This window comes from Chiloscyllium punctatum, chromosome 1 (genome assembly GCF_047496795.1).
Source record: "Chiloscyllium punctatum isolate Juve2018m chromosome 1, sChiPun1.3, whole genome shotgun sequence".
Taxonomy (NCBI): Eukaryota; Metazoa; Chordata; class Chondrichthyes; order Orectolobiformes; family Hemiscylliidae; genus Chiloscyllium; species Chiloscyllium punctatum.
In genome coordinates this window covers 97,187,492-97,259,580 of record NC_092739.1, presented here as the reverse complement: position 1 = coordinate 97,259,580, position 72,089 = coordinate 97,187,492, and the positions used below count along the sequence as shown (strand labels likewise).

The 72,089-nt window shown below is 41.0% G+C and overlaps 2 protein-coding genes across 5 annotated transcripts in view; one reads left to right on the top strand and one right to left on the bottom strand.

Moving 5' to 3' along the window:
* LOC140477446 (interleukin-6 receptor subunit beta-like) overlaps positions 1 to 2,779 on the top strand; it is an 86,049-nt gene extending 83,270 nt beyond the window's left edge. For all 4 annotated transcript variants that reach the window (XM_072571402.1, XM_072571386.1, XM_072571393.1 and 1 more), the window contains one exon: positions 1 to 2,779. This exon is cut by the window's left edge and continues 96 nt beyond it. In XM_072571402.1, coding sequence (XP_072427503.1) covers positions 1 to 573 — 573 coding nt within the window. In that variant the 3' untranslated portion in view covers positions 574 to 2,779.
* A 13,547-nt stretch (positions 2,780 to 16,326) lies between these two features.
* LOC140482402 (interleukin-6 receptor subunit beta-like) lies at positions 16,327 to 70,131 on the bottom strand. Its single transcript, XM_072579874.1, has 15 exons — positions 70,077 to 70,131; positions 61,869 to 61,943; positions 60,489 to 60,606; positions 58,359 to 58,528; positions 56,908 to 57,065; positions 56,250 to 56,409; positions 52,204 to 52,283; positions 47,514 to 47,727; positions 39,523 to 39,714; positions 35,733 to 35,834; positions 34,871 to 35,017; positions 28,645 to 28,785; positions 22,450 to 22,540; positions 21,249 to 21,324; positions 16,327 to 17,136 (listed from the first exon to the last, which is right to left on the bottom strand). Exons 2-15 carry the CDS (start codon positions 61,933 to 61,935, stop codon positions 16,882 to 16,884), a joined length of 1,971 nt encoding a protein of 656 aa, XP_072435975.1. The 5' UTR covers positions 61,936 to 61,943; positions 70,077 to 70,131; the 3' UTR covers positions 16,327 to 16,881.
* Positions 70,132 to 72,089: the final 1,958 nt, after the last annotated feature.

The following is a 72,089-nucleotide window of genomic DNA, read 5'->3' as shown; positions in this document are numbered from 1 at the left end:
CAGTCCATAAAGAAAGACCTGAGTTCGCATCTACATACAGTGGAAGTGGAATGTCCCCCTACTGTGCCTCCCCATCATGAGACCACTTCAAATGGTGAAGAGACCAAGTTGTTACAGCAAGCAGATACAGTTGTGTACACAGTCTTAGAAGAAGGCTACAAGAGTCAAATCCCTGACTTCTGTCGGTCATTGTCAAAGCAGCCACTACTTTCAAATACTTCAGAAAAGAGTACAAGCGATCATGAAACTGAAATAAGTGCACTTGATGGAGTCGAAGAAAATTGGTGTCCACAAAATACTGATGAAAATGACGTATTTCAACAAATAACTAAAATCAACCCTTATTTGAATAACTCCTTACACATGACTGAGTCAAAAATTGCATTGGATTCGGATAGCTCAAGCAATTCTCTGATTGATAGTTCCTGTAAAGAGGGCATGAAAGTGCAAGGAGATGCTGGAACTGTCAATGTGAATCCACAGAGTTCTCTTCAAGATAACCAGCCGAATAACCCAGTGCAAACTTACATTACAGTGCAGTTACTTGGATTAATGTTAAACAATGAAATGTAATTGACTACTGTGCTGCACCCATTTAGAAATCTCAGTTATCAGCTCAGTTATCTCTTTAGTTATCAGCATTAAAAATGAAAATTTAATACACAGCTGGCCTGTTGGGATATGAATAGAGGAAAATAAGTTAATGTTGCTGAAATTCTGAGAGAACATTAACTTATTTTGTTTCTTTTGGTTTCATGTCCAATATTTTTATAATTTTATATCAGCATTAACAGTATTTTTTACTTTTAAGCTTGTTTTTATATTTGAACCGCAACTGTCCTCAAGGAATTGAACTTTTATGTCATGATTGTCAGAACCATTACAGGCTATATAAGAAAATAATTCATGTAAGAGGCGCACATTACTACTGAAAGCACCATCACAATAACAAAATCTGTGTCACATTGTGATCTCTGTCCCCAACAGATAATTTCAAAATTGTGGCCAGGGATGCAGGAACAATGTAAGCAAAATGTCAAAGTCTAAATCATGTGTTAGAAAACATTGTGTTTGAAATCATATTCCCTCGTTTATTGGCGAAACTACACCAGTGCTACACAGGTCTAACAATGTCACTATGTGTTGGAGTCATGTAATACATTGAATATATTGATATGAAAGTTAACTGGAGCTAAATATATGAAACTCAGGGCTTGGATGTGCACAGGAAAGGTAAATAAAACAGTGGATTATTTCAGGAAAGCAATACAGTGCAATCCACAATTATATGAATGTTTGAATTACCAGCCTTGTGTTCAAATTCCTCTATATCTTTGTAACCTTCTTGAACTGTACAATACCATAGGAGAATGGGCTGGGTGGGTTGCTCTTCGGAGGGTCGGTGTGGGCTTGTTGGGCCGAAGGGCCTGTTTCCACACTGTAAGTAATCTAATCTCATCTCAGTGTGCCTGCAATTCTGACCTGTTCTGCATCACTGTGCTTCATTGTTCTACCACTAGAGGGTATGCCTTCAGCTGCCTGGGTCCCAAGAGCTGAACTTTGAGACAGGTTCATATAGCATAGAATCAGACCCTTTGGTCCAACTATATGCCAACAATGTTTCCAAACCAAACTAATCCAGTCTGCCTGCATGAATTTCCCATTCATGAACTTATCCAAATATCTTTTAAATATTGTAGCTGTATCTGCACCTGCATCCATCACTTCTTCTGGCAGTTCATTCCACACAAAAAAACACTCTGCAAAAATGATGACCCTCATGTCCTTTTCAAATCTTTCTCCTCTCACCTTAAAAATATGCCTCCTAGTTTTAAAAGCTCCCACCCTTAGGAAAAGACCCTTGCTATTCACCTTATCTAGTCTCCTTATGCTTTTATAAAACTGTAGAAGGTCACCCCTCAACCTCCTATGCTCCAGTGAGAAAGGTTCCAGCCTACTTTTATAACTCAAACGCTCCTTTCCCAGCAATATCCTGCTAAATCTTTTCTGACCCCTCTCCAGTTTACTAATACCCTTTCCAGAGGAGGGGTGACCAGAACTGCACTTGATACTCCAGAAGAGGTCTCACCAATATTCGACCATGAGACCATAAGACAGAGGAGTGGAAGTAAGGCCATTCGGCCCATCGAGTTCACTCTGCCATTCAATCAAGGCTGATGGACATTTCAACGCCACTTACCTGTGTTTTCCCCATATCCCTTAATTCCTTGCGAGATTAAGAATTTGTCAATCTCTGCCTTGAAGACATTTAATGTCCTGGCCTCCACTGTGCTCCGTGGCAATGAATTCCACAGGCCCACCACTTTCTGGCTCCTCATTTCCGTTTTAAATTGACCCCGTCTAATTCTAAAGCTGTGCCCACGGGTCCCAGTATCCCCACCTGACGGAAACAAATTCCCAGCATCCACCCTTTCTAAGTCATACATTATCTTGTAAGTTTCTATCAGATCTCCCTCAATCTTCTAAATTCTAATGAATACAATCCCAGGATCCTCAGTCATTCATCGTATGTTAGGCCTACCATTCCAGGGAACATCTGTGTGAATCTCTGCTGGACACGCTCCAGTGCCAGTATGTCCTTCCTGAGGTGTGGGGCCCAAAACTGTACACAGTATCCTAAATGGGGCCTAACTAGAGCTTTATACAATCTTAGAAGCACATCGCTGCTTTTACATTCCAACCCTCTTGAGATAAATGACAACATTACATTTGCTTTTTTAACCATGGACTCAACCTGCAAGTCAACTTTTAGAGAATTCTGGACTAGTACTCCCAGATTCCTTTGTACTTTGACTTTAGAAATTTTTTCACTGTTTAGAAAATAGTCCATTCCTATATTCTTTCTCCTGAAGTGCAAGACCTCGCATTTGCTCACATTGAATTTCATCAGCCATTTCTTGGACCACTCTCCTAAACTGTCTAAGTCTTTCTGCAGCCTCCCCACCTCCTCAGAAATACTTGCCTATCCACCTAACTTCGTATCATTGGCGAACTTTGCTAGAATGCCCCCAGCCCTTTCATCCAGATCGTTAATATCTGCGGCCCCAACACTGAACCCTGCGGGTCACCACTTGTCACTGGCTGCTATTCTGAAAAAGAACCTTTTATCCCAACTCTGCCTTTTGTCAGAGAGCCAATCCTCAATCCACGCCAGTAGTTCACCTTATTCAGCAGCCTCCCGTGAGGCACCTTATCAAAGGCCTTTTGGAAGTCGAGGTAGATAACATCCACAATATTCAGTCCAACCTCAACATGATGTCCCAACTCCGATACTCACAGGCCTGAGCAATGAATGCAAGCATGCTAAGTACCTTCTCAATCATGCTGTCTACCTGTGATGCAAGTTTCAGACTTTGTTCTCTTAATCTCTCTGTACCCCTCTCCTTTTAGATTGGAGCTTAAAATGTGCCCTTTTCACCAAATTTTGGTCACGTCTCATCATGCTTATCATTTCTTTGTAGCCCTATGTGAAATTTTGTTTATTACTCCTGCGAAGCACCATGAGTGATTTTGATTATGTTAAAGGCACTATATGAATGTAAGTTGTTATTGTATAAGATTCAAGTAAGTTTTCCAGCTGGAGCAATGATTAAGTCACTTATTCAGTTATGATGGGAAGGCTGGCAGGTCAGATAAACAAAAGTCTGGCCAAAGAGGCAGGTTTTAAGAAATGTCTTAAAGGAGGACAGTGTAAAGAGGTGTAGGGAATGAATTCTAGAACTTGATGCTGAGATGTCTGAAGGCTGCCAATGGCCCACAATAAATTTAACTGGGAATGCACATAAGGGCAGAATTTGAGTAGTATAGGTTTCTCAAAAGGTTAAGGATCTGGAAAAGGTTAAGAGATGGAAGGACAAGGCCAAGGAAGGATGCAAAACAAATAAGAATTTTAAACACCAAATGTTGCTTGACTGGGAATTAATGTAGGAACTAACATAAAGGCAGGGAGTCAGGACTTCTTGCAATTAAGTTAACTTGCTGTTAAGATATGGGCAGCAGAGTCTTGGATGAGTTCATATTTTTGAAGATAAACACCACACAAATGATAGTGGGTGATCAGCCAAAGGCACATTGATTGAGTCTAGAGGTAACGAAGATGATTGATGGTTTCAGTGGCAGATGAGCTCAGAAAGGCACAAAATTAGGAAAGTGGGAATAATTGATTTCAGTGATGGTGTAAATATGAATCAGGAGCTTAACACTTTATCAAATGTGACATCAGGATCTGGATGACACTCCTGTGTTGGCTGCGCAGAGTTGGGAAAATTCCCAGCTTAGTGCACCCACCTTTGAAGACACAATGCCGTATAAAATAGAAATAAGGTTCTAAATATCTATTACACATTTCAACATGGAAAAAAACAGTCTTGTATTATTTTATATTTTCATTGGCAAAGATATATTTAATACATTTAAAGCTCATTAATTACTTAATCCCTTATAAAAACAAGCATTTATATTCATAGTGCCATATCTTTATTACAAAGAGAATGAAGCATATAAGTAGGAAGGTATTGCCAAAGTTGTACAAGGCAGTAGTCAGACCACAGCTGGAATACTGTGAACAGTTTTGGGTCCCTTATCTAACGAAACATGAACTGGCAGAGTAGGTTCACTGCGACTGATTAATGAGAGGTTGAATAGGTTGGGCCTGTATTCATTGGCATGAGAGACCCCATTGCAAAATTTTAAAAAATCATCTGGGGGACTTGACAGAGTAGATGTGGAAAGATTATTTCCCCTTGTGGATGAACCTAGGGCCAGAAGGCATAATCTGAGAAAAGGGTCATCAGTTTAAGACAGTGATGAGAAGGAATTTCCTCTCTCAGTGGTTTATGAAGCTGTGAAAGTCTTTAGCGTCGAGTCTGCATTGTTAAGTATATCCAAGGCTGAGACAGACAAACTTTCAATCAGTAAGGGAATCAATGCTTATAGGGAAAAGGCAGGGAAGTGGATTTGAAGATTGTCAGATCAGTCCTGATGTCATTGACTGGTGGAGCAGACTCAATTTGCAGAATGGCCTATTCTACTTTTACATGTTTTAGTTTGATAAAAATTTAATCCTTTAATAACCTTTAGGAGCTATCATTTAAACTATGAACTTGCAACTCCTAACTGTGATGATGAAAGGTTACAGAAGCATTCAAGCAGTAGTAACACCATAATAATAACCCCCAGACTTGTGTCAATTCACAGCTATTGAAATTACAGACATTTTCAAATCAGTGACACAGCATGTTGTTTCATGTTCAGGTTTGCTCAGTGGTTAGCATTGCTGCCTCAGAGTGCCAAGGATCCAGGTTCAATTCCAGTTTCAGGTGACTGTGTGGAGTTTGCACATTCTCCCCGTGTCTGCGTGGGTTTCCTCCGGGTGATCTGGTTTCCTCCCACAGTCCAAAGATGTGCAGGCCAGGTGAGTTGGCCATGCTAAATTGTCCACAGTATGAGGTGCATTAGTCAAAAGGAAGTGGGTTTGGATGGGTTTCTCTTCGGAGGGTCGGTGTGGACTGGTTGGGCTGAAAGGCCTGTAGGGAATCTAATCTAATCATTGTATCTACCTTTACGCACATTCCCATCTATTCTTAAACAATAACGTGTGTGATATGACCTTTCTCCAGGGAAAATGAAATCTGTTTAAACTCAGCACAGAGTTCATTTGATGAAGGGCTTTTGCCTGAAATGTTGATTTTCCTGCACCTCAGATGCTGCCTGACCTACTGTGCTTTTCCAGCACCACTTTAATCTTGACTCTAATCTCCAGCATCTGCAGTACCCACTTCTGCCTGACTGACAAAGTTCAATTGGCCTTGGGTTTAGGTTTTCCACATGTGTGGATCACTTTCTGTACCCTTCCCTGTTTCTTTGGAAACAACAGGATCTGTCAGCAATTGGGAGAGGATTCTGGATTTGGACTTCAGAAGCTGGGGTTCTGGTGCCATTTTGATTCATCCACTGAGTCTTCATGACTCCACAAAGATTTGGGCCCAAGCTGGTGAACAAATAGAATTAATCATAAACTTACTCCCATGAGGGGGATAGTGTTGGAAACTAGGGAACAGAATTTGGATCAGGGACCCTAGACAAAGGCGTTAGCCTTTTCAATATTTAATTTTAAGCAGATTCTAGTCATCCTGTACTGGATGCTGTATCAACATTCTGACAATTTATCATCAGTGGAGAAGGGAAGAAAAATGGTGTTGAGCATTCGCATGTCTTCTCCAGTGGTCCTCATCATCACAGATACCAGTCTTCAGCTCATTCCATTCATTCAAGAAATGGTTGGAAACACTGGATACTGCAAAGACTATGAGCTCTGACAACATTCTGACAATAGTGGCATTCCTAGCCAAGCATTTCCAGTAGTTGAAATACTGGCATCTACCCAACATTACAGAAATTGCTCAGATATACCCTGCATACTATACATAGGAACAAAGAAACAAGGGTAGGCCATTCAATCCCTTGAGTCTGTTCTGCCATTCAATGAGATCATGACTGATCTGTAACCTGCTTCCATATACCGGTCTTTGTCCCATATCCCTCAATACCTTTGCTTAACCAAATGTTATGTATCTCAGATTTAATATTAATAATTGATCTAGTATCAACTGCCATTTGCGATGAGAGTTCCAAGCCTCTCCCACACTGTGTGTGTAGGCATGCTTCCTGACATTGCTCCTTAATGGTTTGGCCCTAATTTTTAGATTGTGTCCTCTTATTTTAGACTCCCTAATGGGCAGGGGTAGTTTATGTTTATCTACCTGGTCTTTTCTTGCTAATATCTTGAAGACTTCAATCAAATCACCCCTTACCTTTTTAAATCCTTGTAAAAAAAGGCCTAATTTTTATAATCTCTCCTTGTAACATAACCTCAGAAGTCCAAGTATCATTCTTGTAAACCTTCATTGTACTCCCTTCAATGCCAGGACATCCTTCCTAAGGTGTGATACTCAAATGTGCTCACAGTATTCCAAGTGAAGCCTGACCAGGGTTTTGTATAGTTGCAGCATAACTTCTGCATCCTTAAACTCCAATCCTCTATACACCTTACTGAACAGATTTAAATGGTCTCTGGGACAGCACTCCTCTGTTTTTATAGTTTTAGTAATTGTAATAAGACTTGCTTTCCTACACTTCATAATTACACTTATGTCCTCCCCTTTCCCTATTAGTGGCTGTCCCAATTGCTCCAGGTCAAATATCTTTATATATGAAGGCCCTTCTCCCATTATTGCCAATAGCCAGAAGCCCAACTGTGCTATACTTAACGGAGCTCAGACAACCCAAATGCTCTTGTCAACATAGATCTGATTACGCAAGGCTATTCTCAATTCTATGAATGCTATAAAACAAAATGTACATAAATGTTATTCCAAATATTTTCTAAACTTTGGCTTTCCGTCAACCCCAGACTCTGGTGCAGGTTTTCTTCTGTAAACTGTTTATATCGGTCAGTTCTTGCTGTTAAAGTAATTATGGTGCTAATGGTAGTTACTGTTGTGAATGTGTAAAATCTTTTGTTGTGTGGTTTTCTATGTAAGAATTTGATTTTGGGACTTACTCTTCAAGAAGACGACAAGGTCTTCAGGCCGCTGCACTACTTCCTTATCATTCCTCGACTTAAAGCTTCTTCCTTGCTCTCCATGTGTCTATTAACTCAGTCCACATTGTGAATACTGTATATGTTTGTGAAGAGCTGGACCATGACATTGTCACATGGTTACTCCAGATTTCTGAAGCCATTATACAAAACTTCTGCCCAAACATCAATCCAACCACCTTCTGCCCAACCACCCAACCCAATCATCTTGTCATAAACATTCACATTCTCAAATGAGTTACTTCTTTTCATGATGTTTCTGTACATTTTTTCCTTTATGTACCACCCCTCCCCAAGTCTTTGAATTGATTCATCTATGTCAATAGGTGGTACAGGAAATGCTACAATTGAATTTAATGTTGGTGAGCTTTCCTGATCTCAGCTGGCTTCCATTAGATCAGCAGTGGTCTTGCATTGATGTGACTGCAAGAATATATAAGAAAGTTGGTTATTTCATCTTCTCCATCATTAGCATCTAGAGGAGGTAATGGTGTTCATTCTCCAATAAAAGACAAATTTTTTTTTGTCAATTAGTAATTGTTTCCCATTTAAATAAACTTGTTCTCTGCAATAATGACCTATTTTACAAAATTCTTTCTAAGGCATAAGCGTACATGTTGGTGTGGAAGTGATTTATTTTGATACTTGGTATCCTCTTTAGACTATACACATCTTCAAGAATTAACCTCTTTTCCTACAAGTTGTTGCTGTAAGGCTGGATAGTTTTCCTTCACTGATGTGGGATTTTGAATCCACTCCTGTGGCAAGATACTGTAACATTAGATTTCCCAAGCTTGCATATTGATGTTGTTTTCTTTATTCATTCATGTGATGCAGTCATCTCTGGCTAGGCCAGCATTTATTGCCTATCCCTAATTGCCAGGAGGGCAGTTAAGAGTTAACCTTATTGCTATGGGTCTGGAGTCACATCTGAGCCAGACTAGGTAAGGACGGCAATTTCCTTCCCTAAAAGATGTTTGTGAACCAGATATGTTTTTATGACAACTAACAGTGGTTTCAGGGTCATCTTACATCCCATTTTTTAAAAATTGCATTCAAATTGCAGTCATCTGCCATGTTGGGATACGGACCCAGGTCCTCAAAGCTTTACCTGCGTGTCTAGATTAATGGTCTCGTGATAATACTACTGGGTCACCACCTTGCCCAATGTTGTCACATACAATGTATTTTCCAAATGAGAGGTCAATTTACCCCAAACATGTTCAACACTCTCTGTAAAATGTTCCACATTAGATTGCACATTAGATATATCTTGTAATTTTCTAGACTCTGTATTCACTGCAATTTAGACAGCTCATTCTAGAGTCAGATCCTCTTTTGATTGAAAACATTCAGTAACTGATTTATCTGAGAAACAAACATCTATTCTGTCACAAATTTTTTGTTATTGTAAGTTTCCATTGTTATATGGTTCAGATAGTGCATCTCTGAGAGATGGCATCTGCTAATGTCTTATTTGCCTTAAAGTGAAAGTTGATCAAAAGCTGTAATGAGGTTGTTAAATGTAATTTGTCTCTCATTAATCTGTTCTCTACGTAAAACATGATCTGATGTTCACATATAGTAGAGAAGTGTGCTAATCTGTTGTACGTTTGAATTGGTGTCCAATTCTAAAACTGTTTAAAATCTTAATAATTGTGCTTCCACATTTGCCAATTTGTCAAACAGATCAGACAACTTGTTTAGTTGGTTAGAAAATTGATACAGATAAATTTTATTTCCTTGGCTGATTGTTGGTAAATAAGATTACTGGAGTTGTTGATTATTTTCTTAATTAGATGATCATTGTTAGGATTTTAATTTCTTTGTACTCCTAAAGTCAGAAAGATCTACAGCACAGATAAAAGCCTTTGATCCATCGCATCACAACCACTAACTATTCTTATCCCATTTTCCAGAATTTGGCCCATAGCCTTGTATACCTTAGCATTGTAGGTGTACATCTAAATACTTCTTAACTGTTAGGAGAGTTTCTGCCTCTACCATCCTTTACAGGCAGTGAGTTTCAGATATTCACCCCTCCCCCCTCCCCCCACCCACCCTTTGGGTGAAGAAGGTTTTCCTCACATTTCCTGTAAATCTTTGTGCCTTTCCTTAAATCTATGCCTCTTGGTTATTGATTCCTCCATCCAAGGGAAAGGTTTCTTTTTGGCTACCCCATCTATGCCCCTCATAATTTTATACATCTCAATCTCCAAGGAAAACAACCCCAGTCTATCCTAATAAAAATTGAAAGGATGTTGGAAATCAGAAACAAAAACAGATTTTGCTGAAAAACTTCATCTGGTCTGGCAGTATCTGTGGAAGGGTCACTAGATTCAAAACATTAACTCTGATTTCTCCCCATAGATACTGCCAGACGTGCTGAGCAGTCTATCCAATCTCTTTCGATAACTAAAACTCTCCATCCAGGCAACATCCGGGTAAATCTCCTCGACCCTGCTCCAGTGCAAACACTTTCCTCCCTGTGAAGTGGATTCCAGAACTATGCACAATCCTTTCGCTGTGGCATAACCAACTTTTTATACAGTTCTAGCACAGTCTTGCTCTTATATTCTATGCCTTGACTAACAGGCAAGTATACATAAGCCTACTTAACTGCTTTGTCCACCTGTCCTGCTATTGTAAGGGACCAGTGTACATGCACACAAAGGTTCCTCTGATCCATGGTGCTTCCCAGGGTCCTAATATTCATCATATATTCCCTTGTCTTATTTGCTCCACACTCCCCACCCCCCCACACATAATTGCAACACATCTCACTTTTCAGATTGTTCATTTCCCACTAATCACTTCGTATGACCAGCCTATTTTTATCCTCTTGTATTCTAAGGCTATCCTCCTCACTACTTACCGCCCCAGCAATTCTTGTATTGTCTATAAACTAACTGAGCAACCCTCTTAACATTCAAGCCTAAATCATTTATATATACAACAAACAGCAACACTGACCTCTGTGGGACCCCACTGGACACAGTCTTCCAGTCATAAAAACCTCTGGACCTTTAGCCCTCTGCTTCCTGCCACACAGGATCTAATTTGCCGAATTTCTTTGGAACTCATGGGCTGTTACCTTTGCTATCAGTCTCCCAAGCAGGACCTTATCCATAGCCTTGCTGAAATCCAAGTAGACTACATCAAAAACATTGCCCTCATCAACACCCCAGTCACCTCTTCAAAAAATTCAATTATGTTGGTCAGACATGGCCTCCCCTTAGCAACACCATGCTGAGTGTTCTTGATGACCTCCTACCTTTCCAAGTACAGATTAATTCTGTCCGTCGGAATTGTTTCCTGTTGTTTGCCCACCACTGAAGTTAGTTGGTTAAGAAGAAGAAGGAAGCATATGTCAGGAAGAGACAGCATAGATCGAGTGAATTCTTAGAAGAGTATAAAGGAAGTAGGAGTATACTTAAGAGGGAAATCAGGGGACATGAGATAGCTTTGGCAAATAGAATTAAGGAGAATCCAAAGGGTTTTTACAAATATATTAAGGAGAAAAGGGTAACTAGGGCCCCTCAAAGATCAGCAAGGTGGCCTTTGTGTGGAGCCACAGAAAATGGGGGAGATACTAAATGAATATTTTGCATCAGTATTTACTGTGGAAAAGGATATGGAAGATATAGACTGTAGGGAAATAGATAGTGGCAAAATGACCAGATTACAGAGGAGGAAGTGCTGGATGTCTTGAAATGGTTAAAGGTGTATAAATCCCCAGGACCTGATCAGGTGAACCCGAGAACTCTGCGGGAAGCTAGAGAAGTAATTGCTGGGTCTCTTGCTGAGATATTTGTATCATCGATAATCACAGGAAGACTGGAGGTTGGCACATGTGGTGCCACTGTTTAAGAAAGGTGGTAAAGACAAGCCAGGGAACTATAGACCGGTGAGACTGACCACAGTGGTGGGCAAGTTGTTGGAGGGAATCCTGAGGGACAGGATGTACATGTATTTGGAAAGGCAAGGACTGATTCGGGATAGTCAACATGGCTTTGTGCATGGGAAATCATGTCTCACAAAAGATTGAGTTTTTTGAAAAAGTAACAAAGACGATTGATGAGGGCAGAGCAGTCGATGTGATCTATATGGACTTCAGTAAGGCGTTCGACAAGGTTCCCCATGGGAGACTGATTAGCAAGGTTAGATCTCATGGAATACAGGGAGAACTAGCCATTTAGATACAGAATTGGCTCAAAGGTAGAAGACAGAGGGTGGTGGTGGAGGGTTGTGACCAGTGAGTGCCACAAGGATTGGTGCTGAGTCCTCTACATTTTGTCATTTACATAAATGATTTGGATGCGAGCATAAGAAGTACAGTTCGTAAGTTTGCAAATGACATCAGAATTGGAGGTGTAGTGGACAGCGAAGAGGGTTACCTCAGATTACAACAGGATCTGGACCAGATGGTCCAATGGGCTGAGAAGTGGCAGATGTAGTTTAATTCAGATAAATGTGAGGTGCTGCATTTTGTGAAAGCAAATCTCAGCAGGACTTATACACTTAATGGTAAGGTCCTAGGGAGTGTTGCTGAACAAAGAGACCTTGGAGTGGAGGTTCATAGCTCCTTGAAAGTGGAGTCGCAGATAGATAGGATAGTGAAGAAGGCGTTTTGTAAGCTTTCCTTTCGTGGTCAGAGTATTGAGTACAGGAGTTGTGAGGTTATGTTGCAGCTGTACAGGACATTGGTTAAGCCACTATTGGAATATTGCGTGTAATCCTGATCTCCTTCCTATCGGAAAGATGTTGTGAAACTTGAAAGGGTTCAGAAAACATTTACAAGGATGTTGCCAGTGTTGGAGGATTTGAGCTATAGGGAGATGCTGAACAAGCCGGGGCTAATTTCCCTGGAGCATCGGAGGATGAGGGATGACCTTATAGAGGTCTACAAAATTATGAGGGGCATGGATAGGATAAATAGACAAAGTCTTTTCCTTGGGATCGGGGAGTCCAGAACTAGAGGGCATAGGTTTAGGGTGAGAGGGGAAAGATATAAAAGAGACCTAAGGGGCAACATTTTCACACAGAGGGTGGTAAGTGTATGGAATGAGCTGCCAGAGGAAGTGGTGGAGGCTGGTACAATTGCAACATTTAAGACGCATTTGGATGGTTATATGAATAGATAGGGTTTAGAGGGATATGGACCGGGTGCTGGCAGGTGGGACTAGATTGGGTTGGGATATCTGGTCGGCATGGACGGGTTGGACCGAAGGGTCTGTTTCCATGCTGTACATCTCTATGACTCTATGACTATCCCAGTTTATTGCCTTGTTACATTCTTAGTTGATTAAAGTTGTTGAATCATTCTGTTATAAAGAATCTTGTAGCATTAAACTGTATGCCTTTACAATTTCTGCTGTGTTAAATGTTTGTTTTGATGTAAAATTCTATTGTCCTTTACCAATATGACATTTTCAGCAAGATGATTGAAGACCTTCCTTTTCCAGGCTAGCTGAAGGATTTCTCAAATATCGGTGAATAAACACTTTCTTGAATAGTCTCAATCGACAAAATTCAGTTCAAATATGGTTTCCATGAACTTGTTCACACCAATGTTTCTTTCTGTGTCTGAGTTATTCTTGTGTTGAATTTAACACAAAATCTTTAGATTTATGCTCTTTTGCTTATCTCTGTTGTTCTTTAGTGATTGACATTGATAAAGCTTCTTAGGTGGTGAATAACATTTGTGTCACTCACTCACACTATTGAAATAATAAAGACTTAACTAACTTCACCATTAGGACTCTGAAATCACAAATTCCAATAAATGATTTTTATCCCCAAATTGTAAAATTGATTTAGGCCTGTTTCTGAAGAACTTACTTAATTTTCTTGTTGTTAACTTCGCTGGCAATCATTAGGAAATTGTGATATCACTGCTTGAAGACTTAACTCTATTTTCCAGCCTAGTTTTTTTGGGTGGGAACAATTTGATTTCTTTCCTCTGGAGGATTGAATTTGGTTTAGGTGTTTGGTAGTTGGCCTCTTTTCACATACTCAATCCAGATTGACCCCTTGGCTGTGAATGGGGTTTTATTGCTCTTACTGCTTTTTTCTGATTCAAAAGCTTGTTTCCCCTATTGATAAATGTAATGTAAAAGGCTTTAATTCATGGTAAGTATAAACTAAAATTGATGTAGCTATTTAGGGCTAGTAAATATAATTTCTTATGTTCTTATGTCCTTTTCTCTGTCTTAGTTTCCCTTTCTCCCTTTCCTTTCTTCTCTTTGTTATTCTTTCTGTCCGTGCTTTAACATCTAATGCATCACCTTGAATTTTCCTTTCTAGTTCTTAACCCTTCAGTCTCAGTGATTAAGGACATATTCTGTTGCTGGCTCTGTTTACTCAGGTCCCAGAGGCCCTGTTTTCCTGCTGGGCTGATATCACCTTCAAATTCCAGCAACTGTGTGGGCATGATTTTGTGACCTGATGGGTGCAGAGTGAAGTTTAAATCATGCCACATCAGATGCTCTGCTTCACCAACTCTATAGCCACAATTATAGATGAAGTCAATCAATTTTTGTTTTGGAAGCAGACGTAAACTACATACACTTTCACAGTAATGGTTAACTTTGTGGTTGTTTATTTGAGAAAATAATCTGAAATTAAACTCCCAACTGAACTAACAAATCATAATTAAATTGACAGACTGGGCTTTGAATAAACATTTTCTTTTTCCCGTCCAGTCACTTCCTGTGGTGAGAAATACTTTAACGGTAATATAACCTCTCCCTCAAGTTATTGTGTAAACATTGTATTAAAGACTCTGTCCAGCTGTTAGGAGAAATATTTAATATTTATATTCGCAATATGGAACTTGAGTACTGCTGATAATAGAGGCAGATCTAGACATGCCACCATTGTATAAATCAGTATTAATTGAAGTCATGAACTCTGTAACTTGTGTAGTGAGTTCAGTTTCAATGACATCAAGTGTGCCTGAATAAATAGTGTTGCCATGGGATCGCTGCCAGATCCAGTGCTCACAAACATCTTTATTGGATTTCATGAGAAATGTGTATTCGATGAAATGACAATAAATCTTTTCCCACTTGTCAGTAAGTAGATGGTATGTTTGCTAAATGTGAATCCGCAGTTGCATGCAAGACTTACCATACCTGTCTTACTGGGCAATCCTGCAATCAAATTAAAAGTTAAATATGGACCACTCAAATGAACTTCCTTTCCTGGATATCCTGGTTGAGGATTCAACCAGATGGTTCCTTCTAACCTTCACTGGTTGGAATACATTATGGGATTTCTACAATCCATGCACAATAATATTGGTCTTATTGATGATCTTGTTAATGCAGGGCAATAGCTGCTTTGATCAGACTATTTCTCGCTATCATGAAAATTCATGAAAGTCCCTAAGGCCATTACTCTTAGTTCTGAAAAGTGTCCAGTCTACCTCAGAGTACCCTGGAAGGGTAAGGTGTCTCAAAGTTTTGAGCAACAAATGAGGTTAGCTGTTTCACACTGTCACTGTGCATCAACATGTGTGTTGTTCACCACCAACATGATCTTGCTGTCAAACCTAAAAGGCATTCTGCCTATCCCACATTTGAATAATGTGGTATATGAATTTCAGTGCTGGCATGATGTCAGGTATGATAGGCAGTATGTCCCAAAGATTGGTGAGTCATCAATCAAGATACTGACCATTTCCAACTGGCCCTCACTTGTAAAACTTGCAACACAATGTCCAACATTAGAGGAAGACTGCATTTGGAAATTTGTTGGATAATCCTGCGTGTATGAAAAATTACATTAACAGCTAATTTAGGATTGTCAGTCAGACTTGCAGTGTGGTGCATGAAAAAGGGTAAGGAAGGTAGGACAGAGTTAAAAATGGAAGGAAAGGAGCAGAATACTATGAAACATGGAACACAGGTAATAATAAAGCTTGGACAGGCAGTAGAGAGTAGGACTTAGAACAAAACACAGACATATCAGGAAACAGCTAGTGGAGCTTAGGCAGTTTGATCACATGACCATAAAAACAGACACTTATCAATCACTTAGGGGTCAGAGACCACCTATACTGCTCAAAGTAACTACACAGCCTTATAAATAAAAACCTAGTGCATAGAGAGAGTAGATGGTGAGGACAGTTAAGCCTTAAAAGTCACACCTAAGCAGAAGTTCTGATAAAACCCTAGACTGTAGCACAAACCAGCGGGAACGTGAGGCACAGGAGTCACAAATTGTGATACAGCAACCTAAGTTTGTAACACCTGATTGACACACAGTTTATTTTATATCAATACTGTATGTTAGTATTGTGATGTGAAATGTATAAATATGCTGTTTTGAGCTGTAAATAGTGGAGTGTCTCCAAGCTTGACTTGAAAGACCTTTCCCGCATGTCTGTGGTATAAGCTTGAATAACTTAATCTTGTTACACTTCATTCGGATCTGAAGGCTTGATCTTTCATAAAACCATCCATCAGTGTATGTGCATGGACTGTAAATTAAATGTATTAATATGCAGGATCCTGTTTGTTGTAGACAGGAAGAACATGTACATACACTGCGCTTGTTTCAATTCAACAAAATAGCTGACAGCCACTCATTGGCTCAGTTCTCAGGGCAATGCCCAGACCAATTAACATCAACTTGCCAGGTTTAAAACTTAAACAAAGTCTGACTGTTAATTGTCAATCATCATTATCTGGTGCCTTTTCCACTGCACTCTCTCTACCGATCAGTGCCCCTCCAATGCCAAACAATTAGCACTCTCCTCTCATATAGTATTAATTTTCTTTTACTTCTTGAATTGATTTTCTTGAAAACTGTCCTGATGAAAGCAAGATGAAAAGCTTCAACAAAACATGTGTTTTTCAGCAAAGTTCATATTAGCATTTAATCTGAAACGAGGAAACAAACTGTTGGACTCTAAGCACGTCATTCAGTCATTGAGCATATCCATCAAAATAGGTTTGATTGATATCTTTTTCATTTCTCCTAGACATTGAACTGCAGGTTTCAGACATTTGAAGGTTCAGTCCCAGCCCAGAACTTTTGATATAGTGAAGGAAATGATTCAACATGAGGAAGGAGTAACTGCAGTGTCTGTCCACTGTCTTCCTGAGCAACTTAGGATTTCTTTTCAACAATATGATGATAATATTTCTACTGTCAGACTTTTCTAGTTCACTTTAATTGCCACTAGGCCATGAAGGCCACACTCATGGTTTCAACATTTTTTCCAATATTATTGCCCGTGCATGTGTAGCGATTCAGAATTCCAACTCCTTTTTAACCGACATCTGAAATTCCTCCTCAGAGTTCAGTAGCAGACAAGTCATGGTTGACTGTAGGTTCTGAGATGGTGGTAACTGACCTGTGCAGCTCCCCACCACAGCCGGATCTTCAGCGTTCCTTGAAGAGATCCAATATGATTCACTCTCCTCGCTGAAAATGCTTTGCTGTTGCCGTCCTATAGTTCCGATGCTCTCAGAAGCCTTTCCCAGCTCTTTTCCATCAAAATTATTCTGTGGTTAAAAAGATCAAAATGAAAAATGTTCAAATGAAACGGGTTCATGAAATCCTTTCACATAGTGGAATGTCAAGCCTTTGTATTTATTCTTCAGTATTTTGGATCCTTTTAAATGTATAAATGCATTTGAATATGTTTTACAGGTAGAATTTAGTCACAATCTCTGTGTCTGGCTTTGAGTCACTTGGATAGTAATTTTTCATATTATTTTGTCCTTTGTCTTTTTTTAAAATTTTTTTTCTGACGTTACACGGGAGCAGGGGTTGGTGAGTGCTGCTGTACAGTTCTGATGCCTCAACCACCATGGTGTGTGGTGTTGTCTTGATGGACTAGCCAGTCTTTCCCCAGCTGTCAGTTTTATTTTTAAAATTGAAAAGTGATGGAGAAACTTAATTCTGAAGAAGAGTCATATCGGACCTGAAACATTAACTCTGTTTCTCTCTCTGCAGATGCTGCTGGACCTACTGAGTTTCTCCAGCATTCTCTGTTTTTATTTCAAATCTCTGGTGTCCACAACATTTTGCTTTTATATCAATTTTATACATTCATATTAGAGACAACTACCTTTGTAATAAGCTTACTAAAATTTCTATTCCATTTTAAAAAATTACGTATGGATCTCTATTCTGGGCCACTCTCAACCTTGAAGTCAAGAGGCTTACGAGCAGCAGTGAACACTGCTGGGGAAAGTGTGGGTCATGGTCTGTAATGTGTTGCATTTTATAGGGAAGAAAAGTGGAATATATGTGAAGATGCCACCCAGAGGGAAGAACGCTATGCAGGGGATATCTCGAACTGCCGGAGTGGCATGACCTGCCTGTTGGTGTAATGCCATTCCAGTTTGCAGATTTCTCAGGACATACCCAGATGCATACAAGTTCACAGCAATAGTGTCCTGGATGGCTATAGCCATGGCGACTGTGGGACATCATGCCATTTTGAACCAGAGTGCAAAAGTCTGATACCAACAGCCAGGATAGCTGCAGTGTGTTCTATCTCCAGTGCTCCAATCACCTGCAGGTAGCTGATACTGGGGCAGTCCGCTTGATGTCTTTGTTGTCCTTTCATCCCGTTGCTGCCCTTTGTTTTGCTCTTCCAGCTTCTTATGGACCAGGAGAAACTCTCTGCTGAGTCACTTCCTCTCTGTCCTGTGCAATGTCAGTGCGACATACAGTTTTCTAGTGTATCAGTAAAAGGGTGTATAACTGAGTGAATAGGTGAATGAGTAGGCGTGTAAGCGGGTAAGAATTTTGAGGGGCATGGAGAGGATAAATAGGCAAAGTCTTTCCCCTGGGGTCGGGGAGTCCAGAACTAGAGGGCATAGGTTTTGGGTGAGAGGGGTAAGATATAAAAAAGACCGAAGGGGCAACGTTTTCATGCAAGGGTGGTACGTGTATGGAATGAGCTGCCAGAGGATGTGGTGGATGCTGGTACAATTGCAGCATTTAAGAGGCATTTGGGTGGGTATATGAATAGGAAGGGTTTGGAGGGATATGGCTGGGTGCTGGCAAGTGGGACTAGACTGGGTTGGGATAACTGGTTGGCATGGATGGGTTGGACCAAAGGATCTGTTCCCATGTTGTACATCTCTATGACTCTATGAGTGAAGTGAGTCAGTTAACACTTGGACTGGTAGGTAGGTAAGGTGGCAGCTGGATAGGGTGCTAAGTGGGCTAGTAGGTAATTGGGTCAGAGGGTAGTTTGGTTGGGTTGTGGGAGGCCAGGTTGGGTTGTAGGAGGTCAGTTTAGATTGTAGGAAGTCAGGTTGGACTGAGAAAGATGAGGTTGGATTATGGAAGGCTATGTTGGATTATAGGAGTTCAGGTTGGATTGTATGAGGTTGGGTTGGATTGTAGGAGCTGAAAATGTGTTGCTGAAAAAGCACAGCAGGTCAGGCAGTATCCAAGGAGCAGGAGAATCGACATTTCTGGCATGAGCCCTTCTTCAGGATTGTGGGAGATCAGGTTGGATTGTGGGAGGTCAGGTTGGGTTGTGGGAGGTCAGGTTGGTTAGTGGGAGGTTGGGTTGGATTGCGGAAGGTCAGGTTGGATTGTGGGAGGTCAGGTTGTGTATTGGAAGGTCAGGTTGGATTCTGGGAAGTCAGGTTGGATTATGGGAAGTCGGGTTGGATTGTGAGAGATCAGAGCTGAAAATGTGTTGCTGGAAAAGCGCAGCAGGTCAACCAGCATCCAAGGAACAGGAGAATCAACGTTTCGGGCATCAGCCCTTCTTCCTGAAGAAGGGCTGATGCCCGAAGCGTCGATTCTCCTGTTCCTTGGATGCTGCCTGACCTGCTGCGCTTTTCCAGCAACACATTTTCAGCTCTGATCTCCAGCATCTGCAGTCCTCACTTTCTTCTTGTGAGAGGTCAGGTTGGGTATTGGGAAGTCAGGTTGGATTGTGGGAGGTTGGGTTGTATTGTGGGAGGTTGGGTGGATTGTGGGAGGTCAGGTTGGGTTTCAGGAGGTCAGATTGGTTTTTGGGAGGTCGGGTTGGTTGTTGGGTGGTCAGGTTGAATTAGGAGGTTGGGTTGAATTGTGGGAGGTTGGGTTGGATATTGGGAGGCCGGGTTGGATTAAGAGGTTGGGTTGAATTGTGGGAGGTGAGGTTGGGTTGGGGGAGGTCAGGTTGGGTTGGGGGAGGTCAGGTTGGATTGTGGGAGATAGGGTTGGATTGTGGTAAGTCAGGTTGGGTATTGGGAGACCGGGTCGGATTGTGGGAGGTTGGGTTGTGGGATGTCAGATTGAGTTGTGGGAGATCATATTGGGCTGTGGGAGGTTGGACTATGTAGTGGGAGGTCAGGTGAGATTGGAAGAGATCAGGTTTGGTTGTGGGATTTCTGCTTGAATTGTGGGAGGTCATATGGATTGGGGCTGGCTTGGGGTCTCAGGGCATTCTGGGTGGTGGTGGGGAGTCAATTAATGAGGGTGGGGTTTGAGGGTAGAAATTGGAGTATTGCTTACAGTTCTGGTCACCGCATTATAGGAAGAATGTGGAAACTTTGGCAAGGATTCAGAGGAGATTTATGAGGATGTTGCCTGGTATGAAGGGAAGGTCTTAAGAGGAAAGGCTGGGGGACTTGAGGCTGTTTTCGTTAGAGAGAAGAAGGTTAAAATGTGACTTATTTGAGACATATATGATAATCAGAAGGGTGAACAGTGAGAGCCTTTTTCCTCAGATGGTGATGGCTAGCATGAGGGGGCATAGCTTTAAATTGAGGGGTGATAGATAAAGGACAGATATCATAGGTAATTTCTTTACTCAGAGAGTAGTAGGGGTGTGGTAGTTCATAGTAGTGCCTGCAACAATGGTAGAGTTGCTAACTTTAAGGGCAGTTAAATGGTCATTAGATAGACATATGGACGAAAATGGAATAGTGTAATTTTGATGGGCTTCAGATTGGTTTCACAGGTCGGCACAACATTGAAGGCTGAAGGGCCTGTACTGTGCTGTAATCTCCTATGGTCTATGTTCTAAATGTAATTGTTTTTGGAATGGGTAGTCTCGCTGGAGGGGAAGTGGGAGGGAGAACTGGGTCAAGGATTGTCAATGGCCACCCCAAGCCCCATGTCCATGCTCTCAATCATGCACAAATTATGATGGATGAGGTCCCTTCCCAGATGACGTTTTAACCAGTTGGGCAGACTGCCTGTTATTTGTCCCACTTGGAGCTCATTGGATTACAGCATGGCAGAATAGATCCTTAAGTGGTCATTAATTGACCATTCGGGGTCTTGAGTTGAGATGGGATTGTCACACATTGGCCTTTCCACCTGGAATGTTCTTGACCAGAGGAAGAAGTCATTATGAATCATTCACAATTACAACCTACCTAATGTATAGGCTACTCACCTCCTTCCTCACCTTTAGCAGGCCCAAGATATTCAGCTCTCAAAATCAGAGATATTTGCAGAAGGTGTGGAGGATTAGGAGAATTGGCCATTGGAGGTTCATAGATCCTGAGCAATGTCCACAGAGGTCAGTGCATTGGGACTTCTGTGGTGTTCTGACATGCATCTTGGGCCATATGTCTGAGCTCCAAGGTCTGCAGACAGTAAGATGTGGCCAATAGTTTTAAGTTAACAACCTTGCAGTGAAGAACCTTACCTTAGTTTGACATTTTGGTATTGTTAGATGGCTGTATGCTGCATCTGGGACATTCTGACAATTCATTTTAGGAGTCCTGGAGAGCGAAATTTGAAAAGGTAATAAATAGAAAAATAAATATTAATGTTGATAGTCCCATTCAATTGGATTAGCTACTGTTACAATGTGGTAAGAAATCCATGTAACAGTGTGCATTTGTCCTACTCCTTCCTCTTTGCTTGCTGTGCTCTGCTTGAAGATGTAGGGCTGCGATTCCCACTGTTCAATAAGGGCTTTAGGACACAGGAGCAACTTTGCAATTATGTCAAGGAGATGGTCTCCACTGGGTATAAGTAGCACAGTGTGAGCATCAATAGAGTCATACAGCACAGAAGCAGACTCTTTAGCTCAACTCGATCAGGGTTTTGCCCCAACTTGAGAGATGAGACGAGAACAGATTGATGGAAAGTGGTTAGATAGAAAGCAGTATATGTTGAGATACTTTTACTTTATTAAAAAAACTAAGATCAGAATTGGCGCATCTCCGATAGCCATGTATGGTAGTAATTAGTATTTATGTACAAAAAAACTGTTATAGAAAAGTCCAAGCCTGAAGACAGTTCTTAACTTTGCTTTCACCTTGACCAGCCTGTCTTGAACCCAAACAGTCAGATATAGGCATAAAACCACACAATAAAAGATAATCCACAAGTAGGCCAGAAAGGCAGGTCCCAAATCCACTTCAGACAGAACAGAGAACAAACCACAGATCAAATCTGATCCTCAACAACCATCCAAACTAACTAGCACTCCAGGAGAATTCGAGTTGGTTGGTCACATGTGTGCTATAGCCTGGAGCTATGGAAAGCAAAGGTAGAAACTCTAATTTTATCTTCCAACAAAATGCTGACCAGGGGTCTCTCCCATTCTTGTCACCTACAATTGGTACATGTGATGGAGCTCCAAGGTTCATACTCAACCTTTGGTCATTATTTCCTGGAGTGGAATTTGAGCATGGAGCTCAGGAGCAGAGATACTACTCTCTGCGCCACAAGACCTCAGATCCTTTTTTACAGAATCACTATTTTTGTAATGTATTTTTGAATAATAAAAATAAATTATAGCTGCTTGTGCTCAAATGATTTGAAATGCATGCCCATTGGAATAATTGCATTTAGTAACTTGAAGTGAAAAACTGACTTAAAACCTGAGTAGTACTTACTTGTTCATAAAATATGCAAATAACATCATAATAGTGACTGACAGGGAAACCAGGATGGTGGACGACATGATAGCTGCAATTTCTTGTTTCGCTGAAAAATACAGAATTGTGTAGTGTTGCTTATTATATTCAGAAACAAAAGTAGCAGAAAACATGGCAATAGCGCTGAACGATATACAGTAACTGGATCTTTAAAATTCAACAGAGAGAGCTCTGATTTTAATATCACATATATTCACGTCCAATATATTTCTCCAAGTTGTAAATGTAAAAAGCGCATGTATATTTAATTGATGAGGATGGGTTTAGAATATAGAACATTATAGTGCAGTACAGGCCCTTTGGCCCTCAATGTTGCACTGCCCTGTCATTCTAATCTGAAGCCCATCCCACCTACACTATTCCATGTACGTCCATATGCCTGTCCAATGACGACTTAAATGCACTTAAACTTGGAGAATCTACTACCATTGCAGGCAAAGCATTCCATACCCTTACTACTCTCTGAGTAGTGGTTTCTGCCACTTGTTCAGAGGAAAAGCCTTGGAAACCCTGGAGCAACAATGAAATTTCACCCTGCCTTGTTCTCAGAGCAAACACAGGAAGGCTTCTCCCTGAAAATTGAGTTAATCACTGAAGCGCATTTCAGAGTGACTTGTGAATGGTTCATAAAGGGAATGATGGGTTTCTTGTTTACTTTAAAGCCTGGCAAAGTATCCCACCATAATTGGCCTTGAGCAGGTGGTTGTGAGCCACCTGAAGAGCTCTCAGAGGGCAGTTGCGAATCAACAACATCAGCATGGCTCTGGACCCATGTGTAGGTCAGATCAGGTGTGGATAATTGGTTTCTTCCCCATACAACAGTACAATAATTTCATTATCAATAAACAAACACTTCACTTCAGCTTTATTAATTGATTAAATTTAAATTTCCCAGCTGCTGAAGCGGAATTTGGACTGGTGTCCAGGGAATGAGCACAGGTAGTCCAATAACACTCACTTGATGTTATTATTCCCTTCCACGATTCATTATTTAATCAGGGGAAGGTAGTGATGCTGTGCTCACGTCACTAGACCATTAATCCAGAGACCCTGGCTCTAGGATATAGGTTCTGTTCCATACAGTAGACTGAGATTTGAATTCAATTAATAGATCTAGGATGAAAAGTTAGTCTAATTAAACCATTGCTGATCATTTAAAAAACCCATCCAATTGACTAGTGACCTTTAGAGAAGGAAATCTGTCATTCTGATAAGCTAATCAGTTGTATCAAAATTGGCACTTCTAAGAAAAAGCATGAAATCTGGTGTACCAGCTGAAATTTACCAAGGCACCAGAAACAACAATGGGAAAACCAGTACAGGATCAACTTTGTAAAGTCCACCTTACTAACAGATCCATTGTAGGGGAAACACAATTGTGAGAGAGTTACTTTGGGAGTCCTCAACATTAACACTGCACCCCATGAAATCTCATGGCATCAGACCAAAAATATGCAAGGTAACTTTGTTTTGATTATTACCTATGCCACTCCCCTGATGAATTAATATGCAGCCATGTTGAACATTATTTGGAAGAAGCACTGAGGGTACAAGTGTGCAGATTGTAATCTGGGTGGGGGACATCAATATCCAACATCAAGAATGGCTCAATAATATCACCATTGACGGATCTGATCAAATACTGAGTTTGCAGCAAATGTTGAACGAACCAACAAGAGAGACCAACATATTTAATCCTCACCAAACTATCTCTTGTGACTGCATCCTTCTAAGATAAGTTTTTTCAAAGTAACCATTGGATGGTCAAATTGAGAATACCTTTCACTGTGGAGGAGAAAGTGAGGACTGTAGATGCTGGAGATCAAAGTCGAGACTGTAGTGCTAGGAAAGCACAGTAGGTCAGGCAGCATCCAAGGATTTCTGATGAAGCACTTATGCCTGAAATGGCGATTCTCCTGCTCCTCGGATGCTGCCTGACCTGCTGTGCTTTTCTAGCACCACACTCTCAATACCTTTCATTGTGTTGAGTAGCATTACCACTATCCTACAATGGAACAGATTTTGAACAGATCTAGCTACTCAAAGCTGCATATCTATGGGCAGATTTAAATTCAGTAGCAGATTTAAATTCAACTACAACCTGTAACTTCAAGGCCCAGTACATTCCCAACATATTATTTCCATCAAGATAGAGGATTGACTTCGAAGAGCAGAGGATATGCCACAAGCAGCTCCAAGCATCATATATAATGAGATGATGAAGCTACTACATAGGGTTACTTGCAAACCAAACATCAGAAAGTGCTTGTGATGAGTAAAATTAAGTGAACCCATTACCAAAAGATAAGATCAAGGCTCTGCAGTCTTGGTACATTCAATTGTGAATGGTGGTGGGCATTTGTGAATCCAAAGCCCTCATATTTAATAATGGAGGGTACTGGCACATCAATGCAAAAGAGAAGACAGAAGCATTTGCATCGATCTTCATCCTCTTGTGCTGAACGGTTGGATGAGGGGGGATGAAATTGACTACTCTTGACATCAAGGCTGCTTTTGCGTCTGGCATCAAGGAGCCTTGGAGTCAATGGGAGACAGTGGAAAAATCTCTTCTTGTTGGAGTCATACTTGACACAAAGGAAGATGGTTGTGGTTTTTAGAGGTCAGTCATATCCAACAATGCAAACTTGAGTAGGGAGATCAGGGTGAAGGAACCATTAACTGAAAGTGACCATAAAATGATAGAATTCATCCTGCAGTTTGAGGGAAAAACTGGAATCAGATGTGACACTCTTACAAAGATAACTATAAAGAGATAAGGGTGGAGCTGGCTAGAGTGGATTGGAAGGGGAGCCTGGCAGGGAAGATAGTGGAGCAGCAATAGCAGGCGTTTCTGGGTGAATTTCAGGAGACACAGCAGAAATTCATCCCAAAGAAAATGAAACATAGTAAGGGGAGGATGAGGCAGCCATGGCTGACAAGGTAAGTCAATGTAAAAGCTAAAGAAAAGCATCCAATGTGGTGTAGATTCATGTGAAGTCAGAGAACTGGGAAGAATGTAAAAACCAGCAGAGGAGGAAAGTATAAGAATAAGGATGCAAATATGATTGACAGTAAGCTAGCTAGCAATATGAAAGAAGATTGCAAGTACTTTTTTAGATATCTAAAAGGTAAGAGGGAGGCAAGAGTGGACATTGGGAGAGCGGTAAATGGGGAACAAAGAACAAGTATTAACAGATGAACTGAATATGTAATGTGCATCATTTTTCACAGTGGGAGACACTAGAAACATATCAGAACCTGAAGAGAATCGGGAGCAGATGTGAGTGAAGTTGGAAAATCTGAAGGTGGACAAATCACCCAGACCAAATGGACTACACAACAGGGTTCCGAGGCAGCTAAGGAGAATATGGAGACATTTGTGGTAATCTTTCAGGAATCACTGGAGTCAGGGAGGTGGACAGGAAAATGGCGAATGTAACATCCCTGTTTAAGAAGGGAGGGAGGCGGAAGACAGGAAGTTATAGGCTGGTTTGACTGGCTTCAGTCTTCACTAAGATTTTAGAGTTTATTAATAAGGATGAGATCGTGGAGTACCTGGAAGTGCATGGTAAAATAGGACTGAGTCAGCATGGCTTTGTCAAAGGGAGGTCATGCCTGACAAATTTGTTAGAATTCCTTGAGGAGGTAATGAGCAAGTTAGACAAAGGAGAGCCTATGGATGTGATATATTTGGAACTCCAGTAGGCCTTTGACAAGATGCAGCACAGGAGGCTGCTAATAAAATAAGAGTCCATGGTGTTAGGGGCAAGGAAAGAGGATTGGCTGACTGGTAAGAGGTAGAGAGTGGGGATAAAGGGGTCTTTTTCATGATGGCAGCTGGTGACTAATGGAGCTCTGCAGGGGTCCACATTGGGATCACAGCTAATCATGTTACTTGTTAACAAAACTGGGCGAAGAAACTGAGGGCATTATTGCAAAGTCTGCAGACGACTCAAAAATAAATGAAGGGGCAGGTAGTGTTGAGGAAGCAGGGAGGCAGCAAAAGGACTCGGACGTACTAGGCAAGTAGGCAAAGAATTAATAGATGGGATACAATGTGGGAAAGTGTAAGGTTATGCACTTTAGTAGGAAAAATAAAAGTGTGATCTATTTTCTAACTGCAGAAAGATTTCATAAAAGTAAAGCACAAAGAGACTTAGGAGTCTTAGTTTAGGAATCTCAGGATAAGGTTAACGTGCAGGTTCAGTTGGCAGTTAGAAAGGCAAATGCAATGTTAGTATTCTTGTCCACAGGGCTAAAGCATAAGAGCACAGATGTACTGCTGAGGCTGTATCAGGCTCTGGTCAGACTACATTTTGAATATTGTGTGCATTTTTGGGCCCTGTATTTAAGGAAGATGCATTGGTGTTAGATGGGGTCTACAGGAGATTTACAAGAATGACCCCAGCAATGATGGAGTTTTGAAGAATGAGGGTTGATCTGATTGCAACTTACAGAATACTGAGAGACCTGGAAAGGGAGGGCATGAAGAAGATGAGAGATTAGAACCCGAGGACACAGTTTCAGAATAAAGGGATTATCCTTTAGAACTGAGACGAAGAGGATGGTTAACCTGTGGAACCCATTGCCACAGAGAGCTGTAGAGGCCAAGTTACTGAGTGTATTTAATACAAAGATAGATAGGTTCTTGATTGGTAAGGGAATCAAGGAATATTGGGAAAAGGCAGGAGAATGGGGTTGAGAAACACATCAGACATGATGAAATGAGCAGACATGGTGGGCCAAATAGCCTAATTCTTTTCTTATATCTTATGGTGTTAGAAACCCAGTTCCTGGACAGCTCTGCAGGAATTCCTCAGAGCAGTCTCCTAGGCCCAACCACGTTCAGCTGCTTCACCAATGACTTCCCTCCATCATAAAGTCAGAAGTGGGATGTTCGTCAATGAATGCAGAACAATCAGCGCCATTCACAACTCCTCAAATAATGAAGCAGTCCACATCCAAACACAGCAAGACCTGGACAATATCCAGCTTTGAAATTTGTGCTGACAAGTAGGAAATGCTATTCAAGCCATGAGGTTTCAGTGATGGTAATACCATTGAATATCAAGGGGCAATGTTTAGATTCTTTCTAGTTGAATATGGTTTTTGTCTATCACTAGTGTGACACTAAGTTACTTACCACTTGCCAGCCTAAACATGGATATTGTTGTGGCGTACAGAAATGGACTGCTTCAGTATCTGATGATTCGTGAAGGGTGCTGAACGTTGTACAATCATTGGCAATTATTCCCGCTTCTGACATTATGACGGAGGAAATATCTATATTAGAAGTATATCGCTGTTCCTTCAGTGTCCTGGAACTCCATCCCTAATAGCTACCTAAAACAAACAGCCTGCTGTGGTTAAAGAAGGTAGCTTCACCACCACCTTCTCAAGGGTAACTAGGGATGTACAATATATGCTTACCCAGCCAGTGGTGCCCACATCCCATGAATAAATTAAAACAAATGATGTATCTCAGGATTATGCTGATGTCCCCACATATCACAGATGTCAGTCTTCAGCCAATTTGCTTCACTCCACGTGATATCATGAAAGGACTGAAGATATTGGATTCAGCAAGGGCTAGGGATGCTGACAATGTTCCTGCCATGTTACTGAAAACCTACTGGTCTGGTCAATTGCTGTCCTATCAGTGTCATCTCAATCGTCAGCAAAGTGATGGAAGGTGTCATCAATAGAACAAACAAGCAGCATCTGTTAAGCAATGCTCAGTGATGCCCAGTTTAATTCCACCAGGGCAACTCAGCTCTTAACCTTTGTCCAAAAATAGACAAAAGATCTGAACTGGTGAGGTGAGATTGACAGCACTTGACATCAAGGCTGTTTTTGATTGAATGTGGTATCAAGGAGTCTTAGCAAAACTATAGTCAATAGAAATTAGGTTCGACTCCAGTTAACATCTGTTCACTTACCCCTCACCCCTCAGTACAAAAATCTGACATCCTGTTGCACTTTCTCCCAATTTGCACATGTTTGCAGAGCTAGCAATTTTCCTGACTCTAGCATTCCCAACGTGGAATGAGAATTCAGCAATAGTTTTAATTTGTTTATAAAATGATCGAACAGTATTGCATTAAACTGAACTAAAAGCGTAAATAGCATATTCCCGTAGCACTCATAACTTACCAAAGGCTAGTGTTTTGAAAGAGATAGCTGTACCATTTGTACTTCCCTTTGCTGTTGAAGCCATGACAATTACTCGGTACAAAGTATTGCTTTTTAAGTTAACCAATGTGTGTTGTCGACTTGCTGAGCCCACTGTTACATCTGTGAAAGGATCAGAAACAAGAGTGCTAACATTGGTCTAAACCAAAAATACAGCAACATTCACATATTAATCCACCTTTTCTGTGAACAATGCTTCTTTTCGATAATATGCTTCCCTTAACAGCCTTATTCTATGGATATTAGGGGTCATTTAGCTCAATTGGCTGGATGGCTGGTTTGTGATAAACAGTAATTCCAACAATGTGGATTCACTTCCTGCACTGGCTGGGATTACTATGAAGGATTCTCCTTCTCCAGGTGTAGTGGGCTAAAGCACCACCAGTCATTTCTCTCTGATGGAAGATTGCCCCTGTGACTTGGTAAAACAATGGTGAGTCTATTCTTTGTAAACCACTTCTAACTTTGCTGTACCCACTCATAGAAATAGCCTACGGTGAGAAATAAGAGCTAATGTCCATTAATCAGGATGGGCTTTGAAGGGGCTTGTTAAGATAAAGATTGAGAGGTTGGTTCCATTGGCTGGGGAATCCAAAACATCAGGGTAATGGTCTCAGGATGAAAAATGAGTTATTTAAGGTGGACGGACATATGAATAGAAAGGCTTTAGAGGGATAATGGCCAAATGTTGGCAAACAGGATTAGATTGATTTCAGATTTCCGGTCAGCATGGACTGGTTGGTCCAAAGGGTTCATTTCCATGCTGCACAGCCCTATGACTCTATGACTGAAATGAGGAGCAATTTCTTCACTCAAAGCTTTTAGATCTTTGGAATTTGTTATCCTAAAGGATTGTGGGTGCCCCATTGTTCATATATTATTCATTGCCATTGTTCACATATTTAAGACTGAGACAGACATATCTCAAGGAATGAAGGGATATAGGAGCAGGCAGGAAAGTGGACCAATGATCAGCCATGATGACAGTGAATAGTGTAACAGGCTCAGTGATATGGTCTACTTGTACTCCCATTTCTTAGGTTTTATATATTCCTGTACAGAAACATGGGAAAGCACACAGCCAGAAAAGAGATTAGAAATGCTGAAGAATAATTCAAGATCACCTTATTTAAGTCCAGTGAAATTACCATTGTTTTGGGGACTCATGGGGTGTTCTTCACTTTGCATTACATTTATAGGGAAAGTTCTGACTGCAATGAGTTACAGTAACTCTATATTTTCCAGATCTGAATTCAAGCTTCTTACTGAGTTTTCCAAGCCTCGTCTCATCACATTTACTCTATTCATCTTGGAATAGATTGAAGGTCTAAAAGAGATGGTTATGTAGTTCATGTCACAGTACAAGAGGATGGTCTATTGTTTCACCCTTGGGTTATGATCTAGTATAAGTCAGTGCATTGCAGTTCCAATCAACTTCCATAAGACTGTTTACTGCTTACTGACACCACTGAACCAGGATAGATGTGCATACCTAACATTCTTCTTATGTGTTTAAGAACCAAGAATATAGTCACATATTTCAGTGAAGTTTCAAGTATTTGTATAAACTGATCTCAGCTGGTCATAGAGTCATAGAGATGTAAAGCACAGAAACAGACCCTTCTGTCCAACTCATCCATGCCGACCAGATATCTCAACCCAATCTATTCCCACTTGCCAGCATCCGGCCCATATCCCTCCAAACCCTTCCTATCCATATACCCATCCAGTTGTTTTTTAAATATTGCAATTGTACCAACCTCTACCACTTCCTCCGGCAGCTCATTCCATACACGTACCACCCTCTGTGTGAAAAGGTTGCCCCTGAGGTCTCTTTTATAACTTTTCCCTCTCACCCTAAATCTATGCCCTCTAGTTCTGGACTCCCGACACCAGGAGCAGTGAACCTGCACTCCGAGGTCTCTTTGTTCAGCAACAAACCCTAGGACCTTACCATTAAGTGTATAAGTCCTGCTAAGATTTGCTTTCCCAAAATGCAGCACCTTGCATTTATATAAATTAAACTCTATCTGCCACTCCTCAACCCATTGGCCCAAGATGCCGTTGTAATCTGAGGTAACCTTCTTTGCTGTCCACTATATTTCCAACTTTAGCGTCATCTGCTAATTTACCAACTATACCTCTTATGCTCACATCCAAAACATTTATATAAATGATGAAAAGTATTGGACCCAGCACCAATCCTTGTGGCACTCCACTGGTCACAGGCCTCCAGTCTGAAAAACAACATTCCACCACCACCCTCTGTCTTCTACCTTTGAGCCAGTTCTGTATCCAAATGCGTAGTTCTCCCTGTCTTCCATGAGATCTAACCTTGCTAACCAGTCTCCCATGGGGAACCTTGTTGAATAGCTTACTGAAGTCCATATAGATCATGTCCACCGCTCTGCCCTCATCAATCCACTTTGATACTTCTTCAAAAAACTCAATCAAGTTTGTGAGACATGATTTCCCACGCATAAAGCCATGTTGACTATCCCTAATCAGTCCTTGCCTTTCCAAATACATGTACATCCTGTCCTTCAGGATTCCCTCCAACAAGTTGTCCTCCACTGACATCAGGCTCACTCGTCCATAGTTCCCTGGCTTGTCCTTATACCCTTCTCAAACAGTGACACCACATTTGCCAACCTCCATTCTTCCAACACCTCACCTGTGACTATTGATGATACAAATATCTCAGCAAGAGGCCCAGCAATCACTTCTCTAGCTTCCCACAGAGTTCTAGGATACACCTGATCAGGCTCTGGGGATTTATCCACTTTTATGTGTTCAAGACATCCAGCATTTCCTCCTCTGTAATATGGTCATTTTTCAAAATGTCGCCATCTATTTTAGGATTTAGGATAAATAGCAAATTCAAGCAAAAAGATATTTTGCAGGTAATTATTATATTCAAGAATAAAACAAAAACTGCTGGCAATACACAGCAGGGAAAACTGCATCTGTGGAGAGAGAAATGGTCAGATGTAGGGCTAAAAAAAACCCAAAGAACTGAAGATGCTGGAAATCTTAAACCAAAGCAAAAATTGTTGGAAAATCTCAGCAGGTCTAGCAGCATCGGTGGAGAGAAATTAGTATTAACATTTTGCGTCCAGTGACCCTTCTTCAGAACTGATGGTAGCTAGGGAAGGGCTGGTTTTTATACTAAAGATAGGATGTGGAGGGGTGTGTGGAGCAAACAGTAGGTAGACATAGAGCCCACCTTGTTCCTTGGCCAACATCTTTGTCTCAGACTTGCTGCAGTGCTCCAATGAAGCTCAGCTATTAATTGTTTCCATTAGCAGCTTTTCATTCCCTCAGACTGAACTTGAACCACTCCTTTGTCTGTCCAACTGTTTTTTCTCTCTCTTTGAGCTCTATCTCCACCTATTGTTTACTCTCCCCCTTCCCCCTGCCCCACCTTCTGTTTAAAAAAACATCCTTTTCCTAGCTACTGTCAGTTCTGAGAAGGGTCACTGGACCTGAAACATTAACTGAGAGGTCAGGATGTTTGCTCTTCATTGGATAATATTCAACAACATTTATGATCTTAATTCCTGGCCAAATTTTGATAGTCGGGGATTCAGTGATCGTAATGCTATTGAATGTCAAGGAGAGATGATTAGATGCTCTCTTGTTGGAGATAGTCAACATCTGGTAGTTGAGGAATGCTAATTTTATTTGACACTATACGTCCTGAGCCTGAACATTGTCCAGGTCTTTCTGCATATTACCATGGGTTACTTCGGTAGCTGAGGAGTTATGAATGGTGCTGAACTATGTGCAATCATCAATGAACAATCCTACCTCTGACTTTGTGATGGATAGAAGGTCATTGTTGAAGAAGCCAAAGGTGGTCAGTGTTAGGACACTACCTTGAGGGATCCTTGCATCAATGTCCTGTCCAATGTACTGACCTTCAGAAACCAGGTATGAATTCCTCTCTGATTCCTATTTACATCAATTAAATCCATGATGACTGGTGTATTGTGACTGTGGTTTGAACATTGTATCTTATATATCCAAGATATCTACCACAGGATAATAATTGCAGGTACAGGAAATAACTGTCAAATATATTTTGTTTGGCAACTTGGACACATATCGCCATTCCTGCATCATTACTGGATCAACATACTGCAACTTCCTACATAACATTAGTACTGGTCAGCAAAACTAGCCTATATTTAGTGCAGCTTTCAACTTATTCCAGCCTGGTGTGATGGATCTATGCCTCTTCCTCTCTGCGTTGTGTTATGAAGGTGAAGGCATGTACTGTACCTTTAAGAGAGTTCTTAATGCTGTTCTGAACTGAGAACTTACAAGCACCTGTGGTATGACTAGATGGCAGTGTCAGGGTGTACTGGAAAATTGAAAAAAACAACATTTGGCTGTGAAATGGATACCTGAGTTGGTTGCTGTTTTGACAACAATTCAAATTTAACCAACCAGTTTAAATTATGCCACAGGATATTAAGACCCAATTGAGTTTGAATTTATTGTTTTGTTAACATTGATTCAAATAGATGATCTGATGTTGGGGGTATAAAAATGCAGGCATTTTGAAAATCAGACAGAGTAACTGCCATCGAGCGAAATCCAAGAAATTAAGAAACACTCTCTATCAAAAGCACCTTTTCATATGAAACATATTCACAATAAAAAGAAAGAAGATGGCCCAGGGAGATCTTCAGCCGAAGAAGACAGACACAGAAGATGGCAGCGGCTGTGTAGTTTTGAAATTAAGTTGATGTAAATTTAATAAGTGTCTTATTGGAACAGCATGTTGTTATAGAGCTGGAACCAGATAATAAGCAATTAAGAGAAGGGGGGCTTAAAGTTGTGAATAGTTGTTTAATGTTCACTTTTAGACTTAAAAAAAATTGATGTTAGTTTCCCTGTGACCATTGGAGTGCAACAAGTATCGGTGCTGGGCCCTCTACTTTTTGTCATTTACATAAATGATTTGGATGTGAGCATAAGAGGTACAGTTAGTAAGTTTGCAGATGACACCAAAATTGGAGGTGTAGTGGACAGCGAAGAGGGTTACCTCGGATTACAACAGGATCTGGACCAGATGGGCCAATGGGCTAAGAAGTAGCAGATGGAGTTTAATTCAGATAAATGCGAGGTGCTGCATTTTGGGAAAGCAAATCTTAGCAGGACTTATACACTTGAAGATAAGGTCCTGGGGAATGTTGCTGGACAAAGAGACCTTGGAGTGCAGGTTCATAGCTCCTTGAAAGTGGAGTCACAGTTAGATAGGATAGTGAAGAAGGCATTTGGTATGCTTTCCTTTATTGGTCAGAGTACTGAGTACAGAAGTTGGGTGGTCATGTTGCGGCTGTACAGGACATTGGTTAGGCCACTGTTGGAATATTGCGTGCAATTCTGGTCTCCTTCCTATCAGAAAGATGTTGTGAAACTTGAAAGGGTTCAGAAAAGATTTACAAGGATGTTGCCAGGGTTGGAAAATCTGAGCTACTGGGAGAGGCTGAACAGGCTGGGGCTGTTTTTCCTGGAGTGTCGGAGGCTGAGGGGAGACCTTATAGAGGTTTACAAAATTATGAGGGGCATGGATAGGATAAATAGACAAAGTCTTTTCCTTGGGATCGGGGAGTCCAGAACTAGAGGGCATAGGTTTAGGGTGAGAGGGGAAAGATCTAAAAGAGACCTAAGGGGCAACTTTTTCACGTAGAGGGTGGTACGTGTATGGAATGAGCTGCCAGAGGAAGTGGTGGAGGCTGGTACAATTGCAACATTTAAGAGGCATGTGGATGGGTATATGAATAGGAAGGGCTTGGAGGGATATGGGCCGGGTGCTGGCAGGTGGGACTAGATTGGGTTGGGATATCTGGTCGGCATGGACGGGTTGGACTGAAGGGTCTGTTTCCATGCTGTACATCTCTATACTCTATGACTCTAATAGATTTTGTGGGAGTTCTTTGTCACTCATATTTCAACAGATTACAAGACGAGGTGAGCTTTTCTGGGTGTTTGGTTTATTTAACAAAGGGGTTCATCGCTGTGCCTAAATTTAGATATTATCATTACCACAAATGTAAATCTGACCATTTTAATCCTGATTTAGGCATAATTAAATAAATGATAATCTCTGGCCCTATCATTGAATGGGTGTTTTATTTCAATAACAGTAAGAAAGGTAAAGTTATTTTCAGCTCACATGATTCATTTTCACCAGCGTTCTTGCAAAAGATGGTGTAATTTGTGATGAATCCACGCCTTTCATTTACCGGAATTTCATCCCATTCCAACTGAGCTGTTGTTTTTCCTGTTTTCTTCAGATGAACAAAGGGACCAAATGCTGGAGCTGTAAAAGGATGCAGATTGGGAAGAAGCTCGCTGCACTAAACTATCATATGCTTCATAATCCTTGTGCATTCCAATCACCTGAGATGGTGGTTATAAGATATTACATAGTTGTTGTGACTGTGATAATCACAATATCTCCTGTGGTTTCTGAGAACAGGAAGGTGTGAAGTCATTGTACTGACACAACAATGGTGTTCCACAGTCATGATTCATATTATGCTCACGGTTGATTCTTCCAATAGCAGCTAATCCAATACTTAATATTTGAAGCCCAGCTTCAAACACAGGGGAGGTGATGGCCTAGTGGTATTATCACTGGGCTATTAATCCAGCGACCCAAGTAATATTCTGGGAAACTGGGTTCAAATCCTGCCATAGCAGATGGTGGAATTTGAATTCGATAAAATCTAGAATTAAGAAACTGATGATGAAGAATCTGTACCTGGTTTGCTAATGTACTTCCTTTAGGAAGAGAAACTACTGGATGACATGTGACTCCAGCCCCACAGCAATGTGGTTGTCCTTAACTACCTCTGGACAATTAGGGAAGGGCCTAGCCAATGATGCCCTCTTCCTCTGAATGAATGAAAAAAACCTTGTGTAGAAGTGTTTGAAAACAAGTCAACTAGAATCTGGTATTAATACAATTCAATAACTTTTAAATTTGATTTAAGCATGCAAGTTTTAGAGTGACATTGTTGGAATCCACTTACAGTCTTGTTGTAGATATGCCTTTGTTGAAAGTGGAGATCCAGGACCATCATTGTACAAAGGGTAAACGGATATCTTATGGCGCTTAAATGGCAGTACGTTCTCTGTGGGAAAAAGATATATTGAGCTAAAGACAATGTTTCAGGGGGTGTATCACTTTTTATTAGGTCATATAAGATGTAAAGACAAAATACTACAGATGCTGGAAATCTAAAACAAGCATAGAATGCTGGAGAAATTCAGCAGGTTTGGTAGCATCTGTAGAGAGAGAAATGAGTTAACAATTTGAGTCCAGCATGACTGGGCTCAAAATGTGAATTCTATTTCTCTGTCTGCAGATGCTGCCAAACCTGCTGAGTTTCTCTAGTTATCATTGTGTTTGATAAGATTGTATACAACTAAAAAGCTTATGGTAGTGTTTCCAAAAGGGTTATTCTAATCTCCCAGGATAAAATCAGAGAACATTTGTTGAAACCCTGGAGAAATAGAACAAACCTGCTGTTTAAATAGCTGCACCAATGTCCCTGCCTCTTTTCAAAAATGGATGAGTTCTGAATCTAAAGTCTAGAATTCATCTCAAATATTTTAATTGAGATATTTAATTAATGATGATGGTAATCATTCAAGAGTGAATGAATCTATTATTTTCTTTCTTAGTATTTAAATTGATTGGAAAATCTACTCCTGAATTCAAGTCTCACTGCGACATTTGTTCACTTAATCTAGACTGGTGTTGATCATAAAATGCTCTACTGAAGTAAAACTACATTGTTATAGGTGCAGTTCTCTGGAGGTCCTCTCACCCTCACAACGTGAAGGACTCCACTCCCTCTGCTCCAATCCCAACCTCACCATCAAACCAGCAGATAAAAGGGCTGCAGTGGTAGTCTGGTGCACTGACCTCTACACCGCAGAAGCCAGACGCCAACTCGAAGACAACTCCTCCTACTGTCCCCTCGACCATGACCCCAACCCCCCCATAACCAAGCCATCATCGCCCAGACCATACACAACCTCATCACCTCAGGAGATCTCCCGCCCACAGCTTCCAACCTCATAGTCCAGGAACCCCGCACTGCCCGGTTCTACCTCCTTCCCAAGATCCACAAGCCTGACCACCCTGGCTGACCCATTGTCTCAGCCTGCTCCTGCCCCACCGAACTCATCTCCACCTTCCTTGATACTATCCTATTTCACCTAGTCCAGGAACTCCCCACATACATTTGAGACACCAACCACGGCCTCCACCTCCTCCAAGACTTCCGTTTCCCCGGTCCCCAATGCCTCATCTTCACCATGGATATCCAATCCCTCTACACCTCCATCCACCATGACAAGGGCCTCCAAGCCCTCCGTTTCTTCCTTTCCCGACATCCCCAACAGTACCGTTCCACCGACACTCTCATTCGTTTGGCCGAACTGGTCCTCACCCTTAACAATTTCTCCTTTGAATTCTCCTACTTCCTCCAAATGCAAGGGGTCACCATAGGCACTTGCACGGGCCCCAGCTATGCCTGTCTCTTTGTCGGCTTCGTAGAACAGTCCATCTTCCAGAGTTACACCGGCACCATTCCCCACCTCTTCCTCTGCTGCATTGATGACTGCATTGGCGCCACCTCATGCTCCCGCAAGGAGGTTGAGCAGTTCATCAACTTCACCAACACATTCCACCCTGACCTTAAATTTACCTGGACCATCTCTGACACCTCTCTCCCCTTCCTGGACCTCTCCATCTCCATCAATGACGACCGCCTTGACACTGACATTTTTTTAAAAACCATCCAACTCCCACAGCTACCTGGATTACACCTCTTCCCACCCTACCGCCTGCAAAAATGCCATCCCGAATTCCAATTCCTCCGCCTCCGCTGTATCTGCTCCCTGGAGGACCAGTTCCACCACACAACACACCAGATGGCCTCCTTCTTTAGAGGCTGCAATTTCCCTTCCCACGTGGTTAAAGATGCCCTCCAACGCATCTCATGCACATCCCGCCCCTCCGCTCTCAAACCCCACCCCTCCATCCGTAACAAGGACAGAACCCCCCCGGTCCTCACCTTCCACCCTACCAACCTTCGCATAAACTGCACCAACCGTCGACATTTCCGCCACCTCTAAACGGACCCCACCACCAGGGATATATTTTCCTCCCCACCCCTATCCGCTTTCCGCAAAGACCGTTCCTTCTGTGACTACCTGGTCAGGTCCACGCCCCCTCCAACATCCCACCCTCCCCTCCTGGCACCTTCCCCTGCCACTACAGGAACTGAAAAACCTCCCCCCTCACCTCCTTCCAAGGTCCCAAAGGAGCCTTCCACATCCATCAAAGTTTCACCTACACATCCACCAATATAATTTATTGTATCCGTTGCTCCCAATGTGGTCTCCTCTGCATTGGGGATACTGGACGCCTTCTAGCAGAGTGCTTAGGAAACATCTCTGGGACACCCGCCCACCAATCAACTCCACTACCCCGTGGCCTAACATTTCAACTCCCCTCCCACTCTGCCGAGGACTTGCAGGTCCTGGGCCTCCTCCACTGTCACTCCCTCACCACTCGACGCCTGGAGGAAGAATGCCTCAATTTTTGCCTCAGAACACTTCAACCCTAGGGCATCAATGTGGACTTCACCAGTTTCCTCATTTCCCCTCCCCCCACCTTACCCCAGTTCCAACCTTCCAGCTCAGCACCATCCTCATGATCTGACCTCCCTGCCAATCTTCCTTCCCATTTATCCACCCCACCCTCCTCTCTGACCTATCAACTTCATCCCCACCTCCATCCACCTATTGTACTCTTGGCTACCTTCTCCCTAGCCCCCCTCCTCCTATTTATCTCTCCGACCCGGAGGCTCCCGGCCTTCATTCCTAATGAAGGGCTTTTACCTGAAACGTTGATTTTCCTGTTCCTCGGATGTTGCCTGACCTGCTGTGCTTTTCCAGTACCACTCTAATCTAGTCTCTGGACATCCTATCTGGCTGAGCTCAAGAACGTTAATAATGTGACGGTTAGCTGCTGTGCTTGTCTACATAAACACTTACAGTGTCACATTTTTTGTTCAGTGAGTTTCTTTCTAGCAATTCTAATCCATAAGATTAATCCTAGCATTCATAACATGTAGACTGATGAAATATTTGAAAACCACACTGTTTATTGATATTGTAGTTGATCTGTGAAGGTTTAAGTAAACATTGATAATTGCCAGATTTCAGTGATTCTATGTTGTACTGTTGTTTTGTCAAGTATATTTTCTCTAGGTCATTTTACATCCATTCAAGCATGGGAAGACATTTTATCATTGCATTTTTATGATCAGAATGTGTCATATGTCATATTTTCTATAATTTGGCTGATTCAAAGCATGGCACCATGGCACATCTATTTTCTGTCTGATGTTGATATTGGTAGTTGAGGGGTAATTTAAAGGATCAGAAAGAATCAAAGTACAGTGCTACACTGGCAGAGGTTTCTGAAGGCTACCTTAGTCTTCTTCCTTAGACCACTGAGCCTCCCCAATATTGACCCTGAGCCCAGAAAGTCAGCTTTGTTTCAGGGACATAACCTTGCAAAAAATAAAGCTCCTGCCCTGTGGCACTGAAAAGCAACTCTTTCTTTAGGATTTGGAGTTTCAAGTTAAATTTTCCAATTGCTTCATTATTGGCATTAAATTCTTAAAAATAAATGTATTAATCCCAGATTTTAGATGACCCTCAAGTAATCAAAACCTTTAGGCAACACTAATGTCTCATGAAACAATAATATTTTTTCTCTATGTTACATTGACCACTCACCTTTCACAAATGCCTTGTTTGTGGTGTTTGGTTTATATATCCAGTCTACTAGTCCACTGCACTCATTACTATCTGAATCTGCCACACACCATTCAACTATGTACGTATTTACAGTGGAGCTAGGAGCTTTCCATTCTACCATTAGTTGGTCATTATGTGGGATAGCACTGACATATTGCACAGCTGGGAGTTCTATAAGCGAAAACAAACAAAACAAAATTCACCATTAGAGAATTTAATTTGATACGAATCAAACTTGCATCTGAAAATCAAAACAATTGCTTCTTCATCAATTCTGGATTTATTCTGTATCCAATAATTCATTTAAATCAGTCGTCTCTCTCTCCTGCTATCATTTTGACCAGAGTGAGCAGGGTATGCAGAAACTAGGTGGGAATCTATTTGTGGAAACATAGCAGATAGGAGCAGGAGTAGGCCATTCGGCCCTTCAAGCTTGCACCACCATTCAGTACGATTATGGCTGATCATATAATTTCAGTATCCCATTCCAGCTTTCTCTCCATACCCGTTGATTCCTTTAGCCACAAGGGTCACGCCCAGCTCCCATTTGAATATATGATTAGATTAGATTAGATTGCCTACAGTGTGGAAACAGGCCCTTTGGCTCAATAAGTCCACATAGACTCTCCGAAGAGTAACCCATTCAGACCCATTTCCCTCTGACTAATGCACCTAACACTATGGGCAATTTAGCACGGCCAATTCACCTGACCTGCACATCCTTGGACTCTGGGAGGAGACCAGAGCACCCAGAGGAAACTCACGCAGACACGGGGAGAATGTGCAAACTCCACACAGACAATTGCCAGAGGCTGGAATCGAACCGAGGACCCTGGTACTGAGAGGCAGCAATGCTAACCACTGCTGCCCCAGCCACCATGCCGCCCCAATCTAATCATATGTAACAAACTGGCCCCAAGAGCTTCCTGTTGGAGACAATTTCACAGGTTCACAACTCTCAGAGTAAAGAAACTCTTCCTTACCTCAGTCCCGAATGGCTGACCCCTTATTCTTAGACTGTGATCCCTATTCCTGGACTTCCCCAACTTCAGGAACATTCGTCTCACATCTAGCCTGTTCAGTACCAGGATTTTACATGTTGCTATGCGATCCCCCTCATACTTCTATGTTTTGTCCCAGCCTCTGCTAATTTCAGGAATGAGTTAATAAGGTCAGCACCGATCTCTAAATTTACAAGGTCAACACCATGCAGGGAAATGGACTCACAGCCAGTAGTCTTACACAAAGAATGATCTTGCCTTAGACTTTTAAATGTTGTACGATCTACAAAGGATGGATGATCAGAGCAGGCATCACTGAAAGCTGGTGAGTCGGAGAGTTTTCAGGGTTACTTTTAACTCTAAAGGCTGATTTTCTTTCATTTAATAATTAACTCAAATTTTAAGTTAGAAGTTAATGGCCAGATTTTCTGAGGTGTGCCCTTCTTTTTTATGAAAGAAGGGAACTCTGCATTTCTGAGAAGAGATTCTGTGTGGGGTTCCCTCAGGAATGTGGAGCCATACTTCCATTCTGTCAAAGGAAGGCAACCATGTCCCATTTTTCCAGCATCAGCCACTGTATCCTGAAATGTAAAGGCTCAGATGGCCATTTTGACAGTTGCTGTCTAAGAGTAAATAGGTAAATGTGACGTAAGGGCTCTAGCAGGGGAGGATGCCAGATAGGTAGGGGATAAAATGTCAGTTAATGTGTCAGGTGGGTATAGTGGCAGGATTCCAGGGTAAGTACAGTGCCATCTGATACGGATGCCAGCTGATGAACTTATAGGGTGCCAGTTAAGTAGAGTGTTAAGATGCCTGGTTGGGTTGGATCACACTGGGTTCAACCTGGTAGAGAGTTGGTTCAGTGAAGGTGGGCTGGATATGGCTGAGAGGTCAGTTCTGGTGGCAGGAATGGTCTGGTTGGGTCTTGAGATGCTGGCAGGTTAGACTCTTGGGGAGGTGTATTGCTGGGTCTATGAGGTAAGTATGATTTTAGTTAAATTGTTACTCAGGAGTTAGACTGTCTTTATAAACATGCAAATTCTCCTGAGTAACTATTTTATTGAGCAATTTCCTCAGAATTTTCCAAAGTCTTTGATTTAAATGGAAACTTTTGAAAGGCTTCAGACAGAAACGAATTGCCCAACAGAAAATTCAATTTCCCGGGTTATTCCTTCCGTGGAACCTATGGTTGTGATCTCCCAGGGTCCCGACAAGGAACTCCCATCTACCTTGGAATAATAACTGTCTGGCCAGCAAAACATCTAAATCAACATTTTCTTCCAGTCTGAAGTCATGCAAATTCTCTAAGAACATTTCCAGTTGGTTAAAGCGACTTTTCAGAAGCTTACGTTTTTGAAAGAGGTCTCCTTCAGATACAGTCTCCCCTGCACTGAGAGTTGTTTTGTGGACTGTGTTCACTGGGAGTTTAGTGAGTGAGAGGGAGTTTTATAAGGAAGGAGAAGGTGCTCCTTTCTTTTACCTTTTCCAGCCTCCACTAATTGGCCTGCTACTTTGGTAAATAACTGGTGTGTTATTCCACTTTTCTAATTGCAATAAGTACTTTTTACAAGTTACCATATGGGCTGGTCAACTAAGCTGTGTGGAATGCTCATCATGTGGTATTTGGGAAGTTATTGACACTTCATGTGTTCTTTGACCAACAAATTTGCAGGAAGTGCTATCCGTTACACCAGACTTGAGTTGTGGGATTTTGTACTTGAAAAGTGGCTTGAGTCACCACTGTGTATCTGAGAGGCACATGTGCATAACATATCTAGGGAGGCACAGACAGCTAGGTTTGGCATGTACAGGCAGAGAGGGAATAGGTGACTGCCAGGCTGTCTAAAAGGAACAGGCGGTACAAGAGACCCCCTGAGTTTATCTTCCTTGTGGATCAGTTTTCTGTTTTGGATCCTAGTGAGGGTAAGCTTCCTCAGAGAAGTACAGCTAGACCCAAGTCTGTGGCACCACATGTGATTCAGCTGTATGGAAGGGGAGATAAAGAGCAGCAGGGCAGTAGTGATAGGAGGTTTCATAGTCAGGAGTCAGGCAGACATTTAAGTGGCAGTGAATATGTCTCCAGGGCGATGTGTTCCCTCCCTGTTGCCAGGGTGAAGGATGTCACGGAGCAACAGTAGGATATCCTTCGGGGGGAGAGCAAAAAGCCCAAAGTTGTGGTTCATGTTCATACCCATGTCATGTACAAAGAGAGATGGGGTTCTGTAAGCAGGATTTAGTGATATTTGGAAGGAAATTAAAACTTAGGCCTTCAAGAGTAGTATTCTCAGGATTAGTCCCAGTGAGCACAGAAATAAGGAGGATAAATTGGCTCGGGAATCGGTGAAGGATGGAGATAATTAGATTTTTGAGGCATTCAAACAGGTTCAGGGGCAGGTAGGGAACGCCTCATCTTCCACCTCGGAACACTTCAACCCAAGGGCATCAAAGTGGACTTCACCAGTTTCCTCATTTCCCCTCCCCCGATCTTATGCTAGTTGCAACTTGCCAGCTCAGCACCATCCTCACAACTTGTCCTACCTGCCAATCTTCCTTCCCACCTATCTGCTCCACCCTCCTCTCCAACCTATCACCTTCCTCCCCACCTCCATCCACCTATCGTACTCTTTGCTACGTTCTCCCCAGACCCACCCCCCTCCCATTTATCTCTCCACCCCGGAGGCTCTCCTCATTCCTGAATAAAGGGTTTTGCCCAAAAACATTGATTTTCCTGCTCCTCTGATGCTGCCTGACCTGCTGTGCTTTTCCAGCACCACCCTGGTCTTGACTCTGATCTCCAGAATATGCAGTCCTCACTGTAACTAATATGTTCACAGGGGAAATTTGACAGTACTCTTAGAGAAGTTTGAAGCTACCTTGCTAGGGGGATGGGAACCTGAAGGGCAACTCAAATTGGAAGGAAGGAGATCAATGGCAAGTGAAATTAGAATGCAGGCAAAATGGGGGTGAGCATTAAGTAAACTTGGAATGCAGAAAAATATCAAAAAAATCATAGCTAAGCCCAATCTACCTGACTGCATACAGTACTTACAATAAAATAAGTGATTTAAATAATTAGATAGCAGGGAATGAATATGATCTATTTGCCATTACAGAAAGATCCCTGCAAGGTGACCAAAACAGACAACTAAATCTTCAGAAAGACAGGATAAAAAGGAAAAGTAGGTGGTGATGTACTGAAAAAACTGACAGGGTCAGTACATTAGTGAGGGAGAATTTCAACTTCGAAGAATAAAATGTGGAATCTGTTTGGGTGGATCTATGAAACAGCAAAAATTGGTAGGAGTTGTTTATAGAGCATCAAACATGAGTGATAATATGGAGCACAGTATTGATCAGGAAGGTAAGAGAAGCATATAGCATGGGTAATGCAGTAATCACGGATTACTGCAATATACATGCAGACTGGGTAAAGCTAATGAGTCCTGAAGCTGTGGAGGACATGTTTCTGGAGTGTGTAGGGGATTGTTTTTCTACAGCATTATGTTGAGGAACCAATCAGGGAATAAGTTATTTTAGACCTGTATTATATGCAATGAAAAAGGGCTAGTTAATAATTTTGTTGTAAAAGAACTTTTACAACAAATGACAATAATATGATAGAATTTTATATCATTTTTGAAAGTGAGGTAGTCCATTGTGAAACCATGATGTTAATGTTGAACAAAGGAAATCATAAAGTTATGAGGGACATTATGACGAAGTGGATTGTACATGGGGCTTGGAATTATGAGTCTCAGGCTGATAGTTTGGATGGATTCACTTCCCACCATGGTAGATGGTGAAATTTGAATTCAGTTTTTAAAAATCTGGATTAATTATCATGTAACCACTATTAATTGTCATAAAAAGCTACCTGGTTTACTAATGTATTTCAGGGAAGGAAATCTTTCATCCATACCCAGTCTGGCCTACGCGTGATTCCAGATCCACAGCAAAGTAGTGGGCAAACTCGAACGGCAATACTAAAAACAGCATAGGAATTCAGAGCAGGGAAAGGCAATCCAGCTGTTTGAGCCTGCTCCACCATTTAACATGATCATGACTGATCTTATCCTAGTCTCAACTCCACTTTCCTGCCTGCTGTGCATAGCCCTTTATCTAGCTTTTCATCGGAACCATGTCTATTTCTTTCTAGAATCCGTTGATTAATACTGCCTCCACTGCATTCTGACTTCCACAGATTCACAACCCTCTGAGAGAAGGAGTTTCTCTTCATCTCAGTTTTGAACTTACCTCCTCTCGCTCTATATCTATGACCTCTTGTTTCAGACTGTCCCACAAGGGGGATTTCCTCTCATTCATTTGAACTCCAGCACATACAAGCCCAAGCTATTCAGCTGCTCCTCACATGATTGTCCTTTTACCTCCAGAATCAATCTGATTAACCTTTTCTGAACTGCCTCCAGTACCACCATATCCTTCCTGAAGTTAAAATGGATGCAATACTCCAGGGGTGGTCTCACTTTATACAATTATAACAACACTTCTTTACTTTTATAATCTAATCCTTTTGCAATAAATGCCAGGATTCCATTTGTCCTTCTTATTATATGCTGCATCTACACATCCACTTTCTGTTTTCATACACAAAGGCGCCCAGATCCCGCTGCGCTGACGTACATTGAATCTGCTTATCATTTAAATAATGATGTGCCCTTTTATTATTCCGGCCAAAATGGACAACTTTGCGCTTACAATGCTGGCCCAGCTAGTGCCACTCACATCTAATTTAAATAAATTTAAAGGAATTGTGACACAATATGCAACAATTGTACATTTCCTCTAGGCGCAAAAACCCCAAAATTCAGTCAATTGTGCCTAAAGTTAAAGATTGTATAAGATTAAAAGAGAAAAACCTATAAAGTTGCCAGAAATAATGATAAATGAGAACTTTTGGAAGCTTTTGATAAAGTCTCTCACACCAGGTTGCTTGGCAAAATTAAAGCAAGTGGGCTAGGAGATAATATGGATTATGTTTGACTATCAAATAGAAAACAGTGGGAATAAATGGGTCAATCTCACATTGGCAACATGTTACTAGTGAGTTCACAACAGATATAAATGATTTGGATATAGGACTAAATGTAATATTTCCAAGTCAATGGAAATCAAGATGGAAATGTATGCTGTGGGGAAATTGCAAACTGGCTTCTGCAGGTTTTCAGTAGATTTAGTGAATGGGCAAGAACATGGCAGATTGAATGCACTTTGGAAATATAAGATCATTCACTTTGATAGAAGAAACTGATGTGCAGAATATTTCTTTAATGGTAAAAGGTTAGAAAATGTAGATCCACAAATGGACGCAGATAGCCTCATCAATAAGTTACTGTAGATTACCTTGGAGGTACAGCAGGTCATTAGGAAGGCTAATGGTAAGAGGTTTTGAGTACAGGAACAGCAAAGTCTTGCTTCAGTTGTGCAGCACCCTATTTGAACTCCACCTCGAAAACTGTATGCAGTTTTGGTCTCACCTCAGCAAAGTTATTATTACCTATGAGGGACTATGACAAAGGTTCACCACACACGCTTATGGGATGGTGGGACCATCCTATGAAGAGGGATTAGGAAAACCAGACTGTATTCTTGAAAGTTGTGATTAATGAAAAGTGATCTAATTCAAATTGACAAAATCCACAAAGGGATAGACAGGACAAAAACAGAAAAGATGTTTCCCCTGGCTAGGGCATCTATTACTGGGGTGGAGGGGGGAATACTGTTATGGACTAGGCCAAATCCTTCAAAATATTTTAAAAAGATGTCCTAGACACCAACTTTTTTCTTATTTTTAAAGGCAAGTGGGATTGCATTCTGGATGCAATTTGATTGGTCAAACTACCAGGCCTGAAGCAAAATACACTTTATTCTTACACTATACATGTAGTTAAAATATAAAGAAAAGGAAGAAGAATTGGGATAATGTAACGTTATTGGAAAACCTAACAGAATAATAGATTATTTAACTACTAAACAACAACTGTTGCAAGATAGTAACACCTCATAAACACACCCCCAGCAAAGGCAAATTTAGTAAAATAGATTGTCACCCATGCAATTCTCTAATCCAGGAGGAAAGAAAATCAAGAGAAAACTCAGAGAGAGAGAGAGAACTCAAGCATTTGCTGTAGCAGGAAGACATGTATAGCACCTCCCAAATCCCAACAATACTGAAAATTAAACTAAAATCTTGGTTCTGTAGGAGTTTGACCCCTTCATGCTGCTTCTATTGTTCCAACTTTAGAAAACCCAAACCTTCACAAGCTGTTTGGAACAGCCAGCTCACCTCCTCTGTCTCAACCTCTCTTTATAAATAAAACTAAGAACAAAATATACCTCTTAAAGCCACGGTATCATTACAGAAACATTTAAAGAGGGGAAGCCATTATAGTTGAAGATGAGGAGAATGTTTTACTCAGAAGAATTCTGTACCTCAAAAAGGAAATCTGTCATGGAATAGCTTTCAGAATAGCAATGATGTAAAGGTGAAACTGTAAAAAGTTATTGAAGTCATGGTCAAGTTAAATGATGAAGCACATAAAATGTTGCTTTTGGGTCCTCTGGCCATCATGAGTATGATCCGTGGGTTCAGTCTTGGATCAAAGCCTAAAACCCAGAAGATAGTCAAAGAGAGTGCCTTTATGTTCCTTCTAGTGTCCCAACACTGCCATCTACCCCGACCTGCCTCATCTGGTATTGTTGGAAAGGCAGGTCAGATTGGAGGTCAGCCCTGTCCACATTGTATGGATATGCTTCAACAGCAATGAATGGAAAGAAACAAAGTCACATCCTTTACATAAGGGCACTATGCCAGTTGGAACATCAATCAAGACAACTTATTTAGTATTGAATGTTGATTGTATTCTCACAAGGTTTGGTTAGCATCGCTCAACGTTACAATTCTTTCACCAACTGAATCATCAATTTTTGTCTTTTAATTGTGACACTTACCTTTCTGATTTGCTGAGGGCACTAAGAGCACAGACTCGGGGGAGTTTCCGACTGAGTTGTAGGCAGTAATTGATATTACGTATGATTCTCCAGAAAGAATGAGACTATACTCCAGGTTAGTACTGTTGATGCACATCACTGCCTGACTTTTTTTTTCTTTTATCTTCAATTGGTATCCTTTTATGATACCTTTAGCCTCAGATTTGCTCAGTTCCTGTATGTTTAAGTTAAAGTTAAATTTAAAATAGATATATATTTTTATTAGGTTTACATCTGTTAAATGAGTGAAAATTAGACTAATTAAGTACAAAATAAGGATAGCATGCAAACACTGGCAGCAATACAAAGAAAAGCCGTGAGTGCGAGGAGTCTAGGATTGCAAGAATCTTCTTTTCATAAAAAAAAGATCAGTACCAGATTGGGTTTTCAGAATGGTGGATGTGAAAAGCTTGGAATCATTTAAAAATCAATGAGATGTAATCCTGGTTGGGATAGATGGGGTGGAGGACAGAGATGTACTGGAAAAATCAATGATGGACTGAATTTTGTTTATCAATAGGAATTTTCTGATTGTAGACACTTCAAAAATGTGTAGGCAAAAGTGAGGACTGCAGATGCTGGAAACCAGAGTGGTGCTGAAACAGTTACACATTTTGTAAGTTTAGATCAGAGTGGTGCTGGAAAAGCATCTGAGGAGCAGGAAAATTGACGTTTTGGGCAAAAGCCCCTAATCAAGAATCCTGATGAAGGGTTTTTGCCCGAACCGTTGATTTTCCTGCTCCTCGGATGCTGCCTGACCTGCTGTGCTTTTCCAGCACCACTCTGATCTAACCTTAAAAAAAATGTGTAACTATTGCATGTGGTCAGTGCTAAAAGGTAAATGGTATTAAAAATGTATATTGTAGGTTTTTAAGAAAATCACTTCAGTTTAAAATCTGTGCAATGGAAATTAAGTTTCAGGGAGGGCATAACGGGTGAATGTGGACTGTTTCAAAATCTATTGAAATCTGCCATTTCATCTGAAATCACAAAAGGGAGACTTTTAGAATGGACCTAGCCTTGGGCAAAACAGTGCTTCCTGCCTCAACACACATTAAAGTGGATGCCTTTCAAATTGAGAACTATGCATTTGAAGCATTGATTGCTTCAGCTGAAAGATAATAGTTGAGTTTAACCCCAAAACCGAGACAAATCAGCCATCATAACTGGAAAGATGATTCATCAGTCTGAATCAGATCATTTGCAAGTTGACACATACAAAACTGAACACAAAGGGGAGTTATGACCAAGGCAAAAAAAATGAAGAATGTGCTCATAAACCAAATACTGTTTGGTTAAGGGAAAGCCAGGCAGCTGGTCCCAAAAACAACAGAACTGCTGGAGAAAACTCTCCCTCCTAAAGTCTGCTGTTCTGAGGAAACTACCTGTACAAGAAAACACCACTATTCAACTATAGAAGCCTTCTCAGCTGCTAGAAGAGTTAACCACTTCAGTTCATCAATAAAGAACTCACAAAACAATATATTACAGGGAACAAAGAAATGGCAGAAGAATTAAATGGGTACTTCAGATCTGTGTTCATTGGGGAAGAAACAAGCAATCTCCCGGAGGTAACAGTGGCTGAAGGACCTGAACTTAAGGGAATTTATATTTGCCAGGATTTGGTGTTGGAGAGACTGTTAGGTCTGAAGGTTGATAAGTCCCCGGGGCCTGATGGTCTACATCCCAGGGTACTGAAGGAGGTGGCTCGGGAAATCGTGGATGCGTTGGTGACTATTTCCCAGAGTTTGATAGATTTGGGGTCAGTTCCTGAGGATTGGATGGTGGCTAATGTTATACCACTTTTTAAGAAAGGTGGGAGTGAGAAAGCAGGAAATTATAGACCAGTTAGTCTGATCTCAGTGGTGGGAAAGGTGCTGGAGTCTATTATAAAGGATGAAATTACGGCACATCTGGATAGTAGTAACAGGATAGGTCAGAGTCAGCATGGATTTATGAAGAGGAAATCATGCTTGACTAATCTTCTTGAATTTTTTGAGGATGTAACTCTGAAGATGGACGAGGGAGATCCAATAGATGTAGTATACCTGGACTTTCAGAAAGCTTTTGATAAAGTCCCACACAGGAGGTTAGTGGGTAAAATTAGGGTGCATAGAATTGGGGGCAAAGTACTAGATTGGATTGAAAGTTGGTTGGCTGATAGGAAACAAAGGGTAGTGATAAATGGCTCCATTTCGGAATGGCAGGCAGTGACCAGTGGGGTACTGCAGGGATCCGTGCTGGGACCGTAGCTTTTTACGATATATGTTAATGATATAGAAGATGGTATCAGCAATAACATTAGCAAATTTGCTGATGATACAAAGCTGGGTGGCAGGGTGAAATGTGATGAGGATGTTAGGAGATTACAGGGTGACCTGGACAAGTTAGGTGAGTGGGCAGATGCATGGCAGATGCAGTTTAATGTGGATAAATGTATGGTTATCCACTTTGGTGGCAAGAACAGAAGGCAGATTATTACCTAAATGGAATCAATTTAGGTAAAGGGGCAGTACAGAGAGATCTGGGTGTTCTTGTACACCAGTCAATGAAGGTAAGCATGCAGGTACAGCAGGTAGTGAAGAAAGCTAATAAGCATGCTGGCCTTCATAACAAGAGGGATTGAGTATAGAAGCAAAGAGGTGCTTCTGCAGCTGTACAGGGCACTGGTGAGACCACACCTGGAGTATTGTGTGCAGTTCTGGTCTCCAAATTTGAGGAAAGACATTCTGGCTATTGAGGGAGTGCAGCGTAGGTTCACAAGGTCAATTCCTGGAATGGCAGGATTACCTTACACTGAAAGACTGAAGTGACTGGGCTTGTATACCCTTGAGTTTAGAAGACTGAGAGGGGATCTGATTGAGACATATAAGATTATGAAAGGATTGGACACTCTGGCAGCAGGAAACATGTTTCCGCTGATGGGTGAGTGCCAAACCAGAGGACACAGCTTAAAAATACGGGGTAGACCATGTAAGACAGAGATGAGGAGAAACTTCTTCACCCAGAGAGTGGTGGTTGTGTGGAATGCTCTGCCCCAGAGGGCAGTGGAGGCCCAGTCTCTGGATTCATTTAAGAAAGAGTTGGATAGAGCTCTCAAAGATAGTGGAATCAAGGGTTATGGAGATAAGGCAGGAAGAGGATACTGATTAGGAATGATCAGCCATGATCATATTGAATGGCGGTGCAGGCTCGAAGGGCTGAATGGCCTACTCCTGCACCTATTGTCTATTGTCCCTTTTTAAATCTTTCTCCTCTCACCTAAACCTATGCACTCAAGTTTTGAACTCCTCCACCCCGGGGAAAAGACCTTGTTGACCTGATAACCCAAGACTCTGTGTGCCCTATCTTCTCGCTTCAGAGATAGAAATTTCAACCTCCCAGCACATTCCTCAGTAACGCCCTGATATATCAAAAATCTTTTGTCGTGATAGAATTAAAGTATGGAATATTGGTTTTCAAATCTATAATCTGATATTCTTTACCTGGGGTTTCATAGATTGAAATGATCCTGAAAAGGAAAATTGTTTGACTTAAAATGAACACAGCAATCAATCACCACAGGAGGTTGGCCAGACTTTGTGAAATCGTGACAAACATTCTGAACAGAATTCATTTTTGTATCAAAAAACACTGAAATTGACCATAAAATGGCCAGTGAAATGCCTTGCTCGCTGTAAACAGCCTATCAAACTTAAGAATATTAAGGTAAATTAATTTCAGTGCTTATATGATAGATAAGTTGATGATTCCAAAGACAATAGGAATGTATTGAACAGCATCTCCATTTGATTGCTCATAACAAGTGAGATATTGACCATAAGCAATTAGGTTGTGCTCACAAAACTCAACATACAGCATTCAACATGAAATGTGATTCTGTGATGGGACAGAATTTGCTAAATAATCTTCAATGTGCTACAAAATACACTGTCAACTAAATTAAAGTTGTCAGTTGGGTTCCGTTGTGACACACTTGCACATATTGGAAACGATGTGCATTAATAAACAAACACTGTGGCTGTGTCAACTCAACAAAAGAGTAACAGCCGGTTTATTTTTCAGGCAAGGTCTTGATCAATCAGTGTCAACTTGATGGATTTAAAATTTAAACATTGCTTGACAGTTAACTGTCAGTCATAATCTATTTGGTACATTGTCCATGGCAATGCTTCTCCAAATCAGAGTTCACTTGCCAACGATTTAGCACTCTCATCTTATACAATACAAAGAAATAGTTTTCCCTTTTCATTGGCATGTCTTCCACACTGTCTTGATGAATGCAAGACAAAAAGTTTGGCAAATTGTGTCTTTTCTCAGCAATACTCAATACACCACCAAATGACACGGAGAAAAAAAAACCCAAAAGAACTGCAGATGCTAGAAATCTGAAACAAAAACAGAGACTACTGGAAAATCTCAGCAGGTGTGGCCTGAAATGCGAACTCTGATTTCTCTTTCCAGATTCTGTCACAAATGCTGAGGTTTTCCGCAATTTCTGTTTTTGTGACAGGCAGAATGAAGCATCTTTAGCAGTAGAGTTATATGAAGATCCTCGTGGGATTTTTAAAAAAATCAAAACTATAGACTTTACAATTTAAAGAAATGTTTCAGTAAATCTAATATCCAGGGAAAAAGTTAGAATCATTACCTTCCACATGATGAGTACTGGTCTATTTTGTGAATTTGGATTTTTATTTACTATCCACAGATTTGGCCCTTGAGATGGTCCTAGGACAAAAGTATAAGAGAGAAACTTTACTGATTGTTTTTTTCAATAACATATTAAACAGGATGGATTGTAAAATTACTTAGATACACAAAACCTAAGTGCTAATGTGTACATAAAAGAGTAATATTCCAATTTTTTGTTCCTGATATGGTGCCTTGACCACTACAGATGTACCCTGGAAGTTTAGATACATAATTTCCTGACAAAAATTTTAAGTGCAGGAAAATAACATGCAAAATAGGCTAGAACATCTGAAAAATGTAAGCAACAAGCAAAATTATGGGCTGTCGGCAAATACAATTAGGAAAAATTTTCCAACTGAAAACCAACCTTAATGAGACTAAGTAGCATATCCTTCCCTATTCCACTTTCACTGAATTTTAGCTATGCATATGCAGCACTTCAGGGTGATTAATGAAGCAAGCACCACAACTACATGTCTCCCACAGAAACAAATGTCCATCTTCTAACTTACATTATTGCCTTTTACCTCATAAATGTTAATGACTATGTAGCGATAACAATAACCTTTGTTTTGCAGCCCCAGTTATGTATTACAACATACCAAGGTCCTTCATAAGAGCAGTATACTGGAGAATGAAGTACACGGATGACATTAAGGCTGATGACCAAAAGCTTGGTCAAAGAGGCAGATTTTCAACATCATCATTTAAGAAGTGAGACAGAGACTTTTAGAGTGTTCCAGACCTAAAGGCTGGAAGTATGGGCACAAATAGTGGAGATTAAAATCAGAGTTTCTCAACAGTTCCGAGTTAGACAGGCATCTCTATCAAGGAATAAGGAACTGAGCAGATTATTGACTCAGAGGGGAAAAGTCATGGAAAGATTTGAAACAAGGATGAGAAGTTCTAAACAGAAGATTTGCTTCACTGTAGTCCAAGGTCAGTCAAACTGATGACAGGGATGATGGATGAACAGGACTTGGGTGTGATTTGGGACATAGATGGCAGAGTTTGGAATGCCCTCAAGTTTACCCAACATAGATCCTGAGAGGCTGACCAGATGCATAGTGGAATAGTGAAACCTAAATGTAAAAAAATGCATTGGTGAGGGTTTAAGGAGCACTTGCGTCAGACAGAGATGGTTTGTATTAATGATGCTGCAGGTGTGTGGTTAGGTATTCAAATCAGGGTCAAAAATGGCATCATGGTTATGAACAATCTGGTGAGTCCTAGGTGGCAGGGAGCTGAATGGTGTCAATGAACTTTGTAGGCTTTAGTCTTCATACCCAATTGATAGTCTCCAACAATAACATAGATCTCTAGGCCTGATACTAATCTTTCCAATTCTACCAAAAAATAGTGTGGTCTTTAAAACTCACAGAATTACTAAATAAAATTGGGCCTGTAACTGCAGAACGTCAAGGTCAGAAGATTCAACATGAGGTCTCACAGGATCCACCATGACGTTTATCATGACAAGTTATGGCATAACAAGTCAGGGGGACCCTCAAGATGTTTATGAAGCATTGAGATGAACATTTGACACACCACAGCACATCAGGCCACAATTCAAATGTTGGAAAATAAATTAGAGGAGATGGATATTTAATGATTGGAGAGAACATGGTCAAAGGGCGTCTTTCAGTGCTGCAAAAACTCTATGACTCGAAGTCACTCACCTTAATTAAGATCAATATAAACAATATTAAAAATGTTCTCTTCACTTGATGATAAACCAAAACTGTGTCTAAGTAATTGCTGATTTATGGGATACAATCTTGGTGTGGACGTTGAGGAACAAGGATAGTTATTAAATTCAGTTGAACCTCCACCAGTGGAGTACCCCAAGGATCAGTGCTGGGCCCTCTACTTTTTGTCATTTACATAAATGATTTGGATGCGAACATAGGAGGTACAGTTAGTAAGTTTGCAGATGACACAATATTAGAGGTGTAGTGGACAACGAAGAAGGTTACCTCAGATTACAACAGGATCTTGACCAGATGGGCCAATGGGCTGAGAAGTGGCAGATGAAGTTTAATTCAGATAAATGCAAGGTGCTGCATTTTGGGAAAGTAAATCTTAGCAGGACTTGCACACTAGGGAGTGTTGCTGAGCAAAGAGACCTTGGAGTACAGGTTCATAGCTCCTTGAAAGTGAGGTTGCAGGTGGATAGGATAGTGAACAAGGCTTTCCTTGGTATGCTTTCCTTTATTGGTCAGAGTATTGAGTAGGGAGTTGGGTCATCATGTTGCAGCTGTACAGGACATTGGTTGGGCCATTTTTGGAATATTGCGTGCAGTTCTAGTCTCCTTCCTATTGGAAAGATGTTGTGAAACTTGAAAGGGTTCAGAAAAGATTTACAAGAATGTTGCCAGGGTCGGAGGATTTGGGCTATAGGGAGATGCTGAATAGGCTGAGGCTGTTTTCCCTGGAGCGTCGGAGGTTGAGGGGTGACCTTATACAGGTTTACAAAATCATGAGGGCATGGATAGGATAAATAGACAAAGTCTTTTCCCTGGGGTTGGGGAGTCCAGAACTAGAGGCCATAAGTTTAGGGTGAGAGGGGAAAAAGATAAAAGAGATCTAAGGGGCACAGAGGGTGGTACATGTATGGAATGAGCTGCCAGAGGACGTGGCGGAGGCTGGTACAATTGCAATATTTAAAAGGCATTTGGATGGGTATATGAATAGGAAGGGTTTGGAGGGATATGGGCCGGGTGCTGACAGGTGGGACTAGATTGGGTTGGGATATCTGGTCAGCATGGACAGGTTGGATCGAAGGGTCTGTTTCCATGTTGTACATCTCTATGACTCTATGCTCTGGTTGGCTAGATTACATTGTGAGATAAAGTCAACATCCCCCATATATGGTTTCAAGACAATAAATAGAACAGTAGGATGAATTATATATCTGTTACACATTCCAATAGAAATACAATAAATAGAAAATTAATGCTAACTTTTCTTATTCGCTCATGGGATGTGAGCATCAATGAGGAGGTAGCAGTATTTAATGCCCACCACTAACTGCTATTGAAATTGTTGGTGAGCTGTTTTTTTGACCTGCATTAATCTGTTTGGTGTGAGTAGACACATAATTCTGTTAGGGCGGAAGTTCCAGGATTTTGATCCAATGATACTGAAGGAATGGTGGTATATTTTCAAGTCAGGGTGGTGAGACACTTGGAGGGGAATTTGCAAGGCATGGTGTTCCTGTGTATCACTGCCCTTGTCCTTCTAGATGACAGGGGTTTGGAAGCTGCTGTCACGAAGGAACCTTCATGAATTTCTGCAGCGCATTTTATGGATCTTATACAGTGTTGTTACTGAGGGTCAGTAGTGGAGCGAATGAACTTTGTGGATGTCGTGCCACTCAAGTGGGCTACTTTGTCCTAAATGGTGTCAAGCTTCTAGAGTGTTGTTGAAGCTACACTCATCTGATCAAATAGGGAGTATTTCATTACGCTCCTAACTTGTGAACTGTGGGTGGTGGAGAGGGTTTGGGAAATAAGGAGGTAAGGTACTTGCTGAAGGATTCCTCACCTCTGACTCACACTTCAAGCTTCAGTATGAGTATGGTGAGCCCTGTTGTGTTTCTAGTTAATGGTAATACCCAGGATGTTGATAGTAGTGGTAATATCATTGAATGTCAAGGTTATTGAAGCTTAGATACTCTTTTTGTTGACTATAGTCATTGATTGGCACTTGTGTGGTGCACATGTTATTTCAGTACAAAGTTGGGAATAGTCAATCTTTGAGCAGAAATAGAGATTTCTGTTTACACGGTAATTATGTCAGCCAGTTTGCAGTATTGGATTTGCTGTTCCATTATTATGTAGCCAACAATGTTAGTTTAGGGACTTTAAATGTTAGACAGCAATATGACTGTAAAAAAAAGTTAATTAAAATTCTAGTTGTCTTTGAGTTACTTGCAGTTTTTAATTCCATCAAACACAATGTAAATGGTGTCAATAGAAACAGATTTTATTATTTACTTACGATCTTCAGAAGTAGTTCCTGTTTTCTCCAAACTCCAATCACTCCAATAACCTTTTCCATCCTGTTTCACGCAACGGATTGCCACAATATACTTTGTAAATGGCCTTAGGCCTTTAATCATGAAAAACTCTGCATGATGAGATGTTTCATTTTGATCAGCCTAAAGTAGAAGGAAAACAAAACTCTCGTATTGGTTGAAGGGCATTCAAATTTGTATTTCTACAATGATGTCTCAGTGACCATCTAAAGGGGATTGGATTGTGCATTAGGACCTTTTCAAACCAAAACCAAATTGGCTGGATGAAAATTTCCTTCAACGCATGCGCCACTTGTTTGTAAAACTGTGTCTAAATATCCGTGGTCACGGGGAGAAGAAAGTAGATCACTCAATTGAAAGAAGCGGAATGATAGAAAGCTCAATTTTTCAACCATAACTATTAAAGCAAGTCTGAAGATTCATTGCTAATACACAGTAAAGGAAAGATTAACATTTAAGATTTCAATTCTTTATAGCTTCAAGAGATAATTAATTACTCTGAAACTAAGTGCCATTAAGAGGCATTAAACATTTCAGAGATCTATTAATAAACAAAAGTTTTCTTAACTTCAGCATTTTCATTAACTCTTTTCCCACTGATGAACAGTTGAAGTACTGTACCTCAATCCAGTCTGCAGTCTTAGCCATTCGATATCGGAGGTGATATTTCAATGGAAACACTTTTGGTAATTTCAAAGGGTTTTTCCATTTCACGATCAATGATCTGCTCAAACCATGACCAGGTTGTATTGACGTGATAAAAATGGGTTCAGGCTTGACTAAATAAAATGAGTTCAAAAGATAATACATTAAATCCTTGAAATGCATTTTGGCCTAAATCTTCAAGTCCGCAGATAATTGGAGACCAAATGTACCTTCAAAGATATGTATCGGAACGCCATGGACATCCATCCATGGCTCCATGGAAATTTCCTGGGAAGTGTCTGATAGGTAATCTCCCAGCCCCCTGACACCCTGAGTGAAAGTGTCCAGCTTGAGTTAAATTTGGAGACTTGGAAGAGATCTCACTTATTTACCTGGATAGTCACCCAGCAATGATAAAGCATGGCGCTGGATAAAAACACAGCAGGTCAGGCAGCATTCGAGGAGCAAGAGAGTCAACGTTTTGGGCAGGACCTTTCTTCAGGACTCAGGTCCCACCTGAAACGTTGACTCTCTTGCTCCTTGGATGCTGTCTGACCTACTGTGCTTTTTTCCAGCACCATGCTTTATCAACTCTGGCTCTCCAGCATCTGCAGTCCTCACTTTCTCCCAGTTACCCAGGATACATTAGACAGATTAAAGTAATGTCCACCTCCTGGACAATTATACAAACTACATCTCCGATTCCTCACTGAGTCGCAGCAAGGACCCTCCTGCTCCTCCCCCACACTCAATCGACTCCCTGACTCCCACCTGAGTCCCTTGACCATCCAATTCTCTGAAGCCTCGATCCACCAACCTTTTCTGACCATCGACCTCCCCATACCATCCAAATACACCCGTATTTCTAACATCCTCAACCCTCTATCTCATTCATGATGTCATGGCGCCTCTTGATCCAGTCTCACCCTCCTATTACTCTATGATGCTTTCCATATTATTAACCAACACATCCTAGCACCCTGTCACTCTGCCATTAAAATTCTGCCAACCTATTCACCATTCTATCTAATTTACCACTTATTTCACTCACATTCATTCACTGACACACTGTAAAGCTTTCAAAAGCCTCAAAGTATCCAGTATGATCAGAAATGAAAAATTTGTACAATATGGCAGCCACTGCTCTAAAAGGAGGCAGGACTAGAAGTCCTGGCCGGAAATGCACACCCCTGTTGTTATATAAACAATTGAGAGCAAAGTGGCAATCTCACAGTGAGTGCCAATTCTTGGAAGATTTAGCCCAATATTTTGTATATAACCATAAGATTTATTACACTACAATAACTGACACATTAAACCTTGTTATGTTTCTATTAATTTAGTATATTATATACAATATCACAATAATACTTTTGCAGGTTGTTATTTCTGGGATAGCTTCTCATTACATACAGTTACCACATTACCTGAATTCATTATGTCCAACACTAGGTGATCTGAGTCCGTTTTCCCAAAATTATTTTTTGCCTCCACCCAAATGGTATAATCAACATAATAACGAAGATCTGGATAAAAAATTGTGCATGAGTTCTTGGAGTTTTCTGGAATGCAACTTTGTAAAGGAATTGAAGGAATGCTATAAAAAAGGAGTAAATGGATGGTTACAAAATATGCCTTGGACTGATTTACAGTAACATTGGCTCTACTTTTTGATTTGTCATCTAATTCAGAAAGATCACAATTTAATCTTGACTATAGTAGGTAGGAGTCAACCTGTTCTAACATCTTCGTTGTTTAATGAATGCATATCTTTTCCTGTGTGAAGTTTCCTCTAATTTACTCTTCTATTTTTTTGATTCATTGGCGATGAATTTAGAAGGTCATTCGAAGTAGGCTGGGAGGCAGGAAGGGTGGAAAAAGGCAACAGAAGAAAATTGTCTATGCCAGCTGGTGATTTGTTAGCAGCAGAAAGGCATCCACAAATGAGAGATGGGCAGCTAATTAATTGGTACGTTGGCAGCCATTTTACTAGGGTGTTGGCATTTTGTCATCATTAGAAAAATCCTTTGCTGCATGTAGCATCCACCAGTTACATCAGAGTAGTATTCCAATCAACTCCTCGGAGGTGGGACAGGGTTCATTTCTGGAGGTTCCAGGTCTCAGTGAAGGAACCCAACAGCACGAAGTGCTACCTCAGGCGACCATGACACCACGACTGGAGGGTTCAAGCCCCTGATCATTGGCATCTGCTTGGCTGGCCCTGGGACATCAGTAGACCACCAACCAGTCCTTTAAGGGCACCTCAAGATTCTGTCCAAAGTGGGGTAATGTTCCCCAGAGCCATCCTCTGTCTTGACACCCAAGGAGCTATTCTCCAAAAATGAGCTTAGAAAATGAGATTCTGAAAATAGACAGACTTTCCAGTTCAGTCCTGCTTTAAATTGTTCATTTTAGAAAGGAGAAGAGAAGAGGAGAACGTTATTTAAAATGGAGAAAATCTGCAGAGAGCTGCAACAAAGAGGGACTTGCAGGTTACCTATGCATGAAACACAGAAAGCTAGCACACAAGTGCAGTGGACAATGAAGAAGGATAATGAATGTAGAGCTTCATTTCAAAGGGTTGGAGTATAAGGGAAGGGAAGTCTAACTTCAACTGTACAAGGTGCTGGGGAGATCACAGCTGGTGTATTGTGAGCAGGTTTGGTCCCGTTATTTAAAAAGGACAGATATTATTTCATCAGAGGTAGTTCAGAGAAGGATCACAAGGATGATCCCTGTGCTGGAGGGATTGCCTTATGAGCAAAGACTAAACAGGTAGGGGCTCTGCTCACTGGAGTTTAGAAGAATGAGAGATGATCTTGTTGAAACATTAAGGATTCTTAAGGACCTTGAGTGGGTAAATCCCGAAAGGATGTTCCCCCTCATGGGCAAGTCTAGGTCTAGAGGGCAGAGTCTCAGAACTAAGGAGTGGTCAGTGTAAGACTGAAATAAGGAGGAATTTATTCTCTGAGTTTTGTGAATCTTTGGAACTTCAGATCAGGAGGGGAATCAAGAATTATGGGGCAATGGCAGGAGAGTGAGGAATGTCGGATCAGTCATCATTCTATTGAATGGCAGAGCTCCTTTTAGGGGCTGAACAATCTTTTTTATGGTCTTAAGTCTGATGGAAATGCAAGAGCAAAGATTTGACAAAGCTGCAGATACAAGGGTCTTGTGATTTCAGTTACAGGGAGTCGGTTCATCTCAACTGCCTTAAACATTGTGCCCTGTCAGGTTGGGAATGCAGTATCCTCAGTCAAGAGTTCCTTTTCTTGGCCCTGACCTATCAAAGGCCCTGTGTTCAAATGGTGTTTGCTATAGCCAGCACAGACAGCAATAGGAATCAGCACCACTGCAGAAGAGGAGATCCATTTATTACGTCGAAGCCAGCAGCCTTGATCACTTCCAATGTCTATAAATGCTTTGGATTATCTGGAGATTGTGAATGGTTTTATATACATACAAATTCTTTAATTTTATTCACTATCTGTACAATTTTTTTACATCAGACCTTATGTCTATGCTTATTCATAAAATTAGCAAAATTAAATACCCACAACAACTTCAGTTGATATGAGCTTGTGATGTGTTTGTCTTTTCCTGGATTCCACCTACAAGTCATATTTTTATCATAATATGTTATGCAGGACAAATTTGAGGGCTTCTCGGGTGGGCCTGGAGAGAAAGGACAGTTGATTTTTAATAAAAACCAAAAGAACTGCGGATATTGTAAATCAGAAACAAAAACAGAAATTTCTGGAAAAGTTCAACAGGTCATCTGTGGAGAGAAATCAGAGTTTACATTTTGTAATGTTCTTCAGAGAAAGGGTCACTCAACCCCAAAATCAACCCCAAAGATACTATGAGACGTGCTGAGCTGTTCCAGCAATGACTGTTTTTGTAGTTGATTGTTAATACCCATTTAACATAACTGATATTTTAATTAAACGTGATAGACAAAATAAACTAACCTATTCATTGCAAGATTCAAGAATTGCCATGTAATTATTATAGTAGCCTTTGTTACACATCTCAAGCAATCTTTTTCTGGCTCCCTGCCCTTAAGGCATGTGTCCCTTTAATTTGCACTGTTAAAGTTTGTATTTTAACACTTCCTCCTATCGTGCTTTTCCTACTCTGCTAAAGCTGCCTGTATCTTTTTATGAGTTGGTGCAGCCAGTGTTGGACTGGGGTGTACAAAGTTAAAAATCGCACAAGACCAGGTTATAGTCCAACAGGTTTATTTGAAAGCACTAGCTTTTGGAGCGCTGCTCCTTCATAAGGTGGTTGTGACCGGATGAAGGAGCAGCGCTCCAAAAGCTAGTGCTTCCAAATAAACCCGTCGGACTATAACTTAGTATTGTGTGATTTTTAACTTTGTATCTTTTTATTAAATCAGTAGAAAATGTGTACCTAGTCTGGGTTATCAGCCACAGAAATTTATAAAGCTTATTTTAAAAGAAATGGTGATGAATTACAGTTGTTTGCATCTATGATGTTGAGATGCTGGTGTTGGACTAGAGTGGACAAAGCCAGAAGTCGCATGACACCAGGTTATAATCCAACATTATTTAAAATCACAAGCTTTCAACTTGCTGCTCCTTTGTCAAGTGAACTGAAGAGAAGCGCCCAGGCACAGAATATATAGGCAGAGAGAAAATGGCAAGATAGTTCTAGGTAATTAAAATTTATAACTGATAAGCACAAATAGCGTGAGTAGAATGTTGACAAGCTGAATAATAAGTCTTTGCCGGTAATCATTTCATAGATCACTTGTTATTCAGCTGGTGACAGTTTACTCACATCATTTGTATTAACCAGTTGACGCTCTTGATTTCCTGTTAAGACTTGTTATGCAGCCTGTCTAATATTTAACTGACTAAGCTACCAGATTTGATGCAGATTGAAAGCACCCACTTCATTTGGGTAGCACTTACCACTACACAAGCATACACTGAATTGTAGACAGGTTAGCCATCTGACATAATCCCTTGGATGCCACATATTAACCACTGAAAAACAAAACACAATTCACTGTTTTTGCAAAAATTCAATATCTGCTACCTCTAATGTAAATTGATGTACAACATTAATAAGAAACCAGCATTTAAAAAGAACATATCTCAGGAATATTTCCTCCTATTTCTTGCTGGCAGAAGCAGACTTGGAATCTTGAATGCCTGTGAAGTGAATTCATAATGGACAACGAAGAGATGGCAGACCAGTTGAACAAACACTTAGGATCTGTCTTCACAAAGGTGGGCACAAACAACCTTCCGGATATGTTAGGGGACAGGAGGTCAAAAATGAAGGAGGAACTGAAGAAATTCTAAGGATGACAACTCTAGTTATTCAAGCTTTCCTCTTCGCTGCAATTTTCAAGCCCAGCAATATTGTTGCATATCTCCCCAGTACCTCATTAGCACAGAAGCGTTCACCTCAGTCAGCGCTCTAACCATGCAATGTCTGCTGTAGCATTATTTTTTGCCAAAGGACCTTTTTTTAACCAATAGGGTGATGGGTAGAATTCAACACCTCAAAGTCACGACAAGAACCCACATTTAACATTTAATAAGTATATAGATGAACGCTTGAAGTGCCTTGGCATTCAAAGCTATGGGCCAAGTGCTGGAAAATGGGATTCAAGTAGATCTGTGGTTGATGTCTGTCAAGGACGCAATGGGCTGAAGGGCCTCTCTCGGTGCTGTAAAACCATATTATTCTATGATTTGCTTCAGACCAATGATACCCATCCTGTAATGAGGTTACCAGAGTTGTACACAAAGTTCCAGCCTTGGCTCAGCCAGCACTTTATCCAAGCCCAGCATTTCATCCCTGGTATTCCACCTCTTGTCCAACAAATGAAAGTGCGTGGAAATCCTTAGACTCCTAAAGAATTGCTAGGAAATTGAAACTTTTGCCAGGGAATTCCTCTGTGTTTGGATTTCCTGAGAAAGACCCTTCAAGAGATTCTGGAGTGTTCTGATTGACTTCACAATAGTTACTCCAGGAAATGTTAGGGGATTAGAAACCTATTGTGAATCCTAGGTAGCTATTAAACTGAAACCCTGTCTCACCCCTCACTACTGCTCTCCTACCAGAAATTTGTGGAATGTCTACAAGTTGTTCTTTTGGAGCAAATTGTGGTAGGGCCCACTAGGAAACAGGCAATTCTGGATTTAGTAATGTGTAATGAGGCAGACTTGACTAGGCAGCCGAAGGTGAAGGAACCCCTAAAAGGCAGTGACCACAATATGACAGAATTCACTCTCCAGTTTGAGAGGGAGAAGATTGAATCAAATTAATGGTGTTAAAATAGAGTAAAGATAACAACTCATTGGAGTCTGGAAGAATGAGAGGCAACCTTTTTGAAACACACAAGATTCTTAGCGGACTTGACAAAAACGTTCCCTGCTGTGGGAGAGTCGAGGACCAGAGGACATAATCTCAGTATAAGGGGTCACACATTTAACAAGGAAGAATTTCTTCTCTGAGTGTTGTGATTATGTGAAATTCTTTACTGCAGAGAGCAGTAGAGACTGAGTTGTTAATTTCATAGAATCCCTACAGTGTGCAAACAGGCCCTTTGGCCCAACAAGTCCACACCGACCCTCCAAAGAGTATCCACCCAAACCCATTCAGCTACCCTATTACTCTGCATTAACCCCTGACTAATGCACCTAACCCTACACATCACTAAACACTATGAGTAATTTAGCATGACCAATTCACCTAAGCTGCACATTTTTGGAATATTAGTATATTTAAAGCTGCGATAGACAGATTTTTTAATTAGTAAGGGGATTAAGGATTATAGGAAAAATGCAGGAACGTGGCATTGAGGATTATCAGATCAGCCAGGATTTTGAGAGTGGCAGAATAGACTTGATGGGCTGGGGGTCCTACTACTGGTCTTAAGTCTTATGGTCTTATTTCATTGAAGCATATAAAAGCTCTGACAGGTTTGGACAGACTAGGTACAGGAATAATGTTTCCCCTGGCTGGGAGCTCCACAATAAGGGGCTATGGTCTCAGGACAGGTGGTTGGGGCATTTTGGACTGATATGAGGAAGACTGTCTTCACACAGGGGGTGGGTGAACCACACAGAAAACTGTGGATGCAAAATCACTGAATGTGTTTCAGAAACTACAGAAGGTTGTGCGCACAGCCTAGACCATCACAGAAGTCAACCTCCTGTCTATGGACTCCAGTTACATTTCTTGCTGCCGTGGAAAGGCTGCCGACATCATCAAAGACCCCTCCCAGCTCAGTAATGCTCACTTCCAACCTCTTCCGTCAGGCAAAGGAGATAGAAGCTTAAACACAGGCAGGTTCAAGAACAGCTTCTTCCCTGGCATTATTAGATTGCTGAATGGACTCTCTAATTTCAAATAATGTTGATCTTGCTTTGTGCACCTTCTGTGCAGCTGTAACCTTGCATGCCTCGCTGCAAGCACCTTATGATCTGTTTGTTATGATCTGCATGTACTGCTCGCAAAACAAAACTTTTCACTGAACTTAGGTACATGTGACCACAAACAATCAAATCAAATAGGTTTCAAGAGATTAATGATGTGAAGGGTTATGGGGAGAGAGCAGGAACATGGAGCTGAGATAGGAGATCAACTATGGTCATGTTGAATTGTGGAGCATACTTGATGGGCCGAATGGCCTACCACTCCTCCTATTTTCTATGTTTTCATGTTTCTATATAAAGTTATTACTTGGCTTGACAATGTAGCTGAAGGAAGGATGTTTCTGCTGGTTGGGTTTGCTGGAGCTGTGTCGAACTCGGGAAAAATGTATTAAAATAAAGGGTGGCCCTTTAGGAGTTATAATGTGCAGGTGCTGGTGTTGGACTGGGGTGGACAAAGTTAAAAATCACACAACTCCAGGTTATAGTGCAACAGGTTTATTTGGAAGTACAAGCTTTTAGAGCACTGATCCTTCTTTAGGTAGCTAGTGACTTGAGCCTAAATGATCTAGTCGAATAGAATTGAGCTTAAATGATAGAGTTGAATGGTAGACCTTGAGAGGTCACATAGCCTACTGCTGCTCCTATTTTCTTTGTTCCTGTGAAACAGTAACATACCATTCGGCCCTTCAAGCCTATTCTGCCAATGAGTAATATAATGGGTGATCTATATCCTAACTCTATAATGGCCTTGACCATATTCAATACCATTGCCTAAGAAAACTCTATCCATCTCAGTGGTATGATTTTCAATTGAAAGGCCTGAATATTCCAGATTTTGCTACCATTTGTGTGAAGAAGTGTGCTACAGGCAATCAGTCCTGAATGGCCAACTCTAGGTTCCAGGTTGTGTCCACTTGTTCTGGGCTGCTGAACCAGAGGAAATAATTAGAACCAGAGATACATAGAAATGATACAGCACAGAAGGGGACTTTTCAGCCCAAGTTATCTATACTGACCTAGATGCTCTTCCTAATCCCATCTTCCTGCACACAGCCCGTGGCCCTGCGGCCTACACCACTTAAAGTGCAGATCCACATCCTTTTTCAACTCAGGCAGCGAATTCCAGACACCCATCACCTTCTGAATGAAAATGCTTTACGTCACATGTCCTCTTATCCTTCAAAACCCTAGCTTGAATTTATGATTCCTAGTTTTTGACAGGTTACTCCTGTCTACTCTCTCTCTACCCCTCACAATTTTGTATATCACAATCCTGTCACCCCCTCAGCCTTTTCTGTTCTGAGGAAAACAACCCTAACCTCTCTAATCTCTCTTCATAGTTACAATTCTCCAGCCCTGGCGACATTTGAGTAAATCTCCTCTGCACTCTCCAGAGCAATTACTTCCTTTCTATAATGTGGTGTTCAGAACTACACACAATACTCCAGTTGTGGCCTTGCCGATGTCTTACACATTTCGGTCGTTATATCCTTACTTTTGCATTCTATACCACTGCCAGTGAAGGAGAACATACTGTACGCCTTCTTTACAATCTTATCTATCTGTATTGCTACCTTTAGAGACCTGTGCATTTGCACATCAATATATTCCACTTCATCTACCCCTCTCAATATATTGTGTATTCCCTTTTACTGTTTGACGTCCCTAAATACAATACCCCACACTTAGCAGAGTTGAACTCCATCTGCTAATTCCCTGCCCACTTCACGAACCTATCTATAATATTTTGGAGTTGTATCTATATTCTACATTATCTATTACATGGCCAATTTTTGCATATTTCCCAATCGTGCCCCAACATTCAAGTCCAAAGCAAACAGCAGGAGTCCCACACCAAACCCTGTGGGACACCATTTAAAACAGCTTTCAATTCACAAGGGCAGCCATCAACCATTATGCTTTGTGTCCTGCCATTAAGCCAACTTTGAACCCAATTCAACACATTACCCTGCATCCCATGGGATTTTAATTTTTTGACCAGTCTGCCGTGTGGGACCTTGTCAAATACTTTACTAAAATCCATGTAGACAACATCTACTGCACTACCCTCATCAATCCTCCTTGTCACTTCTTCAAAGAATTCAATCAAATTTGCAAGGCATGACCTTCCCTAAGCAAAGTCATGCTGACTACCTCTAACTAGTCCACGCCTTTCTAAGTGACAATTTATCCGGAATCTCATGATTGATTCTAACAATTTGCACACTACTGAAGTAAGACTAACTAACAACCTATGATTTTTTGGCATTTCTTTTGTACCCTTTTTAAAAAACATCACACCTACCCAAGTTTTATACATCACTGAACCTGACCTTGTGTTGACCATGCCTCTTACCCATGCAGGCCCATTCCCATGGTTCCTAATCCAAACTTCATCCCCTGAAGTAAACTGTCTTTCTCGCTTAGCGGGGTCTTGTGTCTGGCATTGGTAGTCCTGACGCTGCTTCCACCTCCCCCAAGATCTGGGAAGATCAGATTTAACCTGGTGCGTAGTCTTCTCTCCCTCAGTAACTCTGCTGGACCTATCCTTGTAGTTGCATGAGAGATGGCCCCATAATCAATAGGAGATGGGCAGTTTGGTATGGAGTGAAGCTGTAGGCAGTTTCTTTCAGCCTGCCTTCAAAGTTTGGACTGCTGTTTCTGCCAGATCACTGGATGATGGATGGTATGGAGCTGTCCTTGTATGACGAATATCATTAAACTTTCGGAAATACTGGTACTCCTTGCTGGTAAACGATGGCCCATTATATGTAACCAACACTTCCAGGAGTCTGGTTATTGCAAATGATGCATAAAGTTTTTTCTATTGTCATCCCTGTGATTGAACTCTATGCTCCTCCAGCTATTTTGAGTGGGTGTCTACAATGACTAAGAACATCGAGCCCATGAGATGACCCGCATAATCGATGTGTAACTGAGTCCACAATGTATTGGCCATTCCCACAAATGTTGGGGAGCTGCTGGACGTAATTTTTATTCTTGATGGCATTCTGGGTACTGCCCCACAAATGCATCCAATCGTATATGCATGTCATAGAGTCATAGAGATGTACAGCACGGAAACAGACCCTTCGGTCCAACCCGTCCATGCCGACCAGATATCCCAACCCAACCTAGTCCCACCTGCCAGCATCCGGCCCATATCCCTCCAAACCCTTCCTATTCTTATATCCATCCAGATGCCTTTTAAATGTTGCAATTGTACCAGCCTCCACCACTTCCTCTGGCAGCTCATTCCATACATATACACCCTCTGCACGAAGAAGTTGCCCCTTAGGTCTCTTTTATATCTTTCCTCTCTCACCCTAAACCTATGTTCTGGACTCCCCCACCCCAGAAAAGACACTTTGTCTATTTATCCTATCCATGCCCATCATGATTTTATAAACCTCTCTAAGATTATCCCTCAGCCTCTGATGCTCCAGGGAAAACAGCCCCAGCTTATTCAACCTTTCCCTATAGCTCAAATCCTCCAACTCTGCAAACATCCTTGTAAGTCTTTTCTGAACCCTTTCAAGTTTCATAACATCCTTCCGATAGGAAGACCAGAATTGCACACAATATTCCAACAGTGGCCTAACCAACGTCCGGTACAGTCGCAACATGACCTCCCAACTTCTGACCATCAGGCATTTCTTCATTTTGGAAACTCCTGGATGACCCTGGGGTGGAGTTCAGCCAGTATCTGGCAATGACCTTTACTCGGTGCAATCACTCTTGCTTACCATAATATGCCTTCCCCTACTGTGAGCTGGTATTTCCGGATCCAAAAAGGTTTTGATTCTGGTTGTCATGGCCCTTTTGTTTCTCCCATCAGCACCAGCTGTTTCAGTTTTGCCAGGGCCAGATCTTTCTGCATCCAAAGTCTGATATTTGTCATCTGCGACCGGATGTGTGTCCAGAAAATTTAAAACTGTTCCGGATTCTTACAGTGGTCGTATCACCGGTGGTGTATGTGTCAGCGGGAGGCGACACATGTGTTACTTGGCCTCATAGACGGTGTTCCAATTTGCAATTATTCACACTTCGCATTAGAGCCTATGCTGAATTCATCCTGAAGCTATGGGCTGCACTGTTTGTCTTCTATGAGTAGGCCTTAGTAGTAAAGGTATCGATGGAACCTCCTGACTCCAAGTATTACCATCAAACCTTTCTTCTCTCTCTGGCCATATTTACATTCTGCATGTCATGATTGTACACACTATTGGGCATTGGGCTATCTATGAGCTATTACTTCCCCGAAGCCATACAGGGAGGCATCGCATGTCAGTACCAGACCTCGCTTGGATCATTGTGTGCCAGCACCTTAGAGGATGATAACTATTCCTTCACTTCACACTCCTGTTTATACCTGTTGGCCAGCTCACCCTGATCGGACCAGATTAACAGCCCCAAACAAGGAACTGATATTCTATGAGGTCCACCTGGCTGACCTCTTTACAATCACTACACTTTGCAACATCTCTTTATCTTCTCGAAAGATTTACAAACCTAATTTATGCAATATTTTCTCATAAGTTAACTCTTTTGGTATATGTAACATTCAGAAGAATCCATGTTGTGACCACTTTTTAGTTCAATATCGATAGATTGTGGCAAGCAGGACTGGATGCATCTCAAATGGGATCTGGAGATTTAAGAAACTGACATTTTTTCCAACTCTCTCTATACTTACTCACTTGAGATAGAGCTCAACATTCTCATAATGTTTTGGAGCTGTCTGCAAATTTTATTATTTCTCTACTTTAACTCTTAAATTTCTCTCAACTTGCATAGTTCCTAGCTTCTCCTCATTTAGGAAGTATCTTTTGCACTATTTACTCTGTCACCAAACTTGGCATTAGCAGCAAATTTTGTTGTATAGCTTGCCATTCTTTATTCTAACTCAATTATTGACCGTGAAAAGTCGAGGTCTGTATACAGACGCCATTCAACAAATTAGCAATTAGACAACATACTCATGATTCCAAATCTGGGTTTCCAACCTTCAGATTAATTCCACATATACATATTCATAGGTTTATTCCAAATCCACAATCTCTCATTTTTGTCAACAGTCTCCGAAGCAGACTCATATTGCATGGCTTCTGGAAGCTCATATACATAAGATTGACTAATTAGTTATATTTTATTGTTAAATTCTTTTTAATAATCCAACTAGGTTAATTTGATATGACTTATTTGTTCCAAATTGAAGTTCATAGTTGTCTAAGTTTTAATCTGTCCTTAATAGCACGGTCCAATAATGTCCTAAAAATTACTGTAAAATAACATCTCTAACTTTGTTATACTATTTAGGAAGGGCAGGCGAGATAAATGGTACTGGCAATTTTCCAGTCCAAGAAGATAATTTCTGAGCCAAAACAGTACTGAAAGATCCTAACCAGATAAGATGCAGCTTCCTGACGGCCTGAAGTAAAATCGATGAAATCCTGGACATTTGTCTAATTTTTCAGTGAAATGTTCTTAGCAGCCAGGTAGCAAAGATAGGAGTACCTATCTATTCTTCCCAGTTGACATGGCTTCACTTCAATTCTTTGTTGCAATATATTTTAGAGAAAATCACCAATATTATTAGGCAGTTGTCCACTAAAATGCTGGAGTTCCAACAAAGTATAAAACTAATTTATAGCTACAAGAAGAACTAGTTAATTATTAATAGTTAAAGAAATACTGTATAGTCAAATGATAAAAAAAGCTACAAACCTCTGTCTTATGTCAGTCAGGTTTGCAAAAATAGCTGGGTTTCAGAAGTCATGAAACGATCTCAAAAGCTTATTCCAAAACGACCAGTTCCTAGTTTGGGAATTCTGTGTTTAACCAATAGGAGGCTGTGTACAACTATCAATCAACACAAGCTATAGTTTAGTGGCACCTCCCATAACTGGCTGAGATTGAGGCTTTTTAAAAAAAGTGGCGGAGCCCTGGCAGCAGCTTCATTATTTCCAGTAACAGCTGTGTTTTTTTCCATCAATAGCTATACGTTATCATTATTTCTGGGAAGAAATATTGCTGTAGTTTCCCTTTTGGTAATTCCTTTTAGTTGTCAGGGCACGTACCTCACAATTAAACATACCATAAGAAAGCAGAGTGTAGGTTTTCTAATAACATATAGTGCTTTTGTAACATGATAGCAATGCAATATTTTTAATATTGTAACAGTTGGTGGTTCGTGAATCATAATGCAGCATTTTTTGTGAGCTAAACTGAATGTAAATCAAATCAATGTGATTTAGCATGTTCTAAATTACAACAGAATGGGCACTGTTGTTTTTGTATTATATACTCCATCCTATTTAAAAATATGACAAGGAATTTCTTCTTTGCAATTTTCTTTCACAGAGAGCTCTATTGGCTGGGTGATTGATTGACAGGAAGTCAAGGGTTAAAAGTGAGGAAGGTGGCCAAGTGAAGGTAAGGCCACAATCAGATCATCCATGATCTTATTAAATGGCAGACCAGATGAGAGGGGCCAAATGGTGTTCTCCTGTTCATAGTCTTTATGATCCTGTGTAAGATTTATTTAGCTTCGTGGCTTAATAACCTGGCAAGGTTATTTTTAAATTACATTTCGATCTGGGAAGCTAAACCATGAACACACATGCTAACATAAAGTTTAAAATAGTAAAGCCTGACCAGATGCAGAAAGTTAGTTAAAGGGGAAGCCTAGTATTAAATTACATCAAAATGGCACAATCTATCCTGTCATTTCATCACGGTCAGGTTTATACAGGCAAGAGTTATTTTTTGTTTACAACAGTCTTCCTTCTTTCTTGGAGCTTTGCTTCATAATAAGAGTGCATACGAAAAACCAAAAAGTTCAGAATTCATTAATGACCCAAGATAGTGGGTCATTAATGAATGAGCCTGGGAAAAATGTACATGCTCTCTTACTGCTCTTGATAAATATATTACATTTGGGAAAAAGTATGCTTTTTCTTACCACTTTGAGAGTGTGTCTCAATTAAATAACTTAGCAGTGAGTTTAGGAATTTATAACTTATTTCTTATCTTGATTTATACCAAATTAAATACAATGTCACACACATTCAGTCTCACATGCACACCCATATACACAGATGTAAAGTAATTCAGGGTAGAATTTTATAGGGGCATGAGCGATATGGGCAATAGCAAGATTTGTGGCAGAATCAGACAAGGAGGCCAGCAAGGTTGATCTTGATGTCTGGAGTATCTTGATGCTCTGTATTTTACATTTTTGAGTTTCTCACTAGGCAGAGGTGAGTTGACAATTTAGAAAAAAGAACAGAACAGCTCAAGAACAGGGCCTTCGGCCCACCAGGACTCTGCCAACACATGATGCCTTTCTAAACTAAAAACCTTTTGCATCTGTGCTGTCCTTTTCCCTCTATTCCCTGCCTATTCATGTATCTGTCAAAATGTCTCTTAAATGTTGCTATTGTTTCCCCGCTCCACTATCTCCTCTGGCAGCACATTCTGGGTACTTACCACACTCTGTAAAAAAACTTGCCTCATGTATCCCCTTTTACCCTAAACCTATGCCCCCAATAATTGACATTACTACCCTGGGAAAAAGACTTTGACTCTCGATTGTATCCATGCTTCTCATAATTTTATAAGCTTCTATCAGCCCTTATCCTGCAAGGTTCAAGTGAAAACAAACTGAGTTTATCCAATCTCTTCTCATAACTAAAACCCTCCAAGCCAGGCAACGTCTTGGTATATATTTTCTATACT

Excerpts from the sequence above, each read along its gene's own strand:
- LOC140482402 (XM_072579874.1), bottom strand. The coding sequence starts at position 61,935 with ATGTGGCATCCAAGGGATTATGTCAGATGGCTAACCTGTCTACAATTC. Across the intron at positions 52,284-56,249 it reads AGGAACTACTTCTGAAGATC|GACCATCTCAAGGGCCAAAT; the intron begins GTAAGTAAATAA and ends CTTTTGTCCTAG. Across the intron at positions 47,728-52,203 it reads CAGTACTCATCATGTGGAAG|GAACTGAGCAAATCTGAGGC; the intron begins GTAATGATTCTA and ends TTAAACATACAG.